The sequence below is a fragment of the Eretmochelys imbricata genome, chromosome 26, assembly GCF_965152235.1.
Source record: "Eretmochelys imbricata isolate rEreImb1 chromosome 26, rEreImb1.hap1, whole genome shotgun sequence".
In the NCBI taxonomy this organism is placed as follows: Eukaryota; Metazoa; Chordata; order Testudines; family Cheloniidae; genus Eretmochelys; species Eretmochelys imbricata.
In genome coordinates, this window is record NC_135597.1 from 10,546,592 (window position 1) to 10,618,680 (window position 72,089).

The 72,089-nt window shown below is 46.0% G+C and overlaps 1 protein-coding gene across 1 annotated transcript; it reads left to right on the forward strand.

Moving 5' to 3' along the window:
- The first annotated feature begins 1,175 nt into the window (after positions 1-1,175).
- Positions 1,176-45,823, forward strand: ARHGAP25 (Rho GTPase activating protein 25). Its single transcript, XM_077805804.1, has 11 exons — positions 1,176-1,568; positions 18,284-18,483; positions 23,675-23,762; positions 25,189-25,308; positions 29,947-30,154; positions 36,075-36,207; positions 38,149-38,222; positions 39,506-39,627; positions 40,296-40,501; positions 41,398-41,978; positions 44,556-45,823. Exons 1-11 carry the CDS (start codon positions 1,508-1,510, stop codon positions 44,764-44,766), a joined length of 2,004 nt encoding a protein of 667 aa, XP_077661930.1. The 5' UTR covers positions 1,176-1,507; the 3' UTR covers positions 44,767-45,823.
- Positions 45,824-72,089: the final 26,266 nt, after the last annotated feature.

Sequence of the window (72,089 nt, forward strand, 5' to 3'; positions counted from 1 at the left end):
TCGAGACAGCTGTGAAATCCTAAATGGCCACCGACTCCCTTTCCACATGGTGCCGTCCATGTGAAGCTCCCGCTAATAGTGGGTATTGACCCCATTTTGCAGAAGAAAGGAGTGAGGCACTGAACAGTGAAGTGGTTTTCCCCAGGCCACATGTTGAGTCAGTGGCTGAGTCAGGTAGAGAACCCAGTGGTGGAATCCTGGCCCTGCCGAAGTCAATGGGAGTTTTTGCTATTGATTTAAATGGGGACAGGATTTCATCTCCAGGCCCCTGCTCTAACCATTGAATAATGCTGTTCGCTTGTAATCATAACCAGCCCCCCTCAGAGTAATTCAAATTCCCCCACAGCAGAGCGTATTGTTCCGAAGTCTGCTCCGGAGTAGGATTTCCAGCAGACATCCACCTCGCACCCTCCAGGACAGTGTTTCGGCTTTCACTGCTGTATGTTCCCTGCTCTCTCACTCCCCGACGCCCCCACTTCACAGGCAGGGCTTAAGTTGTAATGAAAGAGGTGCCGGAGCTCAAGCAATTTTTTACATTCATAACAAATGCAGCAAGCCCGAGGTGCCGGGGCTATGAATTGCCAAGCCCAGAGGTGCCGGGGCTCAGCCCCAGCAAAAATTAAGCACTGGGGGGCAGGCCTTAGTGTGTTGCAGAGTGCACGAGGTCTGGGTGAGTAGGGCTAGCTTCACCAGTGCCCTGCACCTAGTGCATTTGTTTCCACTAGTGCAAAGTGTGCAAACACTGCCCTTCTGATCTGGCACCATCCTATGCCCATTTTGCACATATCTCTAGGATGATTCAAGGTGCCAAGCAACTGTAAGTCGACCCTTGTCTCTTTGGAAAAAATGCAGGTTTCCAGGTCAGGCACAGATATTACCTGCATACTTGCCCAGCCAAGTTGACCTGCCTCTAAGTTCCTATTTTAGGGGTTTAGTTGGTAAAACTGCAGCAGGTCCCCAGAGCGGCCAGTCTGCTCTTCAGTTTAACATTTCCTGAAACTGAATGCTGGGCTATACCCCTCAGCCACGAGGCAAACGCTCAATCTTTTCGAGCACATCAATTGCACAGAAAGGACACCCACTTCCTCAAATGCAAAGAAAACAAACCCAGAAGCTCTGCTATTTATCAGTGCTTTTCAGTGAAGCCAGAGGCTGGTGGATGAAATGCAGCCGTGACTTCAGCTTCTCTGAATTAGAGTGTGACTGAGGTATTATCAAAGGGGGACTTGCAAAAGGGCCAGCCAAGAGGCTTATGGTGCGTCTGGAAAGCAAAAGAGAAAGCTTTGCAAAAAAGAAGAAGAAAGATAGAAAAGTACTTTTATGGGGTTGCTTAAGAGCTGAGCACAGGAGGAAGTGCATTGGCAAATCAACCTCAAGCGAGACTTCATTTTTCAAGCAAGCTCCAGAGGGAATCAAAACAGGGCCCGGGATTAGAAGAAGTGTCACAGTACAGAGACGCTTGGAAAAATAGCTACGTTTAAAAAGCCAACTAAAACCCTGGTTCAAAATGTCCCTCAAGCTGCCGCGGAATTGGGATTTCAACCTGAAAATGGATGCTGCAAAAATAGGTACTGTTCTTTTTTTATACCCTTAAATTCCTGCCTGAATCAGGGGCCTGTCTGGCCAATGGATCTGATGAAGTGACTCCAGCCTCTGTGCCCACAATGGGCCAGGTCCTCAGCTGGAGTATATCAGCATAGCTCTGTGGATGTTAATTCACGCCGCTTTACATCAGCTGGGGATCTGGAGGGCTTTAGGGCAAAGCAACATGGTAGCATGAGATCTGAGAAGTTTGAGCGTTTTTCTCAGTCGCCTTTGCTTGGATTCAGAGGGGTTGGCAACAGCGTTGTGCTTTCATTCGCTGAAGCCTGGTGCTTTCTAGACTGCTGACCAAATGAAGGCTCATGATGATGGCCCACTAGTGTGATCTGGTTATTACAGGACTGGGAATGAGGAAACCTGGCTTCCGACACTGACTCAATCGATGTGTGACCTTGGGCAAGTTACTTAGGCCAGAATTTTCAGACGGGCTCAGCACCCACATTCAATGTGAAGCACTCAAAAATCTGTCCTTGAGCTCTTTTGAAAATCTAGCTCTGTATATCTCGGTGACTTGGTTCCCCATCTGTAAAATGGGGTTAACAATATATTTGTAAAACACTTTGAGAGCCTTGGATGTTGTGAAACACTTTCAGGTCTACCAGTGAAATAAGCTTTGGGTATTGTTAGTTTTATCCTATCATAACTGTGGATTCCATGTGTGGCCATCTGAGACTATGAGATGTAGAAGGTTAGGTCACGAGGTGGGGCTGAACTACAAAATTTAGATTCAGGCCTAGACTGGGATTTGAAACCATCCAAAAACTGGGGTATGTTTCTTCGGCCAACAGACCCCAGTCATCGGCGGGTGGGATTGAACCTGGGACCTCTGGAGCTTAGTGCATGAGCCTCTACCGCATGAGCTGAAAGTCAACTCACTGTTAGCTAAGGCTGAAGAGCAAACTCATTTTATCTCTCTCTTTAAGTGGTCTCGGTGTCACTAGATGGGACAGAACACCACACCAAGAAGGTGTGTGGGTTACATGTTTAGATCAAGGTATTCAGTTCAGCCTATTAAAGCACAGAGGTTGCTACAAATTCGGTATCAGATTCTGGTTTGGATACAGCTGCTCAGATACCACACTGATGGACACAGTATAAATACCCAGATAGGTAGCTAGATACATTCCATCTCCTCTGGTTAAAGACTGGGTTGTTTGGATTCAGGGGTTTGGTTCAGCCCCTTCCCTATGTTGCTGGAAAGGTCATTTCTCCTTGATTTGCAATAATTGATCATTGAGTCTGATGTCATGATATTTTAGACATCCTTTATACACACAGGACCTGAAAAGAAATTAGAGTGACACACTAGATGTTCTTCTCACTGATTACAAATCTGAATGGAAAACAGACCGGGCTAGTGCGGGCCAAATACATGGTCTTGTGGAATTAGTCAGGGGAATCTCCTTTGGGGATGCTCTGCATTGTGGAAGGGGGTTTGGGGATGCATACAGAACTGTACCCCCTCAGCTGCCTCTACAAACCAGAGTCAGAATGAAAGTAAGAGAAGAAAAAGGGTCCCACGCACAGAGGAAACAGTGACTCTGCGTTGGGTTTGCCGACCCACTTGCCTATGTTACCCGCCACCTCTGATGAATGATCAAAGAGTTCCTTCATACAGAGAGGCCTGTGCAAGGCACCACCCTTATTAGGTAATCTCCTGTTTTAAGAAACCTCCCCAAATATGACATCTGATAAGCACAGTTCGGCTCCACTTTTATTAGAAGGCCACCTCCATTAAGGAACCAGTTTTTTCCAGACCCATGGAGAGTTTGTGCTAAGGGACTCGCCTCTCATCGGCTCTGAAGATGATGGGTCAGGGCTGGCACAAGGCTGTGACATTTAAAGGGGGCATTGGCTCTTTATCAGGGTCACCAGGGTTGCAGCTAATGCTGTGAATGAATTCACATAGCTCTGCTGGCTAAAATTAAGGCCCCCAGCCCCACTAGGGGCTTCAGAATGTCGGACATAGGACTGGAAGGGACTTCCTGGGTCATTGAGTCCAATCTCCTGCTATGGTAGACAACCGCATCCTATAATCCAGCTCATAAACTTATTATGCTCCATCTTAAAACTAGCTGCTTGCCCCCACTGCTCCTGTTTGAAGGCGTGGGGCCTCAGTCTTCCGAAAGAGAGAGTTATTATTTATTGTTTGTAACCCAGCACTTTACCACCACAGGTGTGGACCCAGACCCCATTGTGCTAGGTGCTGTACAAACCCAGAGCAAAAGAGATGAATTGCTGTTGGAATTTGCTAGCGATAAAAGTCTGCCTCATGTCTGCTTTGCCCTAACCTGGCAGTCCCAAGGAGAAGCAGCAGTTTGAGGACCTTGCATGATGGAACAGGCTTTTTGGAGACCCTGCTGATCAAGCATATTGACAGTCCCTGTTTAATTTCCCTGTGATCGCTCCTTATGTTTTTTATTTACCCACGCTGGTCAGTATTACACAGCAGCTCTGGTTGAGTCACTGTGGCATTTAGTTCACATGATCTAGGGGTTTGAGCACAAGACTCAGATGCCTGTTACTCCTGAGGTCCATTCCCAGCTCTGACACTGACTCCATTTGTGAGCCTGGGTTCAGTCACTTTGCCTTTCAGTGCCTCAGTTTCCCCATCAACAAAATGGGGGAAGTGATAAACTTCTGTCTCCTGGGATGGAGTGAGGGGAGACTTTGTGTATGGTCCTTTGAACATTCAAACCTCCAGGGCAATGGGTGTGCAGATGACCACTTGGTAGGTGCAGAAGCGTGGTACTGGCTCCCTGCACGGGGTGAATTCCACACAACAGTTGTTACATCACACCCTTGATTTCCCCTGAGCTGAAGGAACCTCATAAAGGATGACCTGGTCTCTACTGCGCTGGGCTTGAATCTGAATCAGATCCAACCTGCCCCACCTGGCTCTCTTGCACATGAGGTGGTCTGTCTTCGCTGCACAGGTAACTCGGGGTCTTGCCTCTGGGCCCCTCCTGTCCATACACAAAAACCTCTCGCTTGAGTTTTGTGGTGCTAGCTGGCCTGACTGGGGGTATAGGTGAGAGCCCGGGGGCCTTATTCACTGTCACTTTGCGCTGAGGATGCAGGCTAATCCGTGGGAGTGCTTGTAGTCTCCTCGTGCCTTCCCACAATTCCCCTCCTGTCCCCAGATGAGTTCTCCCACAATTCACTGGGAACGAAACACCATGCGGCTCAGTTCGCTGCAGCCCAAAGAACCCTGGGAGATGGCCCCCAAAGTCCTTAGCGACACTCACGGCGGAGCGCAACAGCGGGGAAGATGCAATGACACAGCCAGGGCTTTGCAGTGCGGCTAGGCTAGGCTAGCCTCAGAGCTGAGACCTGAGTTAGCCCCTGATAAGGGCTAGGCTAACCTGAGAGCTGGGCTAGGCTAACCTGAGGCCAATCACCTGAGTTAACGCTGCAGTGCAGGCCTACTCTCCTTGCCTGAGAGGTGTGTCACATACTTGCTGTCTGCATTTGAAGCAACAGGAAATGATTTCATAACTTGCAGATGTTGCTCTGCCACAATACGAGCAGATGGAGGGATGGGTACAGAAGGCCTCGTGAAACTGGCTTCCAGCAGTTAACCGGCTGCTAGTGCCACTCCAGTCCTGTTCTCCAGTGTTATTCCCCCCGCACCCTGCACCTCCCATCTCAGCCAATGGCTGCCCTCACCTTCAGAAGCCAAATTACCTCTTCTCTGGTGGAGACTGGGGACCGATATTTACAGCAGGGCCTTTGCAAAGCTCAGAGACTGAGCTCTAATCCTGCACTTCCTTCATCTGGACAAAACCCTGTGGACTTCAGAGGGATCAGGAGTTGGCTCTATAGCTGGTCGCTACCTACCTCCAAAATAGAAAGCATTAGTCATGAAAAAACCAAGAGCGGAGGGGCCAGAAATATGGGAGAAGCTCCTACGATACCGGAGTGCAAGGCCACACCTCACGGGGGACACCCTTTTGGAGAGTGTATCTCCCTGCCCCTGCTACCTCCGCCCGTGTGACCTCACCTCCCGGCCCGTGCGGCCTCGTGACAATGCGTGCGAGGGCACGCCGGCAGGGTGCACCAGGGGCACGCTTCAAAATCAAAATGGTGTTGTCCAATACCAGACTATACCACGCTCCAGTTTTGTCTTAGTATCAGATGGGGGACAAAGCTAAGACGAGCGGTTTAAAATCAGATGGATGACCTGCCCAGTGATTTACCTGCCCAGGGTTGCAATGGTAGCAAAAAGAAATGGGTGAACTAACTGAAACTGAACTCCATATTTCCCAAATGAGTCGTGGGTCAACTCCCCTTACCCACATTTACCCTTGACTACCCTATTGGTCCTGCCAGTGGCTTTAGCTGCAGTGGCTCCCATCCCTTTCGGTCCCCTCCTCTGCAGGGGACGTGCAGTGGCTGACTCTAAGTACGCATGCCAGGGCTGGAGTAGAGCTTATCAGGGGCTAACTCAGTGTGGTTAGTGCCTCATGCTTTTGTTTTTAACACACAGCAATTTCCAGTCTGTGGCTGCAGAAATGCCAAATAAATAGGAGGGTGGAGTCTGATTTGCCCATTCCACGAGTCCCCATAAGAGCAGGGATTCTGCGTTTGTGTAAGGAGGGTTCTTTAGACAGCAATCCAGTCTGTAGAGTTGTTCATTTCATCTTCTCTCATGCCTGCCCATTGGAAAATAATTACAACAGCCCATCTACTCACTGATTTCTCAGCCATCCTCATTGGTCATCCTGATTTCAGCTCGCGTCTCTCTTAGCTTCAAGCAGGGATGTGATTGTCGTCATTTTCTATAGCTAATGGAGAGAGTTGGATTTTCTCTTCTAAGCCTTTGGAGGGAAATACCTAGACTCCAGGAACCACAGACTGAAACCCCAGCAGGTTCCATTTTGCCCATACTCAGCCCTTTGGATTGGGTTACAAATATATAAAAGGTTGTTCTAAAGAGAATAGTGATCAGTTGTTCTCCATTTCCACCAAGGGAGTCATCAACTTGTTTTGCAGCAAGGAATCTTTAAATATTCATGGTAAATAGGCCTAATGGCCTGCGATGGGATGTTAGATGGGGTGGGATCTGAGTTACTACAGAAAATTCTTTCCTGGGTGTCTGGCTGGTGAATCTTGCCCATATGCTCAGGGTTTAGCTGATTGCCATATTTGGGGTCGGGAAGGAATTTTCCTCCAGGGCAGATTGGAAGATGCCCTGGAGGTTTTTCGCCTTCCTCTGTAGCACAGGGCACGGGTCACTTGCTGGGGGATTCTCTACTCCTTGAAGTCTTTAAACCACGATTTTTCGCAGGAGTGGGCGGGTGAGATTCCGTGGCCAGCATTGTGCAGGAGGTCGAACTAGATGATCATAATGGTCCCTTCTGACCTTAGTATCTATGAGAGTTAGGTTAGATATTAGGAAAAACTTTCTAACTATAAGGATAGCTAAACAGTGGAACAGCTTATTGAGGGAGGTTGTGGCATCCCCGTCATTAGAGGTTTTTAAGAAAAGGTGAGACAAACACCTGCAGGGATGGTTTAAGTTCACTTTGTCCTGCCTCAGCAGAGGGGAATGGCTTAGATGACTTCTACATTTCTATTATTCTATGAAACTGTATGAAATTAAGGTCTCCTGATGGTTTTGACACCAACGCTATTTTGGGCTAGGCATTAACAAACGAGCAGAATTATAATGAGAACCGGTTGAAAAAAACCAAACAAAAGCCTTTGCTTTTTGCCAAGAATTTCAATCAAAGCTTTCAGAGTAGCAGCCGTGTTAGTCTGTAGCCGCAAAAAGAAAAGGAGGACTTGTGGCACCTCAGAGACTGACAAATTTATTTCAGCAGAAGCTTTCGTGAGCTTCAATCAAAGCTTTGTTTGTTTTCATTGAAATGTCTTGAGTTTTTGTTGAAAACCCCAAATCTGAAACATTTTTGGTTGTCAGGTTTTTATTTTTTTCAGTGTCAAGGAACATGGATGTTTTCAGCAGAAGAAGTGACCAGGAACTTTTGTTGATTGTCTGGATATTTAAAAAAAAAAAAAAAAAAGTTCTTATGAAACGAGCCAGTAACTGATTGGGCATTGTTGTATTCTAAGGTGTTACCTACACAGAAAAATTGAACTGCAATAACAATGCCGTTAAAGTGCTTTTTTACTGGAAGGGTCCAGCTTTTCATTTTATCCACCCCGCCCAGGTAACCCCTAAACACCATGCTGGGGATGGATGGAGCCCTGACTCGGGTGGAAGAGTGCCAGGTGCTGACTCATCACATCACTTTTTCAGTGGTTCAGTCATGCAGACACAGTTACACCAATCTAAATGAGCTTAAACCAGGATAGCTTATTCTTGTATGGGAAGGGGAACAATCTTTACTACCACTACGAGGCATCTGAATGCTGGTATAATGGCGTCCACCCTGTAGTGGTAAAAAGTCACACCCATAATCACCACATTTTAGGGTCGCCAACACCGTATTTCAAAAATAAGGGACTGTTTTCTTAGCAGCTCCGCCACACCCCCTCCTCCTAGTATTATTATTGTCATTATTATTAATAATAATAAAGTGGTACTCACCTACATTCCCCAGGGGTATTTCTTGCTGCTTTTCGCAGCACTCAGCAACTCCCAGTCTTGTCGTACAGAGATGAAAAAATAAGGGACGTGCCTTGTAACAGGGAACTATTGGCAACCCTACCATATTGATACCAAATCCGTTATCAAATTTGCAACGGCGCAAAAAACTGGCCACTTCCCTCACTGTCAGCTTCCCCAACGGCCAGCAGAGGGCGCTCTGTGGTTGTAGTTGTGTTTCCACTTTCACGGGAAGGAGGGCATTGTGTTAGCCCTGATGTTCTGTACAAAGCATGACTTTAAATGGGCACACGTAATAAGGAGCTGTGTGGCCAGTTTGCAGGTTTGTCACTGAAGGCAAGTTGCTTCGGGGGATGACATGCAGCCGTTGCTTATGAATGCACAGCAGCAACTCTGGCCAGGAAGTTGGTACTGGACGCGAAGGAGGAGCCTGGCTCACTAAAACCACGCCGGTGGAATTTTAGGCAGCCAAGAGGCAATGACCCCCAATTGAGTAGGATCAGGGCAGTGGGTTTAACACCCCTCTTTGTGCAGAGCTTCCTTTACTTCTTACTGGAACAATGGCAGCTTGCCCACCTGCAAAGTAACCCCAAAATCACTCTGCTGGGGCAATGGGCTTAGCCCTCAGTCAGGAGGAAGAGCACCACCGTGACTTGCAGCTCATCTCCCAGGCATGTGTAAGAGCATGGAGGGCTGAGTGAAGAAGCAGCACTGACCAAGCAGGGTGCATGTGGACATGGCCCATTGTTTCCTAGCTGAAGGGGCAGCGAGAGTGTTTAGAGGGAAACAGTCAAAATCAGAAGCATTTAACAAAAGGAAGCAGCTCAGAATGTGCCAAGCTCACAGTTGTTATCAGCTTCCTGTTCCGCAACAGTGGCGAAAAGAGGGCCGGGCCAAACCACTACCAGCTCACCCGCTGGGACCATCCAGAGAAGCAAAGGCAAAGGTGCCCGGGCACCTGCAATTCAAAGCACAGGAACGAAAACGGGTTCAAGGTGAAAGCTTTAAAGAGGCCTCGTTCGCAAACCTGAGCGGGCCTTTCTGCACACGGGGGCTGGGCTCCAAGCTTGTGAAAGCGGGAACCCATAGAGCCCCTGTGGTTTCTGGCCTGAAACCTGCTAAGGGAGTCAGTCTTATGCACGGCTCTGCATAGATAGTGAATTACAGAAGCCTCTCTGTTGTGTTAAGTCCCCTACTGGCATAGAGGGGCCTTAAAGGGGGAGAAAACAGGCCCGAGAAATACTCCCTACACCAGCTCTGTTCCCAGCATGCCGGGGTTGGCGGATGGTGTGGGGTGAGAAGGCTGGGCTGTGGTCGGAGTACACTGCATTCCAGATATTCTTTGCTCCCTACAGCCCACTAGGGGACTAGGGGAACTGGAGAGCAGCCCTGATGCTGGCCCCAAACTACCCCAGAATACAGGAACACATGACCTAAATCCTTGACCGGAGAGCAGGGACAGTCCAACTGAGCATCAGTGCCAGGCCCTGGACAGAGCTTTGGGTTCAGGGATGATTGGCCCCATCTCCTTTAGAAGTGCAAATGTATTTTCACAGCCCGGTTGAGACACGCTCTTCTGAGCTGCCTGCAGTGCTGTGTCCACCTTGCTACTTTCCCCACAGCACAGCCGCACGCAACCCACACTCCATCCCATCTGCTCCCCAGACTGTGTTGGTAATCAGTGCAGGCTAGGAAAGCTAGTCCATAATGCCTCAGCAGGGGACATAAGGCCTGGAAGACAGACACAAGGAGCGGAGCCTGGAGCACATAGGGCACTGCACTCTGGGAGGTATTTGGGCAGCAGCAGGACCAGCCAAACCACTCACACAGGCAAACAACTACGTCACAGCCCAGACCCACTGGTATGGACGCATGTCCCGTTATAGTTACAGTCCGTTATAGGAATTGGGTGGTATCCCTTTAAATAGTTTGGGAGCCCTCTACTTTGGGGCCTCTCTGTCTTTTATTGCAGAAGCCACCAGAACCTAATCGGGCTGCAGTTGTTGTGTATATCTGTAGGCCTTGTATGTTTATATAAAGCCAGTGCACACAGTTATTGAGGACCCAAATTAACTGTGTGGTTTCATCATCTTTGTGAGGAGAGCAAAGGCACAAGTTACTAACCAGGTACTTAGCATGTTGCAAGTGGGTGTGAAGCCGGTTTGCAGCCAGTCAACACCACTGACTGTCTACCAGTTCAGAGAATTTGTAGCATAGACGGGTCTTAAAGCTTCCCTGATCGTTGTACTACAGTAGCACCGAGAGGCTCCAGCCAAGATCAAGACCCCAGCATGCTAGGGTAAGCACATACCTAGTGAGAGACACCCCCTACCCTTACGTCTCAATGGATAACACACAGAGAGGGGAAATGACTGGCATAAGGTCACACAGCAAGTCACCAAGTCAGTGGCAGCTCCAGGATTAGATCCCACTTCTGCTGGGCTCCCAGTCCAGTACCTGAGCCACGAGACAACGCTGCCTCCCCTAGTGTGACTCTCTATTGATTTACCCTTATTCCAGTGCCATATGTTTACCTCACAGCTACCCCATTCCATTCTGCATCAGACATCACAAACGGATAGGGACTTGCCCTGCAAAATTCAGAGACAGGTCTGGATTTTCAGCATCTCTAAAGGCCAAACAAGTTTGGAGCTTGGTGCATTCTAAGAGCAAGGGAGAAGCTGCAAAACTGGGGCCCAAATGCAGGATTCCAACCCCCTTCCCCTCCTAATGCGCTGGTAGCATATTTGTTTTCCATTGGCCGACCAGTAATCACAATCCCGGTACCTAAATTACTCCTTAAAACCTTTACAAAGAAGGGTAGATTAGAGATGGGACCAAAGCAAAACTCCAGCTCCAAGCACAGCCTACTTCCCGAGGCTTTGTTAGCTTAGCCAGGTTGGAGAGGCTTGTAAATATGCTGAGAAAACAGACTGATGCTGCTTCCTTTCTACACATTCCCCTGTGGCTAACACATCCCCCCCTGCGGGGTGGTGCCTTGCAGCTGAACACAGTACTGACCTTCACTTTGACAGCCTGCTGACAGTATCTACCCCCATTTCAGAGAGAATGGTTCTCAGGCAAGTTACTCGAAGTGAGCTGTAGCTCATGCTCAAATAAATTGGTTAGTCTCTAAGGTGCCACAAGTCCTCCTTTTCTATTTGCCTTTATGATAGCGCTGATGGAGGAAAACAGCTGGTTCCCAGGCCCTGAGTTCATTTGCAAGTATGTAATCACTGGGAAAGTCATTGGAATGGGACAGGTTTTTGGGCCAAATTCCGAGGAGGTGTAAAAAGCACAGAGATTTTCCTTCCCTGGGACTGCCAGAGCCTCTGGGGAATATATAATTTGACCCATCCCCAGTTCAGCCTTATGCTGCTGACAAACAGAAAAAGAGACACGTTGTTGTGGGTGGCAGGCGGGGCCAGGGGACGCTCCAGGGTAGACGCACGGGACAGCAGCGAGGCCAGGGAAGAGACCCGGCCCCGAACACTGGCGGAGCCATCCCCCGTGCCCTGAATATTGCTGGAGCAAGGGCACCAGGGGCCCACATAACTCGCTGCCCCTGCAAGTCTGTCCACTTGAGCTCGGAGGCTGGCGGTGGAGACTTACCCTTACAGTCTAACCTCACCCTAATGCAGACTGTGGCAGGGTTTAGCCCGCAAGAGCCATGCATAAAGCCCATCTGACTGCTTCTTCCACGCCCAAAATAAATGCAGTTATGCCCTGGCGTTGAACTTTGTACAAACGGCCTGGCCTTGGTGAGTCAGCTGCCTCTGAAAGCCTAGCGTGAGTATTGTTGGGTATGGGAGAATCAGCTAAGGGCCAGCTATTCAAAAAAGCTTAGCATGCCGGGCACTGTTGAGCATGTTTGAAAATCTGGGCCTTACTTAGCTGCTAAATAGGTCCGAGCTCCATCCTCACACATTCAACAAAAGTTGGTAGCCTAGTCGGGATGGGTCTTTAACAGTGAGACAACATTTTCCTGGCAACTTTGACGAGCCTTTAAATCAGTTATTTAGCCCAGGGAGTTACCTACTGACCATCACTGAAGGCTTTACTGTAATAATTAGAGCTAGACAAAATTTTTCAGACTAAACTTTTTTTCCCCGCTGTAAAATGCAGATTCAGGGCTGAATCTGAACTGAGCTGCAGGGTGTAAAATCCGGGAATAACCCGGAACATTTTGAACTGAAACATTTTCGGAATTTGTGTCAAATTGCATCGGTCAGGAAAAAAACCACAGAAACAAAAAGAAAATCAGGAAAGAATGGAAATGGTTCATTTTGACATTTTCTACATGAACATTTGGATTTTTCAAATCCAAATGACTTCTGTGGCTTCGAAATATAGTTCAATTTTAATTAAAAAAAAAAAACCGGTGAGAAAACACTCAAAAATGAAATGGTTTGCTGAAAAATTGTCATTTCGGGTCCATCTGAAACAATTTTTTTCCTTCTAACTATTTGGTTCCATCAGCGAACCGAAAAATCACTCAGTCATTCTCACTGCTCTCTAGTAATAATGATGCTTTGCTGTTTTATAGAACTTTTCACCTGAGGATCTCCCAACAAATACTGGGCTAAATCCTAAACGCTGGACTAGCGGAACTAGGGACTTGTCTACAGGATGGGGTAACGTGTTGCATGGGGGTGCAAATTTTAAAGTGCACTAATGTTGCACATTGTGGAGCGTTGCACGTTAATTGGTCCATGTAGATCCTGCTCGTGCACACTAAAGGTTCCTTAGTGTGCTTTTCAGAAAGCATTATGTTAAAGCTCACCAGCAGGGTCTACCTGGCCCGGGGGCAGCATATCAGTGCGCTTCAGAAATAGACCCTGGGGAGCGCATTACCCCCCTGTGTAGGTAAGCCTTCAGAGGAGCGTTCCATTAGTTAGCTACTCTTCACAACCACCTTGCATGGTTCTAAAATCCCCATTTTACAGATGGGAAATGTGAGGTACAAAGAAGTTAAGTAACTTGTCCCAGTGAAAAGCAGGGCTGGGAATAGAAGCCAGGAGTCCAGGCTCTCAGTGCATTAGCATGTGGCGTGAGAAGCTCAAGCCGGCATTCAGTTCACATAACAGCGCTCTGTGCAGGTCTTTGGTTTTGCTTTGCAGTGAGAGTGGGAATGTCAGCAGCTCACACGCAAGTGATGCCGTAGCACCTGGAAGAGCAATTGAAGGCCTTGTCCGTGCCAGGCCACTGGTATAGCTGTACTGGTGTCAATCAGACTGCACTCGTGCAAATCATGTCAACACGAGGGGTTTGCACTGCTGGCTAGAAACCTATGCATTCATTTCGATCCATCCCAGCACGGCAATGCCTGTTAGGAGATGGTAGATTAGTAGATTGTACAGAGCGAGGAGATCCTGCTGTTGTATTACCACTGCGGTATCTTTGGGGGTGTTGCTACTGCATTAGCTACCTTTGCCTCTGAAATAAGGCACCGGAAACACGGTGACTGTCTCGAGAAATGTGCAGGGCTGTAAAGAGGTGATGGTCCAGTAATGGACTTACTCTGTAGCAAGGAAAATTCAAGTTTAATATTAAAGAGGAGCTTCCTAACTATTAGAGAATGGACCAATCTGCTGAGGGAGGTCTGAGGAATCACCATTACTGGAGATATAATAGCTACAGTACCACAGATGGGCTTGGAATATAATGATGAAAATGATGGGCCCGATTCTTCAGTGCCTGCTGCCTCGTGCAGTCCTTTATGCTGGTGCAAAGTGAGTATAACATTTATTAAAATTTGCAGTACAGTGGGGTCTAGAGACCCCAACTGAGGTCAGGACCCCAGGGCGCTAGGTGCTGTCTGTACACGTCGTGTCAGACAGTCCCTAAGTTATACTCCAAATGGACAAGATCGACAAAGGGTGGGAGAAAGCAAGTATCATTATCCCCATTGCATAGATGGGGAGCTGAGGAACAGCGAGGTTAAAGTGACTTGCCCCTGGTCATATAGGAAAACTGTGGCAGAGCCAGGAATCTCCTGAGTCCCAGTCCAGTGCCTTAACCATAAGACCATCCCCTTCACTTCCATTGTACTGCCCCTGAGACCGGAGCATGCTGATGCCGTAGCATCTGCACACAGGATGGCCCAAGGGGCCAGGCAGGTTACCTTTAGGGTCTCTGTCTTCACTCCAGAGTTAGCCTGGGGTCTAGCCTGAGTGTTGCCCCAACCCCTTCAATCTACATAGAACATCTCACCCGGGCGTGAGGGTGCTTTAACGTCATGGTTGAGATTATAGGCTACATCTTGGATTTTGCTTCAGCCCAGGCTGGCAACCAGCCTACTTTGCAGTGAGAACTCAGCCTCATCCAGCCCGGGTGCTTAGTCTGCCAGTCCTATCCCGGTTACACTTGTACAGCATTTGAACAGAGAGATGCCATCCAAGAAACCCTTCTCCAGTGCTGCAGTTGGCCAGAAGCTGATATACCTGCCTTCTGGTGTGGTGTGATGTCAGTAAGACCCGTAGGAGCATTTCCGTAGGAGCATTTCCGTAGGACGGACAGACGAGACAATACTCTGCAAATGAGGTCACAGAGTGGCCCACTTCAATGCACCGCTCAAAGCCGCAGGAGGTCTTGCTAGAAATCCGGCCCCGCACATGGGCCAGTACAGAACCATTCTGGAGGCAGCCACACAGGTCTGGCTCGGGTAGAGGTCCGTCGTGGGGACGCTCCACTCACGCTAAGCTACCCCAGGCTAACTCTGCAGTGAATACTTGTGCATAGACAGCACCTTTTGTCCCTCTCATTTGCCGTGTTATGGTAGCCTCCCGGATGGCGCTTTTCATCAGAATGGAGCTGTCAGCCAAGAGCTCGCACTTGTCTGGTTGCTGTGCGTGGGAGCGTGGCTTGTAGTACAACAGGGATGGAGTGGTTTCAAGTTTGCCCAGTCCTGGTTTAACACATTAGAAGCAGGTTGTGGTTTTGCAAAACAAACATTTGCAGAACTGCACTTGCCGTAGCGGGGCTGCGCTCTCCGGACAGCAACATTCAGTTTAATGGAGTCAGATTTTCACTCTGTCCAGCCCTCATGCTCTGCATCATCCTCTAAAAATCCTAACCCACTGAGTAAACATCCCGTGTGGCATGAAGGGATGCGATCAGGGAGTAGGAATGCCCCTGTAAATTAGCGGGTGTTTTGTTAGCATGTTCTGAATCTTTCTCAGGGGGCTTGAATAACAGGGACGTGCTAGCAACAGAATTTTGAATCGTTCTAACTCCTGAGGTTCTGATCAGGAAACCCCCGTTTTGATCCTGCTTGTTGAGGCTGTGGTCTCAGGGTGCGTCTACACTGCAAAGCACCACGCATGGCACTGCATCTCAGAGCCCGGGTCAATTGGCTCAGGCTCACGGGGCTTGGGGTGCAGGGCTAAAAGCGAAGGTGTCGATATTCGGGCTCAGGCTGGAGCCAGGGCTCTGAGACCCTCCCCACAAACTGAGTTTCAGAACCCAGGCTCCAGCCCAGGCCTGAACATCTACACTGCCCTTTTTAGCAACCCCCCGCCCCCGCAAGCTCTAATCAATTGATCAGGCTCTGAGACTTGGCACCGCAGATTTATCATTGCAGAGCAGATATACCGTAAAGGAGTTTGGCATTCGAATCCCATTGAAAAGCCCACCCTAAATCCAGATCCATATAGGGAGGAACTTCCCATATCAACATATGCCCAGGAACAAAAACCCTGATTCTCTACTGCCGCGCACCTGGAGGAGTTCTTTGCACTCGTGCAAAGTGAGTGTGAAACAAAGTGAGTGTGAAACATAACGAAATCGGACCGGTAGCATTGTGCAGCCACTCTGCACAGGTGCATGTGACTAGATGAGTGGAAAGAGGCAGGCTTCTGTCTTGCAGCGACAGAGTGGGGTCTTCTTCTGGAGGTGTTTTAATGGCAAAGGCAGGGAGCTGGGCTGTATTCAGGCCTCACTGACATTCCCCTAAACTGCAATGCTCCCTCTAGGTGCTAGACTTAGGGATGCATGAGGTGCTGCAGCACCCTCTGGCTTGAAGCGGTTTCCATCATATTCAGGGTTTACAGTTTGGTTTGATGGCTCTCAGCACCCCCACTGTACAAATTGTTCCAGCACCCCTGACACTCCCTGACCACAGAAAGAACCACGAAGCACTTTCAGAAGGCTGCACACAACTCATTTCTTTGGCTCAGCCTTCCCTCAATAATTTCTCCACCCAAAGGTGCACTGTCACAAGCCCACAGCACACACACACACACACTCTTGCCTGTGCACAACGCAATCGCTCAACACACGCACACGTATGCCCATATAGACATAGGATGTGTCTGCTCACTGGACGCAAGCAGACAAACAGAAAACGAATCAAGCTGGAAAGGAAGAGAGAGTCGTTATTTTTACTTGTAAATGGGAAGTGCTCAGATGGTAGCGGGGGCCATATAAGTAGATAGGTGGACATTGTAACTGAGCGCCTCTGAAAAGGTGTGAAAGTCTTTAACCTTGCAGACTTTAACCTCTTGTAACAGCCTGCAGAGGCCTTGGCCAGTGTACTGGACTGGGCTTCAGTAGACCTAGGTTCTATCCCTGGTTCTGCTCCTCGGTGACCTGGGGTAAGTCACTTCACCCCCACGTGCCTCTGGTTTCCCATCTGTAAAATAGGGATCACAATACCAATCCCCTTTCTAAAAAGCATGAGACAAGAGGTAGATTTTATTATTACTGTTGCATAAAGGGCAAGAACATTCACGCCAACAGGAAATGACTTTTGAAATGTGACGGATGATTCAGCGGGCCTGAGTCCTAGGTCACTCACAGCAGCTTTACTTCGTTGACGTCAGTGGACTTATTCCCCATTTAGGCTGATGAGGTGAGAGGGGAATCACACCCAGAGAGTCAAACGGCTGCCACAAGCAGGGAACAGTAAAACAAACAGAGTTGCACTGTATATAGTCGGGATCGTCCATGCACATAACGACAATGCCATCTGACCTCCGATGCGGAGAGTGTGACGCACAGGTATTTAGGTGCCCGGATGACTGTCCCACAGATGAAAATAGAAGGAGCAGCTATACCTTTCCTCTTTAGGCAACGATCACCCTGGATCGGTATTCAACATTGCTGTAGCTCCTAGAGGGACCCATCAGGATCAGGGCCCTTTTGTGCCAGGAACCTCTTTACCATGCAATAAAAGACAGCCCAGGCCCCAAAGAGTTTGCAATCTCATTGATCTTTCAGATACGTTCTGTGTTGTGTGAGCTGTTCAAAAGGCAGACGGCACCTTTCGAAGTATCACCCAGAATAAATAGTTTAAAACAGTGGCTCTCAACCTCTCCAGATGACTGTACCCCTTTCAGGAGTCTGATTTGTCTTGCGTACCCCCAAGTTTCACCTCACTTAAAAAGTACTTGCTTACAAAATCAGACCTACAAGTACAAAAGTGTCACAGCCACACTATTACTGAAAAAATGGCTGACTTTCTCATTTTTATCATATAATTATAAAATAAATCGATTGGAATATAAATATTATACTTACATTTGAGTGTATGGTATGTAGAGCGATATAAACAAGTTGTTGTCTGTGTGAAATTTTAGTTTGTATTGACATCACTTGTGCTTTTATGTAGCCTGTCGTAAAAGTAGGCAAATATCAAGATGAGTTGATATACCCCCTGGAAGACCTCTGTGTACCCCAGGGGTACGTGTACCCCTGGTTGAGAACCACTGCTTTAAAACAAATTTTGAAAATTCCCCCATCATGTCTGTGTCTTTTTTTTTTTTTGGACGGGTCTAAATGAAACAGTCCCATAAAGAAACTAATCATTCTCTTCTCTCATTTGTGAGACAGTCACTCCCACGCAGGAAAAAGGAAGCACATTTTGACAGATACTGCAGCCACTTCCTTTAAAAGCCTCTAGCCCGTTGGCTTTTCGCAGGCAGAGGGGACAGATAGCTGTTTCTGATTGCCTCAGGGCAGTCGATTTTAGGTTTTACTTAACTCTGTCGGAAGAGACCCACGATCCATGCTACAGTGGGCTTGCCCCTAATGGGACAGCCAATCTCTACCTGGGAGCTCCTCTGAATCCCATGTCGCTCTGTCAGTATGTGTCTGTCTTCCTCTCTCCAGCTCGTTCCAGGAGCGTGATGACCGGTGATCCCATGGCGGCCTGCAACTGGACAGCCTCCCCCAACCTGCTGGAGCGGCCCCTGAAGATTGGCTGGCTGAAGAAGCAGCGCTCCATCGTCAAGAACTGGCAACAGCGGTACTTTGTACTGAGGGGCCAGCAGCTGTGTTACTACAAGGATGAGGAAGATGCCAAGCCCCAGGTACAGTGAGCCCACATTTTGTGTCCTTGGTCTAGGAAGGGTCCTGAAGGGAGCCATAGGGGAGATGTTTTTTTGGCAGGGAGGATGTAGCACAGAGGTGAGCCCTGAATATCCTGCCCCCTTCCCTACTGATATTACTATTTATTGTTACTTGTCTTTCCATAGCACTGAGGAGTCCCAGTCATGGAACAAGACCCCATTGTACTAAGTACTGTACGAACACAGAACAAAGAAGGGGTCCCTGCCCCAAGCTGCTTACAAGCTACGTATAAGAGTTTGGAGACGTATAAGTGGTGGATACACACAGACCAATGGTGGTGTCCAAGGAAACAATGAGACAATATTGGTCAGTGTGACAGGCAGCGGTCTTAGCACACCGGGGTGCTAACCGCTCTCAAGTGTTTTCTAGGCATTGTGGCAAAGGCGAGTTTTAAGGAGGGTTTGGAAAGAGGCTATCGAGTTCGTTTTGCAGGCGTTTAAGGGAAGCTTATCCCAGGCGTGAGGGGCAGGATGCGAGAAAGCACAAAGCTGCTTGTTTGAAAGTGTAACAAGTAGATGATGGAAGTTGGCACGGTGGGCTGATCCGAGGTGGGAGTCAATATTTTGATAGTGGGCATGGGCCACGAAGGGCCTGGAAGTGAAGACAAGCAGCTTGTGTTTGAGGTGCTAAAGAAGAGGGAGGCAGCGATGGCTGACGTTGTCCAAGCGACAGACTAGGAGAATGATCTTTGCAGCAGCATTCTGAGTGGATAGGAGAGAGGCAAGATTGCATTTGTCAAGGCCAGCGAGAAGGACGGTGCAGTGACTGAGACGTGGCCTGATGAGAGCTTGAACGAGAGTCTTAGCGGGGTGGATGGATAGGAAAGGCCATGTCTTAGAGACGTGATGCGGGAAGAATTCACAGGATTTAGACATAGCCTGCAGGGGAGGTTCTAGAGAGAGGTCGGAGTTGAAGCTGATGCCCAGGTTATGGTCCTGAGTAACTGGTAGGATGGTGGTGTTGTTCACAGTGCTTGAGAAAGGAGATGGGGAAGATTAAGAACACAGGTTTAGCCATGTTGCATTTGAGCTGACAGCTAGAGATCCGGGAGCAGAAAGTTTCTATAATGTCCGGCTCCAGGTCCTGCCTGCAGGTTGTTCAGCTCCAGGGGTTTAAGTTCAGGCCAAGCCCTGATGTAGAACTCTGTTCTCCCTGGCTAAGAATTGGGGAGTAGGGGCAGGGGCAGGACCTAAGTAGATGTGCAGTGAGGCAGAATGAATTCTGCAGCTTTGTAGGGAATATATGGGGCCCATTTACAGAGCTTCTAGAGCTACTGGCACCCTGGGGTGTCCACCACCACGGCCGTGGGCCTGGTCACCCAAGAGGGTTGGAGGGAATAAGGTGGAGAAGAAAAGGGCAAGAAATAGAGAGTTTCCAAAAAATTCAGGGCAAGAAATAGAGAGTTTCCAAAAAATTCAGGGCAAGAAATAGAGAGTTTCCAAAAAATTCAGGGCAAAATGTAGTCTGAATTTTGCAGAACAGGGATGACCCTTTAGGAACGGGATCCCTTGTGATAACACCATGTAATCTGGTGCATTCCAAGGCCAGGATATTTGCTCTTCAGAAATATATTCTTTCGTAGATCTGACTTATACTGATTTCTGTGGGCCCCAGCTCCCGAAGGGTTTATTGCGATAGTCACAAAATAGGAGGGAAGCTCAGAAGGCCTGTGTTTATGCCTTGCCACTTATCTAGGATCCCTTTCCACCTCCTCACCCCCCCGCCCCCGCCACATCATTTGCAACACAGCTGAACGCACAAGAAGTGTTAACGACAGCTAACACTTCAGACAACCTTTAAAAAGCCGTGGCCACATTTGGACAGCTAACGATTCACTTGCATGGCCGCATGCGGGGGTGGGGAGATTTCCTGCTGGTCCATGTAGGCTCAGCTCCCTTGACTTCAAAGGTTTCATCTGCTACTGCTGGTGGTATAAAGGGGACCAGCTCCAGTGACTTAGATGGAATTTCACCCACAGCTGCAAGACCTTTCCTTTAAAGGAGCTGCCAGACTCTTCCAAGCTGGGTCTCTGAACCTGCTTAAATCCCCTCTGAATGACACAAAAATGGATCACAAACTCCCAGGGTAGTAAAGCAGGTACATGGCCCTGCCTTCTTCTGTAGCTCCATGTCTCCTTGGGGGAAGGAAGATTAATAATGTAGAGCAGTGGTGCCCACACCTATTACACAGGCAGGCCTAAGCACAATCTTGAGTGGGTCAAACAGATTTTAAATCTCATTAAAATATGAATAGTCACCTATATTGATTTATATTTTAAAGTTCAGCTTGTTTTGTGTGTATTTAGATAGGTTGTTTCTATGTACAGTACTGTCTATTTACACACTTGCGTAAACTAAACTGATCTAAACATGACAACAAAACGCGAATGAATTGGCCATTAGTATAGTGTGTTGAAGCAGGCCATAGGTCTTATGAAATGCTATGATGGGCCATGTATGGCCTGCGGGTCATAGGTTGGCCCCATCCCCTCTCTGCATGGTACCCTGTCTTCCGTCCCAATGGATACACAAGGTGTTTTGATCAGTCAGCTTTTAACATCCAGACTGCCTTTAACTCAGCTGCTGTCTCCAAAACATAGGCATAATCCCTGGTTTAATATGTTACACATGCCAGTGATAATGGCTGATCCACATACAAGTAGAGCTGGTAAAAAAAAAACAACACAATTATTTTGTGGAGGAAATTTAAAAAAAAAACAAACAAAACATTTTTTTTTTCCATTTTGGACAAAATGTCCTGCAATTTTTCTTGTTGTTTTTCAACTGACATTTTTTTAGTTTCTGAAAACCATTTTTCATTCAACTAAAAGCAAAGCATTTTAACCCAAAACTGATTTTTTCCCTGGGTTTTCCCCCCAAATCAAAACAAAAAAAAAACCCACTCTGCCTTTTTTGTGGGAAATTTCAATGACAATTACATCAAAAACAAAAAATTGTGGAAAATGTAAAGCCATTTTTTTGGTTCAGATTCCTTTGATGACAAAATTCCTGTCAGCTCTAGATATGAGCCTGCTACTGCTTCTAGCTAGAACACTAAGACTGGCAGAGCTACCCAGGGGATGCAGAGATGCTACTCCCATTAATTTCAAAGGGAACTATGCATCCATATTTCCATTGAGAACCTCAGCCTGCAGCAGTAGAAGTTCACTATTAATTATTATTATTGGTATTACCATAGCAACTTGGTTCATTCTTTTAGCACTGCCAAGATGCTGGGTGCAATCCCCACATGTGGCCGGAGCAAAGTGGGCTACATAAGCACGTAATTAGCTAAAGCCCTCTCTGTTTCCATCCATGGCACCGCCTCCTACTCTTGCCCTCTGCAGCCCTATTCTGAGGCATTGCTTGTGCTGAGTCATGCAGTTATGTCTGCCAGCCGGAGTCCACATCCCTTTTTAGGTTGGACATGTGATCTGTTGATGTGGAAGTAAAAGTCACAAGCCAGATGATCTTGGTGATACCGACTGATCTAACTGCTGTAGCCTTTATCGTAATGGAATGTAACCTGCTCAGTCAGTTGGAGCTGGTGCTTCCCTAAAATCCACAGTGAGAGAATCCAGGCTAAAGGAGATGTTCCTCAAACCGTCTCACCTTGTGCCCAGCCAAAGGGATATTCTTCTTAAATAACTGGCTCAATGGTGGTCCTGCTGAGAGGGATCTGGGAGATTACAGTGGATCACAAATTGAATGAGAGTCAACCATGTGGTGCAGTTGCCAAAAAAAAAAAAAAAAAAAAAAAAAAGCTAATGTCAATCTGGGGTATATTAACAGGAGTGTCGGAAGTAAGACCCAGAAGACAGGTTTCAGAGTAACAACCGTGTTAGTCTGTATTCGCAAAAAGAAAAGGAGGACTTGTGGCACCTTAGAGACTAACCAATTTATTTGAGCATGAGCTTTCGTGAGCTCACTTCATCAGATGCATACCATGGAAACTGCAGCAGACTTTATATACACACAGAGATCATAAAACAATACCTCCTCCCACCCCACTGTCCTGCTGGTAATAGCTTATCTAAAGTGATCATCAAGTTGGGCCATTTCCAGCACAAATTGTAGGGAGAGTGGTCACTTTGGATGAGCTATTACCAGCAGGAGAGTGAGTTTGTGTATGTGTTTTTTGGAGGGGGGTGAGGGGGTGAGAGAACCTGGATTTGTGCAGGAAATGGCCCACCTTGATTATCATGCACGTTGTGTAGAGAGTTGTCACTTTGGATGGGCTATTACCAGCAAGAGAGTGAGTTTGTGTGTGGGGGGGTGGAGGGTGAGAAAACCTGGATTTGTGCTGGAAATGGCCCAACTTGATGATCACTTTAGATAAGCTATTACCAGCAGGACAGTGGGATGGGAGGAGGTATTGTTTTATGATCTCTGTGTGTATATAAAGTCTGCTGCAGTTTCCACGGTATGCATCCGATGAAGTGAGCTGTAGCTCACGAAAGCTCATGCTCAAATAAATTGGTTAGTCTCTAAAGTGCCACAAGTACTCCTTTTCTTTTTGCGAAGACCCAGAAGGTAATTGTCACGCTCTCCTAGGCACTGGCGGAGTAGCGTGTCCATTTCTAGGCAACACGCTTTCAGGAAGATGTGGACAAATTGGGGAGAGTCCAGAGGACAGCAACAGAAATGATGACGGTTTAACCTGGCCTATGTGGAAAAGTTAAAAAAAACAGCCGGTTCAGTCTTGATAAATAAGACTAAAGAGGGGACCTGTTAACAGTCTTCAGATATGTTTAGAGCTGTTATAAAGAGGGTGGGGATCAATTGTTTTCCATGCAGGTAGGGCAAGAAGTAATGGACTTCATCTGAAATAAGGGAGGTTTAGGTTAGATACTAGGGAAAACTTTCTAACTGTAAGAGTAGTTAAGCTCTGGAACAGGCTTCTGAGGGAGGTTGTGGAATCCCCATCATTGAAGGTTTTTTAAGGACAGGTTGGACAAACACCTGTCAGGGATGGTCTAGGTTTACTTAGTCCTGCTACAGTGCAGGGGGATGGACCTGATGCCTTTTGGAGGTCTCTTCCAGCCCGATATTGCTATGATTTTATGAGTATTGTATCTATCACTACCAACGTGGACCAAACAGGACCATTTTTAAATGGCTGATTGAAGGCTATTGCTGTCTTCGTTTCTAGGGCTGCCTGTTTCTGCAGGGAAGCACTATCAAGGAGTCAGTCAGCAACCCAGAGGAAGCGGGGAAGTTTATATTTGAAATCATCCCAGGTGAGCATCATGACACGACACAGATCTCCTGTCTGCTTCTTGTCTCATAAGGCTAGACATCGCATGCTTATGGCTTAATATGGTGCCCCAGTTGTAGATCCACCAAGCATGGGGGAGACTCACTGGGAGAGCTGGTTGAAAATTTTTTGATGGAACGGTTTTCTGTGAGAAAATGCAGTTTTGTCGCCATCTAAATGTTTTCTGGGAACAATTGATTGTGGCAAAAATTTTGATTGGAAAAGTGTCAAAATGACTGATCTTGGCTTTCTCGTCTCATTTCAATGTCAAAACATGTCATAAGATAAGGTAAAAGTGTTTCATTTCAATGTTCTCATTTCATTTGACTTCCTGTTGGCTTTTATATGGTCTATATAATAAGATTCCAGGATTGTCACTCTGTGTGCCTCACTCTGAAGCCTAGAACATCTGTTGAGTCAGTGTGAAACGATGGAAACTACTACAAACATGGTCCAGAGATCTTTTTTGTTCAGAATATCCCCAGGTTCAACCATCACTGGGATTTGCAGTTTGCAACCTTCCAGTTTTTAAGATCACAGCCATTTGATATTACAGATTACACCCATGTGATAGCATAGGCTTTTAGCTGCTAGCAGGCTAATATTATTTTCAATCTTATATTTTATTGATATTTTATATTATATTATGGTTTGACATTATCGAAACAAAATGTTTCCAAATCAAAATTTTTCACAATTTCCATTTTGTGAGCAATTTCACAATTTTCAATTTGTTTCTGATTCAGAACAAAACATTTGAAATGTCAGGAAATTACAGAAATTCCATTTTCCAGCCAGCTGTACTCACTGGGAGATGAACTCCAGTGTCCTGACCAGTGCCTAATTTGGGTCTAATTAAAAATGACTAATTTCAACTGTGCGTGTGTTCTTCACTTACAGTCTTAAACTGATGAAAAAGTGCCACATTCCACTCCAGAGTTGGCTGCTTTTTACTGGTGGCTAAGGGATTCCTGTACAGTATACATAGGGCCTGATCCTCCTCTTATTTACACCAGGGTAAACCAGGAGTATCTCCTCGAAAGTCGCTGGTGTGATATTGTTGTGGTGGGAAGAGAGTCAGGCCCCAAATTTGTAAATCACTCTGGAAAATACTTTGGGAGAAAGTACCAGGTAAATGCACCAAGGAGAGTGTTGAGAGAAAACAGGATACATCTTCATTCCACCGTGATGTTAATTTCCTATTAGTTCATTTCCTTGGTGGAAAGCTTCAGTGATGGAGAGATGGTGTAAACAACTCGTCTCCCTGAGACACCACCTCATTTTACAGCCAGATAGAGATGAATGGGATAATGGGTTTTTTTGGGCCCATAGCACTTAGCTAAAAAATCAATAAGGGCTCATGTCTTTGTTCTACCCCCAACTCCCTTTACGAGTAATTATTTTTGCAGGGGTCTCGGGAGACCAGAATCGAACAGGACAAGACTCCTATGTACTGATGGCCAACTCCCAATCCGAGATGGATGAGTGGGTTAAGTCTATCCGAAGAGTGGTGGGATCTCCATCAGGAGGTAAAGGGGAGCTGAAATGGCTCTGGGGGTGGCTTTTCAGTAACATCTTATGCTTCTATAGCATAGATTAGGGGTATGGAACAGCTGCCATATGAGGAGAGATTAATAAGACTGGGACTTTTCAGCTTGGAAAAGAGACGACTAAGGGGGGATATGATAGAGGTCTATAAATTCATGACTGGTGTGGAGAAAGTAAATAAGGGAATGTTATTTACTCCTTCTCATAAACACAAGAACTAGGGGTCACCAATTGAAATTAATAGGCAGCAGGTTTAAAACAAACAAAAGGAAGTAGTTCTTTCACAAAGTGTGGAACTCCTTGCCAGAGGATGTTGTGAAGGCCAAGACTAACAGGGTTCAAAAAAGAACTAGATACATTCATGGAGGATAGATCCATCAGTAGCTATTAGCCAGGATGGGCAGGGATGGTGTCCCTAGCTTCTTTTTGCCAGAAGCTGGGAATGGGCAACAGGGGATGGATCACTTGGTGATGACCTGTTCTGTGCATTCCCTCTGGGGCACCTGACACTGGCAACTGTCAGAAGACAGGATACTGGGCTAGATGGACCTTTGGTCTGACCTAGTATGGCAATTCTTATATTTTTAACTTTCACCCAAGGAAATCAAAGCGTTTTACATATGCTAATTAAACCTTTCAACATAGCTGCCATGTAGGTAAATTGTTGTAATGGGAGCATGGAAGGGTTACATGTTATTTATCTACATATTATTATTTATTTGTTCTGTGCAAGTGCTGAGGATCCCTACTCACAGATCAGGACCCCACTGTGCCAGGTGCTGTACAAACAGAGCAAAAGGTTGTCTCTGCCCCCAAAGAGCTTGCAATTTAAGTAGGGTGCTATGGACCTGATCCAGGTGTCCCATGGAAAGAGACTCCCATTGGCATCAGTGGGCATCCAGCCCTAGAGTAACTTCTAGCCAGGGCTCTCAGTGAGTCAGTGGAAGAGACAAGAATAGAACTCAAAAAAAAAAAAAGGAGGACTTGTGGCACCTTAGAGACTAACAAATTTATTTGAGCATAAGCTTTCGTGAGCTACAGCTCACTTCATCGGATGCATGCAATGGAAAATACAGTGGGGAGATTTATATACACAGAGAACATGAAACAATGGGTGTTACCATACACACCGTAACAAGAGTGATCAGGTGAGGTGAGCTATTACCAGCAGGAGAGCGGGGTGGGGGTGGGGGAACCTTTTGTAGTGGTACTGATTCTCTCTCTAACTTCTCGACCACACTGCCTGTGTTCCATAGCCATCTGGCCCATTCTCGGCAGAATGTCGCAAGGTTTGTCTTCGTAACATGGGCATCCTGGTCATCTCCCCTCCCCCTGCTGGGTGCAGGAGGGCATTATAGCATCCGGTTCCCCACGGCCCAGCACCTTGTGCAGCTATTTATGCCCATGCAAAGGGGAAAGTGGGGGAGACGAGCCAATTAGAAAGGTAGTGTTTTGTAAATTTGTCAGTGTTGTAGATACACCCAGAGGCAAAGGGAGTATCAACCTCATCCACCTATCTTAAGGATTTCCAGGAATGCCCATCACTGTAGTATATGACCATTACAGTGCTTTATAATACTAACTATACATTTTTTAAAAAAAAGTAAATATTTTGCTCATGATCTTACGGCATTATTGACACTCTCCGCAAGTGACTTTGGAGCAGCCCCGGGGTAAAGCATACAACAGAGGAAACTTCTGTGGTGGGCTCAGATTCCTGGGCTGACGGGCTTTGCAATCAAGAATGATTCGTCTTCAGAATTAGTAGTATTTCAGACAGGAGTGAACTGAGTATCTATCAAGAGAGAGAGAGGCAGCATAGTCCAATGGACTGAGCACTGGACTAGAAATCCGGAGACGTGGGTTGTGTTTCTGACTGACCTGGACAAATCTCTCCTCCTCTGTTTCCCTGTCCATCTTGTCTATTTAAGCCCTAAGCTCTTTGGGCAGGGACTGTCTCTCACTATGTGACTATACAGCACCTAGCAAAACAGAGCCCCGATCTCAGTTGGGGGCTTTCAGTGCTACGGTGATTCAAATAATAACTATACCCAGATGAAGACCTGATGTTAGTGGGTTGGCATTGATTAGAGCTTCTTTATTCCAGCCAAGCCGGTCACTCTGCTGTAGTTTAGGTTCATGTTTAACAGCCAGTTTTTCTATGTGCTCTAAAACCCACTCTGATAGTTTGGAAAGTTGCAGTACCATCAGTGGTTCAAAACTAGGGTCATTTGAGCAAGGATTTCCAAGATCAGCCCCCTAAAAAGTCACATGATCGCAAATAAAGACTCCAGCCCTAACGCTCATTTACACCAAAGGAATTGCGCTGGCAGGGTAAAGTGGCCTTAAAGCAAGTGTAAATGCAAGCCCCAGAGTGGTGTAAAGGGGCCGCACGGTAAATGAGGATCCAGGCCTCTTTTCGGTGATGTTGACCCATACAATGTTATAAATTAACTCGGGGGTTAATGGATTCCCAAAGGGCAGGCTTGAGAATAGGACAGTCTATTTTGTATATCTGCATGCCTTAGGCTTGGGTTGCATCCCCCTTGAAAAATGCCCCTGGTGACTCACGCAGATAAGGCAGCTGTTTGTTAATTTGCTCCACGTTAAAAAGCAGAGAGGCTGCACTGAATGAAATGAAACCTTTCAACATGCCTCTGAGCCCCTTTACCAGCCTGACACCCAAGGAGCATCTCTGAGCTGGCTGACATGCTACCCGTGTGTCAGACGGCATGACGGATGTAGAGAGCCATGTTGGTAGAGGGTTGATTTTTATGATCCTCCAGGGTGATAACTGAATGGCAAATAATGAGTTACTAAGAAAAAGGAGCCATTTATACTTTTACTGAGTACAATGACAGGTTTATGTTCATTATTTAAAAGCAAAAGGGAGTCTTTTGTCAATGAAAAAAACACACCATAAGGCAGGTGCTGACAAGTCTTGCGGTTCCAGACAGGAGTATTTATGAGCATAATGCTGATCTGTAAGAGATACACAAGGATTATTTCAGCCTTCGGAACAGGAGGTGAACACATTGCTGGGCAAAATCTTGTAGGAGGCCGCAGGACCCTTTGCCATTAATATTCTGGAGCCACTTGGGTGTAGGGCGTCTCTGCTGTCATCATGCCTAAAGCCCCGAGGATGAAGAGCTGGGATGAGGGCTGCTGCATTCCAGCCTTAGGGATGGTTTTCTGCTGGGAGTTCAGGAGGAAAAAGCCTTTGCTCCGGAGGAAAGGTACTTGCCCCCTTTTTAAAAATACAGCTGACTGGCGGAGGACACATAAGGGATTAGGCTAGGGAAAGGCTCCCAGCCCAAAGCCAGCTGGCGCTGCATTACGAGGCTGTTTTTCCTTTGCCATCTTAGTTTTAAGACCTCTGTTTTACTAGTGATCTCTCATCTCTGATTAAAAGAGGCAGTGAGGTCCAGCAGGGCACTGGAAACCAAGAATCCCTGTGCTCTAGCCTGGTTCTAACATTTGACTTGATGTTAACAGCTTGCTCGACATGGAAGGGCCCAGTTTTTAGAACTGCTGAGCCGTTGGCATCACCTGGAGTTAACTCATCGGCACCTCCATGGTGTGTGTCAGTGGCAGGGGGAATGAAGTGACATATCCCCAGCCCTCTTCATTTTTGCTGTTCTATTGGCATTTTTCATATTCATTCCTCGTCTCCCCCAGCATGTTTCTTACATCCCCATCGTGGCTGTATTTCAGGCTCCTCATCTATAAAGCAGAGACACTATTACTTAATACCAGGGTGTTCGGAGGAGGGGTTAGTTAACAGTTGTTTGGCACTTAGAAGATGTAAAATATTAACACTATTTGCAGGAAAGGGTTTAACACAGGTTAATTTAATTAATCGGAAGATGTTTTATTTTCCGTCATTTCTTCAGTGGTTTCTATGAGTTACCCTCTTAGATTTTCTCCTGATGTCTCTGCCATCAAACACTCAGGAGGAATGTTTGTAACAAAGTGTTTGCCACTGGATATTATAAGACAAAGATAAAGCAAACTTCCACATGGGCTACCTCAATCTCCATATCCCATGGCATGTTAACGTTACCAGCTGGTTGCTGTGCAGTGCTGAGGGAACTTATAAACGGAAACATGCATAAATGAATTGAAACCGTGGCCTCAAACCCTGAACTTTGGGGAAGTTCAGAGCCAACTTTTTCTGCTTATCTGAGGGCAGGGATTTCCTTTAAAGGAGTTTCAGTAGAAGTTTACAACAAGCAGGCAGACAGAGCATAAACTGAGCTACATATAAGCATCAAGAAGACGTCTCCATTGCACCCTTTGGTATACTGCCTGAAGCATCTTGCAGTGGCCACTGATACTAGGCTAGATGGACCATAGTTCTGGTCTGGTCTAGCAGTTTCTAAGTTTTGATGACACGGTGGGCCAGATTCTCAGCTGATGTAAATCAGCATAGCTTCATGAAAGTCAGTGGACTTTGAGCTGGGGATCTGGCCCTGTATTGTCATCTAGCAACCAAACCTCTGTTCAGCTTTGAAAGTAGCTTCATACAATGACAGTATTACAAGGGACCAGAGATAAATCCCACCGCTGCCTCTGGGCCTACCTCTATCCTTTACTAACAATACCCTTCTTCTATCTAGTGGTATTTGGCCAGCGCTTGGCTGAGACTGTGGCATATGAACAGAAATTTGGGCAGCACCTGGTTCCTATCCTGGTGGAGACATGTGCAGAGTTCATACGCGAGCACGGCATGAATGAGGAGGGCATCTTCCGACTGCCTGGCCAGGACAACCTGGTGAAGCAGCTGAGGGACGCATTTGACGCTGGGGAAAGGCCATCTTTTGACCGGTAATCTTTATGTTTCCTGATCCCACCTAGCTAAGACCTTCAGGGTGCAGTCTGTCTATCTACTGCTTTTGTTAACTGAAGGCTTCTGGAAGTCACTGGCCTGGTTGATCTCCGTGGAGAAGCAAACAAGACCCTTCCCATTTTGCAAGAAAGATCATGCCCCCAGTTAGAAAGGAGGGTTCAAAAAAGATGGGGGTCAACTGAAAGTCAAAGCCTGGGCTGTGAGAACAGGGTTGGAGGGATAACTGGGCACACTGGTCAGACAACAATGCTTATTGTTTTGGAAAAGAATCCCAGAAAGCTACCAGCTTCCCATGTGGGGAAAGGTGCTGGACTGTCCAAAATTCAGGTCCCCTCTTTACCTACAGAACACGCTCAGCAAACAGCCGCAGTGCAGATCTTTCCCATAAACTCTGCCTCAACAACGTGCCCCAATCCTGCCCGGAGGAACCACCTCTAGGGCGGAGTTTAGTCCTCATGCCCCATTCAGCCCTTGGCCCATCTGCTGAAACCACCAGTTACTGGTGACTGTAATGGGCAACTTGGGTGATGCAGACAAATGGCCACTAATGAGGGGTTTGGCTGAGACCCACAAACTCACTCCACAAATATCCCCAAATAGTCAGGAGATGACAGGAACTTTCAGGCATGGCTGACCTTTCCTTTTAAATGTGGAAGGACAGGTTAGCGAAGGATTTCAAGGAGGTATTACCTATCAGCAATCACACTTTGCTTACAAAAGGAGACCCTCATGTAATACTTGATCAAATTTTGGTTGTTGAGCTTTTTATGGAGCGGGTTGGATCTTGTGTAGGGGCCTCTGATGTGCAGGGGGTCAGACTAGATAAGATGGTCCCTTCTGGCGTTAATCTCTATGGTTTTGTCATTTTTCAAACTGGGATTAACAGCAAATGCAGAGCCGAGGAACTGAATGTTGTAATGAGGAGGAACCATTTTAACCACTCATTTCCCACCTGTCAAGACACAGATGGGAAACAAGGCCCCAAAGGGAGGGACACAGGGAAGCTGCCTGTGCTAGGAGTTGAACATGATATGCCATCAACTTCTTCAGCATAAATGGCATTTTCTCTCATCTGCCTTTGCCATCAGCCATGAAAGTCTGGGTGAGGTGGAAGTGAACTGGGGATTGTCATTAGGCTCAGTGGAGAAGATTCTGGGTGGGTCTTATTTCATTTATGATAAATCTTTAAGGATCCTATCCCCCCCTCACCCCCAGTTGCTTTTCCCACTGATTCTTTCCTGCTTTCAGGTATATCCCACCACTGGTTTTCCCTTTTCTATTGCATTGAACACAGGCTGCTTGTCCTCACTGTCAAGGCCCTTCAGAGTCAGCCCTATCCCTTCGTAGCATCTTTCGTTCACGGTTGAGCTGTTGACACTTGCCTCTGACTTGCACAGGATGTTAGTGTCCATTGGCAACTTGTGAAATTTTCTAACAAGCACCACGGTGCTTTCTCCCATGCTGCCCCACATGCCTGGGAGTTGCTCCCTGTACACATCCATTAAGCTACCTCATTACCCATCTTCAGATCCCTTCTTAAAACTCTCTTCTGCCCTGATGCCTATAAAAAAAACTTAACAATGGCTAGGCTGCTGGTGTGCAGAGACCATGCCCTATCATGTTGACCATTGTTTCCTTGTACTCCCCCACCTGTTGTCTCTTGTCTTATATTTAGATTGTCAGCTCCTGGGGGCACAGACTGTCCTTTCATTTTGTGTTGGTACAGCACCTAGTACAACATGGTCCTGGTCCATGACAAAGGCTCTGGGGCACTACACTACAGCAGTACAGAGAATAATAATAATGAATGACAAGGTGTAACATCTGGTCCTGCCTCAGCATGGGGGGCTGGACTAAATGACTTCTTAAGGTCCCTTCCAGTCCTGCATTTCTATGATTTTCCTCATTTTGAAAAAAGAGGATTTTTCATACCACTCTCTATATCCCCCCCAGCCTCCAAACCATGTTCTGTTTCCTAACACAAAGTTCACATTCAAGACACTCTACCAACCACTGCAATCACCAATAAAGGGCTTCATTCTATATCTCAGCTCCCTTCCCTCCAGGTATGCGCTATTGTAGAAGTTATTATAATAGCATAAACTGCTACCTTCCCTCCCTCCCTCCCTGCACTCTATCACACAGGCTTTGCAAAAAGAAAGGGGTGGGTTAAGGTTTCTGGGGCTCTCTTTATAAAGCTTCCTGATTTGACTCATTAGTTCCTAATTGAACCCCTTCCCCTCAGTGAGCTATCCTGTCTCGTTATCCCTAACCCTTCTCACCTGCTTGGAGATGGGGTTAAGTCCTCTGTGATTGCTTTTGATGAAGGATCTTGGGGCTCGGTGCTATATACACAAGGGCCTGATTCTCCATGCCCTGAGCCTGGTGCAGTCACATAGGGCAGTGCAAAATGTTGCTGACTTGGAACGTGTGTGACAGGTGTAAGCACTCCCCTGAGGTGCAGGGCACTGGGGGATCAGACCTGGCTCAGGGATTCTGATCTAGGCCCACTCACAATACTGGAAACAAGGAGGCGCACGGTTCTGTGGGCGTAGATGAACCTGTCTCTCTCTCAGACTGGCAGTGCTCCTTTCTCCACAGGCACCAGCCAGATCTGGGCTTATTTACCTGACCTCTGCAGCATCGGCACCTTGTTTGAGTCCTGCTCACATCAATGGCAACTTTCCCACGAGGACCAGGATTTAGGCTGATCCTTTCAAAACTGACTGCCGATTTTGCGAAGCTCAGCTTTGAGATCCCCTGAACCTGATTTCGGAGGGGCTGCTCCTGATATCAAACAGTGTTGCAAGGGCTCAGTGCTTCTGAAAATCTACCACGAGCTATTATAAACTGAGCATCCAAAAAGGGAGGTGCCCCCAAATTAGAGCCCACTTAAAGTTTTGATTAATTTCCCCAAGGTGCAGTGCTGAGAAGTAAACTACTGTTTTTAGCAGCCTAACCCAACACTTTAACCACAAGACCACTGTTCCTCTGGGGTGTTTTTCTTTATATAGAAAGGAAAGTTCACATAAAGGCAGTTAGGTGCACCACAGCCCTTACACTTAGAATAATCCCTGGGCCAAGCTGACATCTGAAAGTCACTGTGTCTGTTGTGTTTGAAACCTGGCCTCCCTGGGTCTTGCTTGTTGGAGCAGAACAGCTCTGAGCTTCTGAATCATAACCTGGCCTGTCTGTGGCAAATCCTCTTGTTACAACCTGTGCTGGGTTCGCAGGAAGGTAAAGCCTTTTTTCAGGACAACGCTTTGCAATGGGACATGAAAGAAAAAGGATTAGCCGTTGTTTTCTTAGTGCCCTGTAATGTTGGTTTTGTATCACAGGCTTTGGGATAAACAGTGTGTGAGTCCCTAGGGGAATCATTGGATGGTGATAACACTTTGCACTTAAACTGAGAATCTCTAAGCTCTTTACAAACACTGTGAGTGATTTGGCTCCCACTGGACCAATGGGAAAACTCCGATTGACTTAAATGGCACGGGTCTTGGGCTTGTCTACACACAGAAGTCATACCGCTTTAGTTGCACTGGTGTAATTAGAATGGTATAACCTGCATAGTATGGACTCATTTATATCTGTATAAAGGTGCTTATACCAGGATAACTACTCCTGTATAGGCAAGGGAATTAGCAATACTGGCAGAAGGCACCTTTGTACTAGTACAACTGAATCCACCCTAGGGATTTCACCAGTATAACATTAATGGTAAAAAAAAAAAAAAAAAAAGCAACAACCCGCACTAGTAGTTCTATAGTACAAAATCTGTGTCTAGACCAAACCTGAGTCTCACAGCAGTCCTGTGAAGAGCCCCAGTCCTGCAAATACTTACATGAGTGCTTAACTTTTAGCATGTGAGCCGTCCATTGGCTGATAGTGAAGCAGAGGGCTTTGCTTGTTAAAGAATATCATACCCCTGACCAACAGAGTTATGTCAGCAACAGCCCGAGGGTAGCTGCAGTTATACCTGCAAAAAAGCCCGTTTGCTTATTTTCTTTGGGGGACTGGTCTAAGCTCAAAAGCACACTTTAGCTGGTAGAGGTTCTGTTTGCACTAGGAGGGTTTGCTGGTACAGCTGTCCCAGGAATTCCTTTTTAGTGGAGACACGGCCTAAGCGTTGACAGGATGAGGCATTAGGTAGGTAGAGAGGCAAGACACAGAGTGGTTACGTGACTTGCCACAAGGGGTATGTCGACAGAACCATGGTAGCATGTCTTAGGGTCCAGGTCAACAGACTCAGGCTCGTGGGGCTAACTCAAAACCAGCCATGGTAGACTTTGTGGACTACCAAAGTCTGGTGCCCAGGCTCTGAAGGCTTAAAGGCCACCCTGCTCCCTAGACTTAAGAGCCCGAGCATGTACGCTGCTATTTTTAACACCATTAGCGTAAGCCCAAGTGTGGTGTTTTTAACACCGTTAGCGTAAGCCCTCTGAGACGCGCGGCTGCGGGCTGCTGCTTGCTGTGTAGACGCACCCACAGTGAGCCAGTGACAGCACCAAGAATGGCACCTGCTCTAAACCCCGGTCTAGACGATGTTTGAGAAGGATGCGCTTCGACACTAGTGGATTTGAAAAGAAGATCTAGAAACCTCAGTACAAAGCTCATGCACACCCAGTGCCATGTTTATAGGGCTGCGCTATCTGCAGGAACAGGAAACGAATCCTTCGGCCTGTATGTGGGTCAGGACTCAAGAGAAAACAGGTGTTACCGTTTCTCAGCTTTGATCTAGAATCTGCAAAGGCATGTTGTCAAAATCTCAGGTCTTGGCGGTGATTAGATGACAGTTAGGCCACCTAGATCACTGATCAAAGCAAAAGGACTAAGGACTAGATTCTCCATAGACCGCTCTCCTCTGTTTTTAGCAGAGCAGTGCTCCCCTCTGCCTCCTCTTACTTTAATTCCTGGGACGGACTGGGGAAGACCAGTCACTGGCTCTTTTTATATAACGATGACAGCAACAACTTCAGTCTCCTTTCCAAGGTCTATTTTGTTTTTTTTTCTTTTGGCACGGTCATCTTTGCCAGCACGGGACTGTGGCAAGGTGGTTTTTAGAGAAGCGTTGATGCTGAGCAGGCAGGTGAAGCTCATGATATTTTGTTTTGAAACGGTCTACAAAAATGGTGGCCTTTAAAGCATTTCTCAGTGAGTGAGTGGTCGGCTTTAAAGAAAAAAACCCAACAGCTTAAAAAATAGATGACCTGGTGGATACTTGCCAGCAGATTGTAACAGTTTAACAACTTCAAGGTAGGTCAAAACAGAGACCTATCTTGACAGTGTCCTTTTTGACAGAATATAAACTATATGGTATGCAAAGCTGCAAACATCTGTCCTCGCAGAACATGTTCAGTAATTGCTGTGAAACCCAGACAAGCTTAAAAACCCAGACAAGCTTTGCCAACTCTGAATGGAAAAGGCCTGCCAAATATGTGAGTGCTAGAAAATATTTGCCTGTTAAGTAAATGCATAAAAACACCCATCACTCAAATGTAGGCTAGGAAAACACTACCCTGATTATGAATGCTGGGAAACCACCAACACTATGGCCGAGCAGAACGATCTGCCAAGCATCCACTTCTCTTCCACTGTCTCCCTTAGTCCTGTCTCAAAGCAGTGGGTGCTGTCTGGGGTTCTCTGCCTGGTGTCCCCCACTGGTGGCCTGCTCCTACAATTTTAATTTGTCCCCACTCTTTAATTGTCCTCTTGTTCCTTTGCGGCCCCTCTCCTCTCCTGAGGGGGAAGCTATTGTTGCTCAAAATAGGCACCTTTCCTGAATGCTAAATTCACTCAACCAAGATGAACAAAACAGATGTATGGTTCCCTAGCCAACAGCGTCTGAGTCTCAGTTGAGTGTATCCTTTTATTCCAATCTCACCATTTATTCTACAGCGATACAGATGTACATACAGTGGCATCTTTGTTCAAACTCTACCTGAGGGAACTCCCAGAGCCGGTTGTACCCTGGTTGCAGTATGAGGACTTCCTCCTGTGTGGAATGCTTCTGAATGCCGATGAAATGAAGGTACCAATGACTTTGCATTTATTCCCCCCACGCCTTAAAAAACACTTGTTGGAAATTGAAGTGCTTTACGAATCAAAAGCATCTACAATTCAATGCTTAAACACAATGGTGATGGATGTGCTAGGTAGATAGATTAGATAAAGGGAGGCGTATGGGAATAGATATATAGAAAAGAAGAGACGCAATTTGGGGCAGGGACTGTCTACTACTCTGTGCAGTGCCTAGCACAATGGGGCCATATTTTTGGTTGGCCCTTAGAGTACTACCGCAGTAAATATAATTAACAACAACCCCGCTGGTGTAACTCGACCAAGTTTGGGGTTCACCGACGGCCATGGACTTACACGGGGGACAAATTTGGTGCTTAACAGTCTCAGAAAAGTAGCTGAGAAGATACACTAGCATCCTGGCCAGTATTGGTGCTCTAGGGAAAGATACTCTTTGCTTTCTCCCCTTCATCCCTTGACTCATCCACCCTGCAGGCCCCACCTTGGTATTGTCACTTCCAGCAGAAGCGTGTCTGTGTGCGCATTCAGTTGCATGTTAGAGGGGTTTGTGCGTGACTAACTGGGTTTTAAATCCAGAATGTGTCTTCATGTCTGAATTGCTGTTAAAATAAGTAAACTTAGCTCCCCAATCTGACCACATGGGCTTACCTATCTTAAGGTTTAGCTGTCAGGGGTGTGCGAATCCTGAAAGCTGCCCCGTCTCTCATATTTCCTTTTTTAGCTGAGTCCCTGCAGTAAATGATCAGTGCAAACAATTATCAGAGGAAGGAAATGCAACATCCTGCAGTGTCACTCTGAGTAGAGATGGTGGTCGGCGGGTGAGCACGAAAGGAGATGGGGCAAATGCAGAGGTTGAGAGAAGCAAAGAACAGATGGGAACCATGGTTTGGGGAAATATGAGTGAGTCATTGGGATCAGAACTTTCTTAGCAGCTGGCCCCGCAGCAAGAAGCTCATTCCAAGAACAGAGAAGAGTTACTGGGGGTGACATGTCAAACAGATGACTTCAGCCTTGCTCTCTCACAGAAGCCACACATCCAACCAACCAGCCATTGTGTGTTGCTACCTGTGGGGGACTGAGGGGAGATCTATATATATAGACACTGAGAACCCATGGGTTTCTTTTAACATTCCAGTCACTCAGATAGAAACATAGGAATCGCCATACTGGATCAGACTAATCAGTGTTGTCCATCACACTAACGGGACTATGATAATGTGTGTGGTGTAAAACTTACCTTTAGAGATAGTCAGAAAAGATCAGGTTGACATTTCCTTTGACTTTTAATTTGTCAATGGAAGTTTTTAGTTCATTGGGGCAGAGCCTTTCTTTTTGTTCTGTGTTTGTACAGCAGCAAGCACAATGGGGTCCTGGTCCACGGCTGAGACTCCTAGGTGCTACCACAATTTTGTTCCTGTCTTTTGGACCACTCTACACAAGAGTAAGGCACATCTGTTAATCAACAGAGTGTTCTCAAAGAGCTGCTGTGTTTCATCCCAGTGGTGGCTGCATTTCAGTGGTGGGTGCTTTCTGCAGGTAGTTTCACTTTGGGATCACCCACGCCATGTGATAAATAATTTGACACAATAAATGTAAGAAGAACATGCTGGGTCAGATTCTGAAAAGAGCTCAGCACGTTTCAGAGTGGAGTGCTTCTGAAAATCTGGCCACTTATTTTGCGGCTTTAATGGGAGGTGAGATCTCTTGAAAATATGGCCCCGACTGATGATTCAGCCTCTTAGAAAATCTTGGCCGTGTCACGTATCAGGCCTTCTAAAGAAATAAACATGTGGATTTAGTTCCAAAGGCGAGCAAGAACTGAGAGGAGATACCACACCAGGATGTCGTTGGAGAAACTGGGCAAATTCACAGATCGTTTGGAATTCAGATAAGTTTATAAGCCTTTACAAAGCAATTTTTAAATTGTATTTAGGGTCATCAGGAGCTAGTGAAGCAGCTGTCCGTGCTTCCCCGAGTCAGTTACAACCTCCTCAGTTATATCTGCAGGTATGTGCTCTTTCATCATGTACAAACAGCCCAACTTGCATCATGGTGCATCTGGGGATCTAGGCCTTAGTCTCCAAAGGTGAAACTGACACTTGTGCAGAGAGCAACCACTAGGCTGCCTTAGGCTCCACTCTGGTTCCCCTTAAAACTTCAGGCAACTAAGCTCTTTTGTGACCCCCTGCACAAGGCTGAATTTCTCTGTAACTGGACAGATGAGCTGAAGAGATTTGAACAAAATTGTCTACCAATAAATCCCAAACCATGCAAAACTCACCTGCTTTGGGTTTTTTCTTTTCATTTTTCTTTTCTTTTGCAGACTTGAAATTCAGCTCAGGTGCAAAAAGACAGGCTCTCACCAACCTCCTGGATCCAAATGTCCCAGGACACTGGGAGAGTCTGAAATCTGAACCTGAATCTGAATCAACACACTACAAAGGCCTGAACCAAAATCTCAGATCTGGACACTCCCAAACTTTGGGTGGTTTGTTACCTGGGTCTAGATTTTCTGGCTTGAGCAGAGATTCACAAACCTTTTTGTGCTTTCAGTAAACATGAGCCAGTTTGTAGATTCTCATAAAAAACTACCTGACACATGGTTTCAATTAGTTTTAATGAGAAACCTGTTAAAAATTCAGGGGTTGTCACAAATTTTGCTTGGCCCAAAACTGAGAGGGAAACTCTGTGGGTTAAATCATGCCCTGGTGAATGGAGACATAATTTTATGCTGGATGCAGTAATTTGTGGGTGAAATTCTCTGGCCACTGTTATACAGCAAGTCAGAATAGATGCTCCACAGAACAGATGATCAAAATGCCCCCTTCTCACCTTAAAGCCTATGAATTTACTGACCTCAGTGAGCTCAATTTGGCCCTGTATGTGCGCTCCCATGTCTAGCACATTGAATCCACGAGAGTCAGAATCAAGGACAGTATTTAGCCAAACTCTTGCACAGTGAAACTGTTGAGTTTCGCCCCACCCCAGCCCTGCTTGCTGTCTCATTTTTCTTTGGCAACATCACTGAGGATCAAACCAATCTTTGTTTCTTTTTGTTTTGGGGGGGATACAACTCTTTTTCTGCTTGACAGATTTGGCTTCTGTAGAGATGCCTAAAAGACAAAGTCTCAGTGTGCTCTGAAATAATAAGGGGCCTGTATCTATGTTTCTGTCCCTGCGGCCTGGAGCAAGCGCTGGCTGGATTATTAGGATTTTATAACACCTTTAACAGCTTTATCTTCAGACTGTTTGTTTTCCAATGTGGAATTTTTCCCCTTGGATTCCGGCAGGTTCCTACATGAAATACAGCTGAACTCCAGTGTCAACAAGATGAGTGTGGATAACCTGGCAACAGTGATTGGAGTGAATATCATCAGGCCGAAGATAGAGGACCCTGCAGTTATTATGAGAGGTACAATGGAATCCTGTAACACCATTGACTTAGGCAGTATTCAAGTGGTATACAGTATTAGGTGGTATTCAGGTGATCACTGTATCCAAAGGATTAAAACAATGAACTTCCTAAGTCAGACACAGTATAGAAGCCAAAGCGCCATCTTGCCTGGACAGAAAACATTCTACCTGGTATCTCAGCACCACGGCAGGTCAATCAGGCAACAAATGGCCCTACAATAATAATACCTAGCTCTTGTATTGTGCATTCCATCCATACAAGGGTGGGTAAGCAATGTTCTGGGCCTTAGAAAGGTGTGGAATTCTTTCGTACCTTTGCAACCACACAGGGAACTCCAAAAAATAGTCACTCAAGATGATCCAGACATTTTGACCTCTCCACTGAACTTTGTGGCCAAGGGGAAAATGCACCAGAACTAATAGGGAAATGCTTTGGGTGTGTAAGATTTGCTCACTCCATAGAGCTAAGAAACGGTGACCACTGAACGTGAAGCCCACGATTTCTACAAGGAAGAATTTCACACAAAACCCAAATTCCACTCTCTTTTTAATAATGTGCAGTGAATGCTAGGAAGGAAAGAATTTAGGGTTGAGTGCCTGATTTAAAATAATGGTATGAGTGAGTTCTCCCTGGGCGCTGTAGAACGTGGCTCTTTTCTATTGCAGGCACCCCCCAGATCCAGAGAGTGATGACTGTGATGATAAGTGACCATGCCAAGCTCTTCCCCGTGTCCAAAGATGAGCCCCCTTCTCCACCTGCCACCCAAAGGAACGATTCTAAGAAGATCCAAGTGCCACGCAGTTCCGTGGGCTGGGATGCTGCAGAAGATCCACCAGCATCCAAGGCAAACACTGTAACCCAAGGCCCAAGGGTAAGACTCGATCCTGTGAGATAATAATAATTCCCAGCTCTTTTAGAGAACGTTTCAACCATGGGATCTCAAAGTGCTTTATGGAGGAGGTCAGTGTTATTATCCCCATTGCACGGGTGGGGAAATTGGGGCACGGAGAGATGAAGTGACTTGCCAATGGTCACCCAGTAAGCCAGTAGCAGAGTCATAGAATCATAGAATATCAGGGTTGGAAGGGACCTCAGGAGGTCATCTAGTCCAACCCCCTGCTTAAAGCAGGACCAATCCCAAATTTTTGTCCTAGATCCCTAAATGGCCCCCTCAAGGATTGAACTGACAACCCTGGGTTTAGCAGGCCGATGCTCAAACCACTGAGCTATCCCTCCCCTGTAAAATTCAGCGCCTCCCCATTGGGGAATCGAACCCCTGTCTCCCGCGTGACAGTCTCCCTGTAATATGACTATAACTACATTTGGTTGGAAAATGGGTTTCTTTTCGATGAAAAATTTATACTTTTCATTGAAAAACTACAAACCAAAAAGTTTTCAGCAAAAAATAAAAAGTTAAATTTTCAGATGAAAATTTTTTGGTTTTTGGCTGGAAAACTAAAAAAAATTAGTTTTCATTTTTTGACAAAAAGTCAAAATTGTCCCTTGAAAGCAGATACTTTCCACAGAAATTTTAATTCAGTGGAAAACCCACTTTTCCAGAGAAAATCCTTTGATGGAAATTCTTTTTACGAGCCCTACTTACAATGTCCACTCATCATTTCTTAACGAGTTATAAATGAACTTGAATATAAAGCATGGCTTTACTTTTGTCACCACAAAGTCTTTTGAACTGTCATCAGTACAGTCATCTTACTGTGTGTGAATGAAAATGAAATTACTCTCTCATTTTCTTGGCTCTATTTTCAGAGAGATGACCTAGATACCAGCAGTCCCACTTCCTCCAGAGCATCAGTCAGACTGGGCGCATCTCTCGAAGATGATGTAAACCAACCCAAAGATTTGTTGGAAATGTGGAAAATACAGTCCAGGAAAAGAACTCAGACCCTTCCTAACAGGAAATCCTTCCTAACTGCTTCCTCTCAGGGGGAGAAAGCCAGCAGCGATAAAAATGACATATTCAACAATGACTTTTGGACATCTTCAGGAAGTCAGTTGTCTCCTACTTCCCCGACAGATGGACACAAAAGAACATTGTCTCAGGATCTTTTTAAGCTGCTCGACCTTCACCGGACTTCGACCTACGACAATGTCCCTACCTGCCAGGCAGAGCGTGGGGAGAGTGCTTGCACAGTAAGCAGCACCTCCAAGAAAGATTTGTTAGCAAACCAAAGCCCCAGCCTTGTGCCAAAGGAACTATCGGGTCCAAACATCGGTGCTGAGGACTGTGGCTCTGGTCAGGAGAACCTGGAGGCCCTTCGAAAGGTGACCCTGGGGCTGAAAAAAGAAATGGAAACGCAGAAAAAGGACTATGAAGAGCAAATTAAAAGGTAACTGATAGTTTGCAGTGTTGTTGTAGACGTGTTGGTCCCAGGATAGTAGAAAGACAAGTTGGGTGGGGTAATAGATTTTATAACGATTTTTAGAAGTTGGTCCAATAAAAAATATGACCCACCTCACCTCGCAAAGGTAAATAATTCTCAGTGCTGCATTCAGGAGAGTGTGAAAACCTCAACTCGCAGTGTAATAGTATTATATCATAAAGGGTTAATTACTAGTGTTACTATAGCATCATATAATACTAATGACTGATTTTATTGTAATGTATGATAGTATTAATACTATATAAGATTAATTTCTGGTATTACTGTAGTATTCTGTAATTTCTAATGTTACTATCATATACAATTGTAGCAGGGGTCTCAAAGTCTGGGCCCGTGGGCCATCTGCGGCCTGAGAACCTCCCCAGCAATTTTGGGGCTGGGTCTCTCCCTTGGCCCTGCCTGCCACCCCTGGGCACTCACCCCCCACGTGCAATTTACAATGGCCCGGGGCCCCACCCACCACTGGCCGTGCAGCGGAGCTAAGCGGCTTCTGCCCGCTCGCTCCATGTGTCTGCAGGCCCGTCCCTGTGGCCCCGGGGCGGGGCGGGGCTGTCCCTCTGCACGCTGCCCCTGCCCCGAGCGCCCCTGCGGCCAATGGGAAGCTGCGGGGGCAGTGCCTGGGGGGCGGCAGTGCACGGAGGCCCCCCCGGCCCACCCCGCCTTGGAGCCCCACATAAGCCCCGAGCCCCTCACAGAGCCTGCACCCCCACCCCCGCCCCCTCCCCGTATACCCCCTCCTGCCCCCAAACTCCCTCCCAGAGCCTGCAACCCCACCCCCTCCTCCTGCACCCCCACCTCCTGCCCCAGCCCAGAGCCTGCACCCCAGACCCCCTCCCACACCCAAACTCCCTCCCAAAGCCCAACCTCTCACCCCTTCTGCACCCAAACTCCCTCCCAGAGCCTGCACCCCAATACCCTACCACAGACCTCCTCCCCCAACCAAACTCCCTCCCAGAGCCTTAGGCAGGTGGGGGTGGAGTTTTGGTGGGGGCGGGTTCTGGGCGACATGAGTGACATTATTGGCCCTAAGGGAGGATTTGAGGACTGACGCTGGCCCTAAGGTAAATTGAGTTTGAGACCCCTGTATTATAGTATCATTATTATACGTGAGTTATTACTACAGTATCATGAAGTAGTGATTACTTACATTACTACAGTATCATATCATACACTTAATACTGTTAATTCCGAGTGTTACTGCACTATCATATAGCTGTAATTACTAATGTTTCTTTAGTATCATATTATTACCATATTAATATTAGGCAATATTAATTACTATGGACTTGGCTATTATAGAGATCGGGGCCAGCCATGAAACTTGGATTTGGAACCAAACTTCTGCAGTTAAGGGTGGCTCTCATCTGAAATATTGGTTTGGACTCAAGCTGGAAGAGAATCTGTTTTTCCATTTCACCAAAAAATTATGAGATTTTTGGAAATTTTCCTTGTCCCAAACTGAGATCCAAAATTGGGATGAAAAGTCAAAACTGTGAAAATTTTCACAATCCCATACTCTGATTTTTTTTTTTCAGATCAGGCCAATCAACAATGTTTCGTTTTGATCATTTCAAAAGGTTTTGTTTTAATTTTGACCATTTGCGTTTTCTAATTTTGTGTGTGTCGTATAATCAGTTTAAATTTTGAAACAAAGAGTTGTTTTGAACAGGAAAACCAAAAAGTTTCAGTTAGCAAATGTGGAAATGGGACATGTCGACACCTTCTAAACTTTGCTTCAAAAACGTTTGGAGTCAAGAAATTGTCGAAACTCGCCTTTTCCCATGAAAAGTTTCAGTTTTTGCCATTTTCCAGCAAAAAAAGTTTCATTGAAAAATACCCAACCAGCTCTAGATGGATTCCCATCTATAGGGCCCCAGTGCCGCAGGCCCCTTTGTGAGTTTGCAAGAGCAGAGGAGGGTGCATGCATCTTTGCCCCCCCATCCTTTTTGTCCCCTTTTTAAGGACCAGACATAACTGCATATCTATCTAGCAACCCATAGACGCCCCGAACTCACAGATCCATGCATCCCTGCTGCTGCCAGTGAAGGGACGCAAGTGCTGGGCCAGTGGTTCTCAACCTGTGGTCTGCAGATCCCACTATGTCTAAAGGGTCAGCAAAACTTAGACTGAAAACTGACTGAACAGATTTCAGCTATGTATAGACAACAGTTTTCCAAAGGGGTCTGCGCCTCCATTCAAAATTTCCAAAGTGGTCCGCAAATGAAAAAAGGTTGAAAACCACTATGGTAGACCCTTCTATAGTGCTGCAAAGCTCCTTCTAGGTCACTTGAGCTCTGCCCCAGCTCCAGTACAGATCTGTAGCCAAGAGACACAATCTGGCTCATAATTATGCCCAGAGCTTTTTAGTTGCTATGGATTCATTGGGCATGACAAAGTGTTATGGGATTGGGTAATGAGGCTGTTCATCATTCAGGGTAGCACTGCCAAGTATTGTATTGCTGGATGACGTAGAGGTATGAGCTACCAGAAGCCACATGATGTCCCCTGTCCTTCCCATTGCAGCCTCCAGAAGGAGAACTACGAAGTCTGGGCCAAAGTGGTACGACTGAATGAAGAGATCGAGAAAGAGAAGAAGAAGTTTGCGGCGCTGGAACTGAAGCTTCAGAATGTGGAGCGCTCACGGGAAGACATTGAGAAGAGGAACAAGGTGCTGGAGCAGGAGATCCAGGACTTCATGAAATCCATGAGTGATCCCAGGGACAAAAGAAAATAAGAGAACGGACCTGGATTTGCACACACATGGAGAACAGCTGCATGGGGGATTATCCTCCCCCTTCAGATAGGAATTGCCAGACTGGATTGAACCAGGGATCTCTCTTGTCCAGAATTCTGTTGCTGTGAATGGCCAGCACCAGCTGGTTCAAAGGAGGGTGTAAGGAGCTCTACAGGTTAATCTTCCTCTAGGGAAAGTCCCTTCCTGACCTCTAGTAGTGAGAGGTTGGTTTATGCCCTGAAGTAGGAGGGTTTACAGCCTTTTCAAAACTCTCTCTTTTGTTTTTTTTACTCCTACTCCGTTCATGTTATCCGTATACATGGTCAATAACTTTTTGAATTCTGCTAAACACTCAGCATGAATAATACCATGTGGCAGGGAGTTCCACATGCTGATTGTACATGATGCCCATTCACAGTGGCCCTGAAGGAATCTCTCTGTCACACACCAGTTCCCTGGCCTGAAGGGTGATAACACTTGTCCGGGGAGAAAGGACTGATGGTTTTAAGTTTCTCAGAGGGGAACAAAAATAACACTGAAAAACTGGAACCAGGAACTTGGAAGAGCCTGTGGCCTTATCATTACATAGGCAACTGCTCTGAGTTTGTTTGGACATTATACCACATCCTACAGTTAAATCCTTTTTCTCCATCCTCTGCTCCTAGCCTGAGTGAAATTACAGTTTTCAGAATAAAGTCTAAATTTTAGTATTGCTGTCATAGAGATGGATAAAACCAACTAGATCACCTTATGCACCCCTCCCCCCCGGAAGTTCAGTGCAGGATTGTTCCCCAAAGTATATTGTACCGTCACACTTTATATTAAGGTTCCATTTATAAATAGTCTATAACAGGTTAATAAATCATAACTGTTGTTTTAATAAATGGTTAGTCAATCATTTTAGATTGTTGTGGACTCCAATAGGCCAATAGATTGCTTATAAACATAACATGCTAATTGTGTGCTTTTAATCATCTATAACACATGCGACTGATGTCTGTAACCTGCTTATAACATTATTTATTAACCCTTCATAAACCATTTATAACTCACAGAATCACAGAAATTGAGGACTGGAAGGATTCTTGATATGATCTTAGTCCAGTCCCCTGCACTGAGACAGGACTAAGTATTATCTAGACCTGGAGTAGTCAATTATTTTTTGTCAAGGTGCAAATTTCTTGGTCAAGGTATAGTCAGGGTCCAGATTCCAGAGAAAATAATTTTAAAAAATTATAATAATAAGTAAATATGTAGATTTCGGAGTCCGTTCAAAAACGTCTGGTGGTCTGGATTTGGCTCGCAGTATACCTATTGACTACTCCTGATCTAGACCATCGCTGGCAGGTGTTTATCTAACCTGTTCTTAAAAACCTCCAATGATGGAGATTCCACAACCCCCCTAGGTAACGTGTTCCAGTGCTTAACTACCTTCACAGTTAGGAAGTTTTTCCTAATGTCCAACCTAAACTGCCCTTGCTGCAATTTAAATCCATTAATTCTTGTCCTGTCCTCAGTGGATAAGGAGAACAATTTATCACCGTCCTCTCTATAACAATCTTTTATGTACTTGACTGGAACTTTAATACAAAGGGTGACCTCCTACAACCATGTACAGTATAGTCAACGGTGCTGCATTAATCGGACCTCATAGGCTCAAAAGTTTGGCTCAAGTTCTGCTTGGGAAAGACTACGAACAAAAAAAAAAAAGCAGAGAAAAAACAATCGAATGCCGAAAGTGTGAAAAGGAGTGAGGAGTGGGGACAATGCTAATGCAAAGTCCAAATGTCTACTTTGTTTATAAAGCACCCGCTTGTGCCATCCTAACTGTAGCAGGGCTCTTTGGTCCCGAACACTCAGCCCAAGCTCTTTAAGCTAGAAATCACGCCGGCATTTCTTTAAACTGAAACAACCTCGTGACAAATCTGAGTTTCAAGTACAGGGAACAGAAAGGTTTGGGGAAGTGGAACTATTTTTGGGAACCCTCCCAAAAAAAGTCATTCATGGGGTTTCAGAAAACCTCTGCCTTCATCAGGTTCACCCATCGCCAGTGCTCATGGAATCTTCTAAAATCTGCAGCACTCCTTAATGCTGCCCTCCACAAAACCTACATGACGGAAATAGCATTAGTCTGCCCCCAGTATCATAGAATATCAGGGTTGGAAGAGATCTCAGGAGGTCATCTAGTCCAACCCCCTGCTCAAAGCAGGACCAACACCAACTAAATCATCCCAGCCAAGGCTTTGTCAAGCCAGGCCTTAAAAACCTCTAAGGATGGAGATTCCACCACCTCCCTAGGTAACCCATTCCAGCACTTCATCACCCTCCTAGTGAAATAGTGTTTCCTAATATCCAACCTAGACCTCCCCCACTGCAACTTGAGACCATTGCTCCTTGTTGTGTCATCTGCCACCACTGAGAACAGCCGAGCTCCATCCTCATTGGAACCCCCCTTCAGGTAGTTGAAGGCCGCTATCAAATCCTCCCTCACTCTTCTCTTCTGCAGACTAAATCACCCCAGTTCCCTCAGCCTCTCCTCATAAGTCATGTGCCCCAGCCCCCTAATCATTTTCGTTGCTCTCTGCTGGACTCTCTCCAATTTGTCCACATCCCTTCTGTAGTGGGGGGACCAAAACTGGACGCAGTACTCCAGGTGTGGCCTCACCAGTGCCGAATAGAGGGAATAATCACTTCCCCCGATCTGCTGGCAATGCTCCTACTAATACAATCATTGCTGGAGAAAGCTTGTTCTGATGATGTAATGATTATACCTTGCGTTTTACTGGCCCACTGTGTTGTCACTCAGTAGCCTGTGAGTGGGAGCTGTAGATAAGCCAGAATGTTTCTGCCCGGGTAGTTTGAATTGAGCATAGTCGAATTAAGCTTTTTAATTAAAAGCAGTTGTTATTTTTTCTAACTGGACCTCTGGAGTCTTGAATGCTGTTACTGCAAATATAACAGTCACCTGCTTTCTGAGGGAGAAGAGTCAGATGCAAGATAATCCACAGCACAGCCACTCAGCTCATCCAGCAGAGGGGATAATCATGAGTTGTGTCTTGTAACGCCCTCTACCCCATCAGCCTGGGAATTTAGGCTCTTAGCTTGGATCCCATCACAGTAGTGTTTTGACTTAGATGAACAGGGCCAGATTTTCCAGTGGTGTAAGTCAGTGGTTCTCAACCAAGGTCTGGGGCCCACTGGGGAGCCGCGAGCAGCTTTCAGGGGGTTCGCCAAGCATGGCTGGCATTAGACTCGCTAGGGCCCAGGGCAGAAAGCCGAAGCCCTGCTACCTGGGACTGCAGCCTGGAGCCCTGCTGGAGCTGAAGCCTGAACAACTCAGCTTCACGGTTAAAACAGTTCTTGTGGCACAGCTGGGCCATGGAGTTTTTATAGCATGTTGGAAGGGTGGAGGGCTCAGAAAGAGAAAGGTTGAGAACCGCTGGTGTAAATCAGCAGAGGTTCATTGACTTCAGCGGTGCTATCCGGAGGTACATCACTGAGGATCTGGCCAATAGATGACAGGATGGCCTTTCATTGGGATATAGTAGGGGAAGGGACTTCTTGGGTCACTGACTCCAGTCTCCTGCCATTGCAGGCAACCCCTTCCTGTAATCCCCTTCATAAATGTATTGAGCATCTTCATCTTAGAACTATTTAGGTAGTTTGTCCCCACTGCGCAGGGGAAGCTGTTTCAGAACCTTCAGTCACTTTCTTTCTACTCTAAGAAATATGGAGATTAGCACCTACAAATCTGATACTCCATATGAGAAAAAAGAAACAGCAGACAGCCCTGAAAAATAACCTGGTGGTGGTTGTGTTTGTGATTTCCTGTGATTTTCCAGCTCAAGAAAGGTTAGTCAACACTCTCTAGCCACGGCAGCATGTACATAAAGTCAGCCACACCCAGAATAAGATAGCAAGATTGATACCATTTGAACTGTGGTTTAGTAGCTGGAACACTAACTAACTTAAAAACAGATTGTAAGAACCAGAGCAAGACTGCAAATTTTCAGAGGAAGGAACCTTGTCTTTCTAGGTATTTTTAAAGCACTATTTACACCTTTGGCCTCAAATAATAAAAGTAAAAGCATTGCTAAATGGGGTCCTTTACAAAGAGGTAAATGCCCCCACCTCCCTCCTGCTCCCACAATATAAATTAATCATGGAAAAAGACGTACTAGGTTATTTTCTCTGTTCACGGTGAGGTGGGGTGTGTGTGGAGGATTGTTCCTTACAATGGCATCCTTGTTGCAACCTTAGTTATGAGAAACAATAGTTTTCCCATAATACACAATTACTTGGTCTGAGAGTTACCTCCAGTAGGCCAGAGCCTGAACCAAAAGTAATTAAATGAGGCTCTTGTGGGCTAATTTCAGCAATGACCTTGACAACAGGGGTAAGTTAGACAGCAGGTGCCTAGCAGTCAATAGTAGTATCTTAGCACTTCACAGTCGTTAATGTGTGTATCCTCAGAACACCCCCATGAGACAGGGCAGTGCTATTATCCCCATTGTACAGATGCGAAACTGAGGCACAGAGGATAAGTGACTTGCCCAAGGTCACCCAAGAAGTCTGTAACAGATTAGGACCTAGATCTAGCTACTACGCTCAGCACTGTAAGCCATAAGCTGTAGACTACATCCACCCGAAGGGCCACTGCACAAAACTCCCAGCCATAGGGCCTGCAGCAGCTCTTAGCAGAACTATGTTTACACTGCAATCAGAGGTGTGGTTGCAGTACCTGTACACATTCCTGAGGTGAGCGAGCTGATTTAGAGCCAGTAATTATAACAATGAAGCCGCGGCAGGTCAGGCTGTATGCGCGCACCGGGGACCCTGGGTTTGTACCTGCGTGGCTAGCCCATGCAAACTATTGTTCCTCGAGCGAACGAGATCAAAGCTAGAGTGGGTACATCTATACGTGCTGCCGTCACACCTCTGATTACAGTGAACTGGGCTCCACAGAGCTACTCACAACCATCCCAGTGTTGTGTGCTGCAATCCCTCTCACTCCCACACCCAGCTGCCTCCATGCTTGGGAAGTCTCTTCCGGCCAGCTAAGGAGTGTTTACAACCCCAGGGGCAAGACTCCTCCCCCAGTGTTTAATTGGGTAGGAAATGGAAGTCAGAAGAAGGTACTGCCACTTTGCACCAATTTAGTACAGGTTTCAGAGGGGTACCCATGTTCGTCTGTATCAGCAAAAACAACGAGGAGTCCTTGTGGCACCTTAGAGACTAACAAATTTATTTGGGCACAAGTTTTCATGGGCTATAACCCACTTCATCAGATGCATGGAGTGGAAAATTACAGTAGGCAGGTATAAATACACAGCACATTAAAAGATGGGAGTTGCCTCACCAAGTGAGGGGGGAGGGGAGGTCAGTGTGAACGAGGCCAATTCAGTTAGGGTGGATGTGGCCCATTTCCAGCAGTTGACAAAAAGGGGTGAATATCAACATAGGGAAAATTACTTTTTGTAGTGTAGCATTAGAATTAGTATTCAGTGCGTGGGAAACACAAGTGTGATTTATGTGCTGATGGGCTGTGTAACATTAATAGCAGCTAAAAGGAGGACATGAGATAAAGCAGTTGGTGTTTGCATTGTTCCTCTCTCCTGGAAGAGAAATCTCCAAAGTGCCTATATCAGAATCACAGTACGACTCACTCTGGGTTTCCAGTCTGGACCCAGGAGAGTTTAACGCTCTACTCCAGAGCATCTAAGATAAATGATTCTGACCACTTGCAAGGCCTGTCAGAGTGCAGTTCTCGACACATGGCAATGCCAATCGTTTGAGTGCACCTATGCTGCCACCTAGGGGTCTCCATCTAGAATTGTAATATGATCCCCACTCCTAGAAGACCGTGGTAGTCCTCAAGGTAGTCATCTTCTCGATGCCTAGGCCAGAAATGTTCATAAATGCCCATTGATTTTTGCGCTGTTAGAGAATTTTTCAGGGCCCAATTTTTCTCTCATGTCTGATTTCAGATAAGTTTTTCCACCTCAGTCAATCAACCGGTCAACCAAACCAAGGTTTTAAAGTGAACCCACTACTGATGAAAATTGTCGGATCAGCAGCCCTGGCCTCTCTCCCCCCTAATGTACGCAGATCTTCTCCATGCCAGACAATGGCTCAGTCTACACTAGAGAGAAGTGGTGTTAGCCAGAACTATTTTAAATGTACTTCTCCTCACCCCGCCCCAAAAAGTGCTAACTTGCTTTCCCTAGACCAGACCTCACAGTTACAAGAGTCCTGTATCAAAGATAGGTACATAGTTGTAGATATGTGCATATGTAGCTAGCTAATATAAAAAGTGCCAGGGACTGGCGTACAAAAGTAGGTAGTGTTGCTCATAAGTTAGTAGGTTCAATATTGTTGTTACGCACTGCAAATGGCTTCTTGAGTCCAGTTCTTAACACTTGCGGTGTTCTGCTGGTATTGAAGAACATAGTTCGCCTCACTCTAAATGGGGCCCCAGAAACTCCGTACTCAGCTGCTTCACCGCTCAGTAGAAATGATAGAAAGTTGTTACCACCTACTAGCTGTTTTCTGGCTCTTCTTCCTCCTCCTAGCTACAATGTTCAGTTCTTTGTTCTAGTATTTGCTGTAAAAACTTGATTCCTTTAACATAACATATTAAAAATGACCACTAAAAGACCCTTTCTGCTATTGTCAAGGTTCCTCCCCCACTCTGAACACTAGGGTACAGATGTGGGGACCTGCATGAAAAACCTCCTAAGCTTATCTTTACCAGCTTAGGTCAAAACTTCCCCAAGGTACAAAATATTCCCCCCCGTTTGTCCTTGGACTGGCCGCTACCACCACCAAACTAATACTGGTTACTGGGGAAGAGCTGTTTGGACGCGTCTTCCCCCCCAAAATACTTCCCAAAACCCTGCACCCCACTTCCTGGACAAGGTTTGGTAAAAAGCCTCACCAATTTGCCTAGGTGACTACAGACCCAGACCCTTGGATCTTAAGAACAATGAACAATCCTCCCAACACTTGCACCCCCCCTTTCCTGGGAAATGTTGGATAAAAAGCCTCACCAATTTGCATAGGTGACCACAGACCCAAACCCTTGGATCTGAGAACAATGAAAAAGCATTCAGTTTTTACAAGAAGACTTTTAATAAAAAATAGAAGTAAACAGAAATAAAGAAATCCCCCCTGTAAAATCAGGATGGTAGATATCTTACAGGGTAATTAGATTCAAAAACATAGAGAACCCCTCTAGGCAAAACCTTAAGTTACAAAAAAGATACACAGACAGAAATAGTTATTCTATTCAGCACAATTCTTTTCCCAGCCATTTAAAGAAATCATAATCTAACACATACCTAGCTAGATTACTTACTAAAAGTTCTAAAACTCCATTCCTGGTCTATCCCTGGCCAAGACCAGCATACAGACAGACACAGACCCTTTGTTTCTCTCCCTCCTCCCAGCTTTTGAAAGTATCTTGTCTCCTCATTGGTCATTTTGGTCAGGTGCCAGCGAGGTTACCTTTAGCTTCTTAACCCTTTACAGGTGAGAGGAGCTTTCCCCTGGCCAGGAGGGATTTCAAAGGGGTTTACCCTTCCCTTTATATTTATGACACCTATCCTCCTACTTCCAAAGTACTAGGCAACAGTGGCATATATCACCCTCTGAAAAGTGGGTGCCATCTAGTGACAGGTGTCCACATCACAAAATTCAGCCTCACAACTGACACTAATTCCACACACACACCCCCCACACACGCTCCTTCCCCCCCATTTTTGGCAGTTTCATCAGAGAGGCCAAGAACTGAATGGGCCCTGGAGACTGAATTCGCGTTTTTGTAGATTTGAAGACCAGAAGAGACCATCTTGATCACCTCCTGCATAACACAGGCCAAAGAACCTCACCCAGTAATTCCTGCATCAGAACCCTAACTTCTGGTTGAGCTATGGCATAGCTTTTAGAAAGGTTTCAGGGTAACAGCCGTGTTAGTCTGTATTCGCAAAAAGAAAAGGAATACTTGTGGCACCTTAGAGACTAACCAATTTATTTGAGCATGAGCTTTCATGAGCTACAGCTCACTTCCACGGTATGCATCCGATGAAGTGAGCTGTAGCTCACGAAAGCTCATGCTCAAATGAATTGGTTAGTCTCTAAGGTGCCACAAGTACTCCTTAGCTTTTAGAAAGAGATCCAGTCTTGACTTAAAAACTGCAAGTGATAGAGAATGAAACCCTGCCCCCAGGCAAGTTGTTCCAATGGTTAATTACCTTTGCAATTAAAAATTTGCGTCTTATTTCTGAGTTTGTCTAGCTTCAGCTTCCAACCACTGGATCTCATTACGACTTTTTCTTAGAGGCGCTGCTTTTCCTCATTTAGGGTCAAAGCACGTTAGCCGGTTGGGCAGAATCTTGTGCTACCATTTGGTGGACAACTAGAGGGACTTAGTTTCATTTACATGAAATAGGTCTATGGGAAAAATTAACATCTGTGCTGGAAATGTCACAGGGTCTTCTCTGTTGAGATCAAACATACCAAACGTACGGTGGGGAGGGATAGCTCAGTGGTTTGAGCATTGGCCTGCTAAGCCCAGTGTTGTGAGTTCAATCCTTGAGGGGGCCATTTAGGGATCTGGGGCAACTATGGGGGATTGGTCCTGCTTTGAGCAGGGGGTTAGACTAGATGACCTCCTGAGGTCCCTTCCAACCCTGATATTCTATGATTCTAAGAGGCAGCTAATTCCTTAATAGACCAACAGCAGATCTTAGTGACGTGAGAAAGCTTGGCTGGGTCTCAAAGGTCTCTGAGATCAGGACAAGTGCATGTTAATTTTGTATAAACTGCAAATTCCACCACTTCCTTTGCAGATAGGCCAGAAAGAAGGACCTCTAGCCAACCACATCTGTTTCCGAAGACCAGAAAAACCTCCTCAAAGATTTTCTGACCATTAAAATTTGCAGTGTTTGCAAAGATACTATTTAAAAGATGCACACATTCTAATCTGGAGGTCGGGTAAGCTGGAAAGTCCAAGTGCATGGGGCAGGGGTGAGTGGATGGCTGGGGGGTGGGGGGAAGCATACAGCTCTGGGAAGTATAGGCATCCCGTCAAATGAGTGTTAGTATTTGTGTTTGTATGCGTGTATGTGACTTCACTCTGTATTAGGGATCTGGCTTCATTTTGTATTAGACATGGCCCAAACCCACATTCTAACTCTGAAGACACCAGAACCCGGGGGAGGTTTACATCTGGGGCTGAACCAAAGGCAGATCTGAATCTGAACTCTGTGCCTATGGCCCACACAAGACAGCTGTTGGTAATCCCAAAATCAGATCCCACCCTGGAACAGATGCATTTCACACCCTTTGCCATTGTCCACAGTCGTTGGCCCAATCCTTTCAGTTTGGAGCCATGGCTAAACTCAGCTTAACTGTGGTTCCCCAATATGGGTAAAAGCCAGTTACTATCAGTGAAGTTGCAGTGGGCCAGTTCTTCTGCTGATGTCACTGCAGTGACTTCAGTGGACTGATCCAGTGGAGAATTTGGTCTCCACAGGAGAGTCACGGCATAGGCCGAGGCAGTGCACGCTTGCCACACTGTGCTGTCAACACACCTTCGCCCTGACCTGTCAAGTGAGAGGGTAGCACAGTCTCCGGTGATTGTTGCAGGTATAAGCAGGAATGCGGGGCCCTAGAAAACTGATGTAGGGTCTCAGAATTCTCTCGTTCTTGTAAATTCTCTGCCGGGGCATGATGGGGCCCAGGGGAGGAAGCCACAGCCAAGCTTTCTCCCTTGCTGGACTTTCCCCGTCCTACACCCCAGGAGTACTGAGTGTTAGCCACTCCCTCCGTGCTTACAGCCACATTTTTTCTCTCTCCTGTGGAACTTTGTTGGGGGGGGTAATGTATTCTTTGCCTGGACAGGTCACCCCATCGCTCCGTGCCTCAGTTTCCCCATCTGTAAAATGGGAATAATGATCCTGGCCTCCTTTGTAAAGTGATTTGCGATCTATTGATGAAAAGTGCTGGATAACAACTGGGCGTTATTATTATTTACACCTATGCAAAGTGGGGGTGAATTGCTGCCGCATCAGAACAGCAGCACTTTACATCCATGTGGCCCTCCTGTTGCACAGGTATAACCGATTGTGCAAGGTTCAGGGCCAGGGAGAACCAGGCCCATTGAGTTAAACAATGAGCAGTGTCTTTTTTAAGATGTTTTCACCCCAGGGAATCCTATGGCAGGAACAGAATTCTCTCTTCAGTTCTATAGAATATTTTTTTAAAACATAGATTCTCACCCTCTGTTAGACACCGTAGGAGTTTTGTACACTGGGAGCAATTATAACTTCACGCATACACTTTAATAGCTCTATACTCTTTTAACCATGCGTGAATGAGCAAGAAGACATCACTTCTACCAGGCCAAAGATTTGGAATATAGGTCTGCTCTCTGTACCTGACATTGTCGGATTAAAGAAAACAATCCATTTTCCATTGCTCCTATATATTTGCATCCTTCTACCCAAGGAGATGACACATGGGATGAGGATATAAAATCCTATTTCTCGTCTGATTCTCTTTGGATCTGAAAGCGGTCACATTTAGGCTGCCTTTTCCCCGCAAGTTTTATCAATGTTGCATTTTTGGCATGATTGTAATGGTTCTTTTTTTAGCTTGGCTGCTGCATAAAATAGAAAGTTTTTCTTTTTTTGTGCAAGAAAGGTTAGGCGGGCATGTGGGAAAGCTCTCTAGACATTAACCAGGGCTTGTCCATCAGAGAGGAGAGTAAGAGAGTGAGCACGTTTTTCACCACTGGAATTACTTAATAACTAAAACCCAGAGTGCCAAAATGGGCTCATTTTAAATTAGAAAAAAAAAAATAGCACCAGGTTGGGCTAATCTCAGCAACATCAGTAAAGAATTCAGAAACTAGCTCTTGATTAGGTGACCAGCTGCCATTGAAACCCAATGGAAGTTGGGGATCTATCGCCCACCTGTGCCTTTGAAAATCCCCACCATCCTTACTCTGAGTAATCCCTTACTCTCTGAGTAGTCGCCTGTTTTCAAGGTACTATTCAGTGACGGTAAGGCTGGTGCAGCGTGGCCCTGTACAGTCACCCAACAGTACTGCCTGTATCAATATCGAACTCTAGCTAGGTTCTTCCATGACCTCCGGTCAGGGAAATAACCCACTTCCTTCCCTGACGAACCAAGGGACGCACCCCACCCATGTACCTATTCCCTACACCAATACTGACTTGGACTCTAAATACATTCTATGGGTGGTGTACCCGAGATCACTTATTCACTGAGGCTTTAAACACTCCCACACCCTAGTCTGGGTCTATGCTGGTTCTGTATTGTGTATGTACCTTATGAACCTTGTAACCAATACTTGTAATCTCTCATAACTCAAGCCTGACCCCAGATGTACAGTACATTCCTTCTTAACTTGTGTAAATTTGATTTGAACCATTAGCTTTAATAATTTTTTAAAATCTGAACTGCTCACAATTGTTAATGAATTTATCCTGACAGACAGGGAAGTAGCATTACCCCCGCCCCCCCGCTCCCTGCTTTTACAGATGGGGAGCTGGGTCATAAAAAGACTGAGGGCCAGACTGTGAATCCCTTCGCTACCCACACAAGGAATCCCAGTAGGATTGCGTGTAAGTAACTGCTACAGCAGGGGTGATTTGCAGTGTGAATAATTCACACTGCAGATAGCTTACACCCTGGGTAATGACAGTGTGCAATGCATAGTTTACACTGTAGTTATTTTATACCCTGAGGAACTATGCTGTGATTTCACACCGCAGATAGCTTACATCAGGGATAGTTTACACCATAAACAATCGGTGTTGCTGATAGTCTACCCAGCATGGGTAATTTGCACCATGAATAGTTTACGCTTCAGATAATTTAAACTTGAAAGAATTTACTCTGCAGGTAGTGTACTCTGCAAGCAATTCACCCCCTGAATACAGGATTGGCCTAATGTAGAGGAAATGCTGCGCAGGGAATTTTTCAGTACTCCCATCCATCACAAGCAGAGCCGTTCACTGTTCATACACAGCCCTCTCAGAAACAGTGGCACTATTTCGTCCTCACCCAGCATATCTTCCTGACCCTCTCTTAGAAGCGGTGGAGCACGCTCTTACGTACAGTAATATCATCTGCAGCCACTGGTGCGGCTTGTGCAAATTTGCCTTATCACGCGTAAAAACATGATGTGATATTTAGACCCTCTTAACACAATGTTCCGATAACAGGGACTGGGAACAGGGGAATGTTCCTTTAATCTCTTCTGCTGGCTGAGTTGCTGTTGCTGCATCCAAAGAGCTATTTTCAAACCAGTGCATTTAACTATGGGTAAAACAGCTGGAGCGGGGAGGAGGGGAATGGGGAGGAGTGTTAGTCTCTTATTAAAGAAATTAGCACAGATATAAGAGTGCATGGCCTCGCTTCTTGAGCACATGAGTGGCTAATTCTTCCTTTCCCCAGTCAACGTTTCCTTGCTTCCCTTCTGTTCTCACCCCTGTGATAATAATTGGCACAGGGTCTGATCCAATGTGAAAGGCTTCCACTGACTTCAGAGTAGCAGCCGTGTTAATCTGTATCCGCAAAAAGAAAAGGAGTACTAGTGGCACCTTAGAGACGAACCAATTTATTTGAGCATAAGCTTTCGTGAGCTACACAGCTCACTTCATCGGATGCATTTTCCACTGAATGCACCTGATGAAATGAGCTGTTGCTCACGAAAGCTTATGCTCAAATAAATTTATTAGTCTCTAAGGTGCCACAAGTCCTCCTTTTCTTTCCACTGACTTCAATGGGCTTTGGCCGAGTCCCCTAGTCAATATCTACGCACAACAAATGTTTAATTGTGTTATCATTCTTTTCCATGACACTCTTGTACTGCAGTCATTACTCACGTGAGCAAATCCCCTAGACTTCCAAGGCCAGATTCCAACAGCCACATCTGCAGCCAGATTTTCCAAAGTGCTCAGCACCCAATATAAGCCCAGGGTGCTGAGGTCTGCTGAAAACCTGGCCCCATTTTTGGGCGCTGAGGATTATTTGCCTGAGTGACGACGGCAGGATTGGACCCTAAATTTGCTTGATCATTACTTTGCCTCAGAGTTAACTTTGGCTGGAAGACGAGAATCTGTGTGGCGGTTTTTAAGGTGTTAGTTGGGGACTTCAGTCAAGTACCTAGTGGACAGTTTTCCAGAACACAAACTCTAACACCCCTGTTGGCAGGCGTAGCGGAGAAGCGAAGGGTTGAATGTCCTATGGAAACTGAAGTATTTTCACACCCTTAGAGGTGTTCTTTCCGTAGCAAGGGTGAAGGGGGTTTATTGCTGTGACAGGCAGCACGGGGAAAGTTTGCTTTGCAGCTACCCATGATCCTGGCCATGGTCCTGTGGTTTCCAGGGCCCTCACCCTACCACATTCTTTAAGCACTGCATTTACTCGACAAAGAAAAGACACAGATTGCCTTTCATGTAGCCATAATTACACCTAGCTCTTATATAGCATTTTTCATCCATGGCTCTCAAAGTGCTTTACAAAGGATGTCAGTATCCTTATGCCCATTTTATAGATGGGGAAACTGAGGCACAGAGAGCGCAAGGTTACCCACTGGCAGATCAGCAGTTAGACCCCAGGTCTTGTGCTCTATCCACTTGGCAACACTGCCTCTCTTTTGTTATTTAGTTATTCATGTAACTTTACTACAATTTATTGCACAGAATAGCTTTTGAGTTGCTAAACCACAAATGCCTGTGGGTGTCAGAATAACCTGTCTGAAACCACTTCTACAGCACAAAATCCAACCTTCTGACAGAACTTCAGGCCTGCTTCAGCACTGAGTTACACCAGCGTAAGTCAGGAGCAACTCCATGGAAGAGTGGACTTACACCAGTCCGCACACCCTCCATAGTCCGCATTACTGCTCTGTGTAGACAAGCCAGGGAGCAGGGACATCACCTGTTGAATCAAATTAAACTGGGAAAGGGGCAAAGTCAACATAAATTGAGTAACCATGTCTGGTGATTTTCTTGTGTTTTTGGATAAACATTGATTTCATTTGTTTGTTTCTTGGTGTTTATCGGTTAAAACCTAAAATCAGAAGCCCCAAACATGTCTTTCTCTCTATTTCTCTCTGCTCCGCTCCCTGCCCTCTCCCTATCCAATGCTGGCATTCCAACTCTGCCCTTTCCTGCAGTTTGGCTACTGCTGGTTGAAGTCAGAGCCTTCACTAAGCAGCTCCTGAATCTCTGTGCCCCTTTGACTTTCCATCTCCTTTCACCTCTCAGCTGATCATATCTCCTTCGCCTGTTGTTCTTCCTCACTCTTGCCCTTTGCTGACATCTGCCATTTAACTCTATAGTTCCATTCTTAAAATCCATTTTAGGATACCATTTGTTTGAGACACACTATGCAAATAAGACCCTCACTCCTGCAGATAATGGCACAATGCATTGTAGAACCGGGCCCTAACACTGTATTGCACTGGTTTGCCTTTACTCTGCTACGCTGATTCTCGTCTTCCAGCCAAAGTGAACTGGCTCTATAAATTACATTTACACCAGAGCAGTGTAAAGGAGCTTTGGTGTAAATGAGAATCAGGTCTTATAGCTAAATCATAACTGGCAGCATCTCATTTCATTTGTACTGAATTTTTATTTCCTCTTCTTTATCCTGTAGCTGACCCATTGTATCCTGAATATGCTAGTCTCCCTGATACACCCATACATATAAAGGCCTGATTCCCCTTTCATTTACACCTGCATAACTGCATTTACTTTAATGGTTTTGCTCCAAATTTATGCTGGTGTGAGTGAAAGGAGGATCAGGATACTTATTTGTCTAGTTGTCTTGTCCATTGGGATCAACTCCTGTTATCACTGAGGTAAGCAACACCCTTTGGTACATTTGACAAGCAGGTTCAGTAACTTACTAGCACAATGAGATTGGACACTCCCACCAGTTGGCAGTGTTGGGGCCTTGGCTTGGGGTCAAGAACATCACAAGAAGTTATGGAAAAGCACTAGGAGATTACATTCCTGTCACCCACTCCTAACCGTTCCTGTTTATTCAGAGAGCGAAGCAAAATATAAAGCCTTGCAGAGAGCGGCCAGCAATATGGATTTTAAAAATGAATTCATGGCAGAGTCACTCTTCTGTTTCATTCGATGGCTCAGAAATAACACCCAGAGATTCAGACAGGGGGCAAAGCATGTTGGCATCTAATGCAATGCACAGCCGAGATATAATGTTGTCTGCATCCATGCTTTCCCTTAGGAAGGATGGTCAGTTGTTGGAGCATTAGCCTAAGGCTAAGGAGGCCATGTTCAATTTCCTGCTTCTTGTGTGCCCTTCAGCAAGACCACTGGTCTCTCTGGTAGTTCTTTCTTTTTCCAGTAGTTATATGGCCTCCATCAGTAACCCCTGCAAAATAGGGAAATGCAATGACCCTTGTTTCACAGGCGAGGAACTGAGGCCCAGAGAGACTAAGGACACACCTACACTGCAGCTGTAATTTCCAGCTCGGGTACACATACCTGGGTTAGCTTTGGTCAAACTAGCATGCTAAAAATAGCTGTCAGAGTAGCAGCCGTGTTAGTCTGTATTCGCAAAAAGAAAAGGAGTACTTGTGGCACCTTAGAGACTAACCAATTTATTTGAGCATAAGCTTTCGTGAGCTACAGCTCACTTCATCGGATGCATAAAGTGGAAAATACAGTGAGGAGATTTATATACACACAGACTATGAAAAAATGGGTGTTTATCATACATATTGCAAGGAGAGTGATCACTTAAGATGAGCTATTATCAGCAGGAGAGTGGGGTGAGGGGAGAGAAAACCTTTTGCAGTGATAATCAAGGTGGGCCATTTCCAGCACATTTCCAGGAGTTAACAAGAACGTCTGAGGAATAGTGGCGGGGGAGGGGGGGGGGAATAAGCAAGGGGAAATAGTTTTACTTTGTATAATGACTCAACCACTCCCAGTCTCTATTCAAGCCTAAGTTAATTGTATAGCTGTGTAGCTGCAGCCACAGGGGCAGTGGGACAGGCTGACTGCCCGGAGTTCGGGCCTAACATTTCAGATGGGACGGTACTTGCGCGGGTTGGCCCAAGTTTAAATAAAGCCTGGTCTCCCACTCCACAGGACAGCAGAGAGGGACATTGAAGAAGACGGCTGCAATTCAGTTTTGTGGCAGAGACTGCAGCTAAACATGTAGCAACGACACAAATGGCACCTTGCACTTTTGTGGCACCTTTCGATCAAGGACCAACAGTATAAATGCTGGAACATGGCGTCTTTTATGCAAAGATCTCATAATGCTATACCCCGCCCCAACCCCCATTTTTTGATTGTTTTTTGACACCAAAACACAACAAATTTCAGCTGAACATTTTTCAGTTTTTGAACAAAAACCTGAAAACTTTTGAAGAAATTTTTTGATCAAATGATTTCTTCCCCAGTTTTCATTGACGTTTTTCATGGGAACATAACACATTCCCCAACTGAGGAAACTTTGCTTTCCATGTGTGGGCATCCAACTGGAGACACCATGGGCTGATTTTCATTGGTGCTGAACATCCACAATGCCAATTGACTTCGATGCTTGTTCAGTGGCTCTGAATATCTTGCTCTACTGTCTTAAATTGGCCTCCCAAAAACTGAGATGCACACAACTGATGGACCCTTCTGAAAATTTACATCTCAACAATTTGTCCGAAGTTACAGAGCAAGTAGGGAATAGCTCCAGAAAAGAACCTAGGAATCCTGGATCCTAAACTACCTGCTCTGACCAGACTTTGGTGTTCTCCATATAATCCTGACCTCCTCCTGCCCCCACAGATCAATTGGCTGAGGAACAGAGGCAGGAGGTTGCCAGCTTTGGTACCAATGGTCCCTTTGACCTCAAAAACGCTCTGCCAGGTTACCCATTAACAAAGGCCAGATGCTGAGTAGCTGCTTATCTGCCTTGGGCAGAGAGAAAATGACCATTGGGGTGGGAAAAATAACCTAACCAAATCAGCCTCTTCATTGGATTAGTGTTTATTCAGTGAGACATAAACATTTATGAGCCTTTGTGTATGATCACTGTTCTATCTCCAAAATGCTTATGAAATATACATATTTGTCAAAGTTACATATGCTGGGAAATGTCAATCAGCAAGCCAGTATTCACCATAGACCACCTTGGCATCATGACTATAATTCAAATTCACTGCAGGGCCAGATCCAGCCCTAGGAGTGTCAATTCACACCCAAGTAGGCACCTGCACTGGTTTGTAGCTTTCCTCCAGGGGAAAGCAGCTGTAAAATCCATTGGAGTCTCACTGGAGGAGGCTGTCCAGAGGAAGTACTGGGTCAATCCAGATCTGCTCCGCATACTGATGCGGTTGTTCTGGCCAGTCCCAGCAGCATGCGAGTTGCATCATTCCATTACTGTGTCTGGGAGACCACGGCTTGTGTTCCACGGTCTGTCCAGGTTTGTAGAGGCTGAATCAAATACTTGTTCTTTAAGTGGCATTTAAATAGAGCTTCCCCTTAGTTTGTCATGCTTAGGGATGGGTGGCTTTGTGGCCCAACCCTGTGGTATATAAGAGCTAAACTCCTTAGACCCACAAGCTCATAGATTGATAGATTCCAAGACCAGAAGGGACCACTGTGGTCATCTAGTTTGACCTCCTGTACAGCACAAGCCAGAGAATGTCCCCAAAATAATTCCTAGAGCAGATCTTTTAGAAAAATATCCAAACTTGATTTTAAAATTGCCAGCGATGGAGAATCCACCATGATGAACCTTGGTAAATTATGACAGGTTTCAGAGTAACAGCCGTGTTAGTCTGTATTCGCAAAAAGAAAAGGAGTACTTGTGGCACCTTAGAGACTAACCAATTTATTTGAGCATGAGCTTTCGTGAGCTACAGCTCACTTCATCAGATGCATACCGTGGAAACTGCAGCAGACTTTATATATACACAGAGAATATGAAACAATACCTCCTCCCACCCCACTGTCCTGCTGGTAATAGCTTATCTAAAGTAATCATCAGGTTAGGCCATTTCCAGCACAAATCCAGGTTTTCTCACCCTCCACCCCCCCACACAAATTCACTCTCCTGCTGGTGATAGCCCATCCAAAGTGACAACTCTTTACACAATGTGCATGATAATCAAGTTAGGCCATTTCCTGCACAGTTTGGATGAGCTATTACCAGCAGGAGAGTGAGCTTGTGTGTGTATGAGGGTGGGTTTTTGGAGGGGGGTGAGGGAGTGAGAGAACCTGGATTTGTGCAGGAAATGGCCTAACTTGATTATCATGCACATTGTGTAAAGAGTTGTCACTTTGGATGGGCTATCACCAGCAGGAGAGTGAATTTGTGTGAGGGGGTGGAGGGTGAGAAAACCTGGATTTGTGCTAGAAATGGCCTAACCTGATGATTACTTTAGATAAGCTATTACCAGCAGAACAGTGGGGTGGGAGGAGGTATTGTTTCATATTCTCTGTGTATATATAAAGTCTGCTGCAGTTTCCACGGTATGCATCCGATGAAGTGAGCTGTAGCTCGCGAAAGCTCATGCTCAAATAAATTGGTTAGTCTCTAAGGTGCCACAAGTACTCCTTTTCTTCTTGGTAAATTATGCCACTGGTTAATTACTCTGACCATTAGCAATTTACACTGAAATCCTGGTAAAGTCAATTGAACTGAGCACCATTGGGAAGGGGTCTTTCAGGTGAGACTTCATTCAGGGGCATTCTATCTACTGTGTGTCCTTTGTCATGGTATCCATAGCCCAAATCTCTTCTCACTTCCGCGGCTACTCCGTATGTTGCCTGCTTCCCACCAATCCCAGAGCTGAGTATGTTCCAATGACGAGTGAATTCTATATGTGCAGTTCGTGACATGCAGCAGAATCCTACTGGGATGACGGCTGTGTCTCAAATATTATTATGATGCTGCATAGTGAATAAAGTGCAGGGGTTAATGCATCTCTGGGGAGTATGCCGGGCTCTCTGTCTAAATTGTTTGCCTGTTTTGGAGCTCATTAGTGTTACACACAGTGCCCTGAACAATGTCACAGAGGAATGCGTGCTGCAGCCCATGTAGAGAAGGGGCTTCCATGGGTTACATTTCACAAAGCACGGCTCATCCCCTGTGCCTTCCCAGTCCTGCCATTAACAGGGGGTGAGGTCCTTGCTCAGAGGGCACTGTTTATCTTTGACATCCTAATTAGGGATGAAAGAGGAAACCAGAAGAGTTCTGAAGCCCAGGAAATACACATGCAATCAATACTATTGGGGAAAATCCAGAGCTAGTGGAAGCTATACCTTGGTGAGTGACAAGGCAGTGAGACATGGTGTAAACTGGTGTAACCTGGAGGGAAGAAGGAAAAGTAACGCTGGGTAGACACATACGCTTTCATTGGTTTAACTGAAGATGTTATTTTAAAACTATTTAATGGAACCAAAGCAACTTTATGTGTGGACACACTTAAATTGCTTTAAAGGTGGATTTTATCGGTCTAGCTTGTACCTATAACAGCCATAATTAAATTGATGTAAACCAGATTAAAACTGTTACAAATGTATCCACACCGGGCTTTGCATCTGTTTAGCTTAATCGGCTTTTAAACCAATTTAAGTTAAACTGCTGCAACTTCTGTGTGGAGAGAAGCCCCCAGAGCATGTTGTAGGAAGGCATAAAGGAGAGTCCATCTTTGGCTCCATCTGAGGCAGTTGCTGAGCTAGTGATGTAGGTCATCCCCAGAAACATACCCATAATAACTTTGCTCTATGCTGTCATGTTATACATTTTGTTTATTTCCCATATAGGCCTGATTTTGTTCCAATTTTCTGCTGGAGTCTGGGGTCACTCCCTGCTCCCCGCTTTCACACTCCCCTGCAGTGCAATTTGGATTTCACAAGGCTGAAGACTAGGGCACTTCAGTGTCCAGTGTCCAGTGGTGGTGAAGCCAGGGAGACTTGAACGGAAAGAGGTGGGCACACCGCTAAGGTGATAAACCCTGGGAATGGATAGTCACTGGCAATGACACTGGCATGGTGGCCTTCTGTGAGCCATTGATTGCAAAAATGATAAACGGTCCCATTTATTGATGGAGTATGATGTTCACTCTGTTTCAGCATAGGTGGCTTAAACTTTAGGCAGCAGAACTGCCCTTGGCTGAGTATTCTGTCTGATGTTCAGTAAATGGCATTCACCATAGCAGCTAGTTGAATATCCTCATTCTTTGAGCATTACCGCTGTCTCCTGAAGCTTCGTATTTCGACTTTGCCTGATGAGCCTGCAGCGGCAGCTCAGAAAATGGATCCCACCAAATCTCGCAACTCCTGATCTAAACTATTCTAATCTCCAAAAAGATAAGGAGTTGCTACAGCAAAGCCAACATAAACCTGAGAGCTACGGACGATGGGATTGTTGTTTAGCTGTGGTTGCTAGTGAACTACCATACTTGCTTTCAAAGACCACCCTGTGTTTAAACCTTCTCACTTAACTCAACGCATATCTTTTCAACACCAGCTTAAGCTTGCATCCTGGTTAGCCTCATCAGCACACAGCTAAACGACATTGTTTGGGAGTTCCAAAGAAAGAAGCCAAGCAGCATAGGTCTCTATGTCTATGGCCACTCATATAATGCACTGGATCCATACATCGCCTGATCCTGAATTCCTTTTGCAGACACAAGTGCCAGGAACTCCCTTGGAAGGAGTTATTATGATTCTGATTTGTATTTCAGTAGCATCTAGCAGCCCCCATCATGGTCCCCATTGTGCTAGGGGCTGTACAAGCACAGAATAAAAAGACAGTCCTTGCCCTAAAGAACTTACACGTTATGTATCAATGATTTTTGAAGTGCTAATTGATAATAACAAGTATCAATAAAATAATGTGTGTATGTGCGTGCATGCAATGGACCAGGTCTATATATCGCTTGATCCTGAAATCCTGTTGCAGACCAGGAACTCCCTCAACGCAAGTAGGAGTTTGTCTGCATCTGGACAGCAGGAATAGATCCATGGCGTGTGTGTTTGTAAATCCTTTCTGCTGCAGCAGTGCTGGCTAAAGGAGTGAGCTAGTTAAGCTGCAGGATTTTAAAAATGAATGCATTGCTTGTGAAAGATTCTCATTCTGACTGCCCCTGGAGGCTGAGATTCCTCCCCCGAGCTCTCCACAGAACAGATACCAGAGCAACACAAAGGGTAGCCTTTCATTAATATAGTTCAAGCAGCTGGAGGGACAAACTCCAAAGAGCGAGGAGTTAATTCAGTTTCTATGCCCAGGCACTCCTGGACTTCTCGACTGAGATAGTTCCACTTGTGAAGGGGGGCACCTGTCCATTAGGAACTGGACTGAGATTATCAGCTCCCAAACTACTGACCAGTCAGCCATTAGATGGAAATAATTTCGAGGCACCATCAGCCCGAGCGGGATTCAAGCCAGTAACCTTCTACATTCTGTCAAGTCCTCGGAGGCATTCAATCAACTGATTTGACGGTTTATTTTTGTCAAACTTCTGCCTCTGTCTGTTCAACGCTGAGCATGCTGACCCAAGACATGAAGAAATAATAATGATTAAGAAAGAGGATTGGTTTTGGCATTTATCTGGTCCACGCTATATAAATGTCAATATCACAGGACATAGCTGGCATTCTTATGGATAGTTAACTTATCTTAAAAGTAAGCCCTTAGTTAACCTTAGAATCTAAGTCCAACGTTTGCAGCACTTGGCAAGTATAGTTTGTAAAACCACAGAAAGGTTTGGAGGCTTTCATAAATTAATGGATTTCAAGGCCAGAAGGGAGCACTGTGATCATCTAGGCTGACTTCCTGCATGACTCAGGCTACAGAACTTCCTCAAAAACCAGAGCTCCTTTTTTCATTTTCATTAAGGAAATGTTACCCACGTTCCCTGGATGTTGCCTTCCACTTCTTTTATAAAGCAAAATTCTAAAGCAAAGAAATCATCTAAGATCTCAACAATACCTCCTTTATCTGATGTGAACTTTCCAGGCCTGGCACTCAAATATCTAACTGACTCCTGGTACGTCTGTTTGTTTGTAATGTATTCAAAGAACTTAGAAAGAGAAAACCTGCTGGTAGCACAGCCATCTTAAGATATTTGCAGGTCACATTGGGTTCAAGCAGTATTTGCTACCTACTCAACGAATTCAACTCGATCCTGTGTTAAGTAATCTTCAAGATAATATGGTAGGTCAGAGTGGTCGACAGCACGGAGAAACCATGTGTCTGATTCTTCTCTCACTTATGTGAGCCCTGATTCAGCAAAACACTTGCTTAGCTTTAAGGATGTGCTGAAGTCCTATTCAGGCATGATCAGGGTAAGCTAAGGTTTGATTCAAAACACAGAGCGTCCAGCTGCTACACTGGAGAAAGAAATCAAAATTGGCCACACTGCCCACTTTTTAATGGAGAACTTCTTTAAAAAAAAACTTCTCTGTACTCATGAGATCCGATTGCCTTGGTGTGAGTGGGTGCACCTCTGTGGACGTCAATAGACCTGCTTATTCCAGGGTCGAATTTGTACCTTTGCATTTTCAACAAGGTTGTACAGAGTGATGAAAGGATGGGTTTGTCTGCTGATATGTCCGTTCATCTCTACTAATGGATGAGCAAGGCAGAAGTTTGAGAAACTGATTTCACTAAGTAGAAGAATCTACATGAGATCATTTGCATCCAGAGTAGCACGAATTGCAGCAACAGTTAATAAGGTAACGAAGGTCCTTTCTCTGTCTAAAGAAGAGACCGAGGCCCCAATTCTCCTCTGGCTGAGACTGAAGTAACTCAGTTGAACTCAGAGGAGTCATGACCATTAAACAATGGGAGTATGTGATGGAAAAATGTCAGGCTTCATATTCCTTTAGAACTCATTAGAGCTGGGTCTTCTGGCTCCGGCAAGAGAGGCTGATGTTTAAGAGTCCCGGGTTTGATCTCTGTTGCTGATGATGCGCCCAAGGGCACAGCATAACATTATTATGAACATCGCATCTGCAGTAGATTTTTATTTTCTAGGTTTCCTTGGTCCTGCAGCAGGGTGATGGACTAGTTGACCTCCTGCGGTGCCTTCCAGCCCCATATTTTTAGGATTCTACGATTATCCACATCCTTTTGCTTCCTAAAAACTGAACAAAATGATTTTAGTTTGAAGGGATCTCAGCCTGATCTAAAACTCACGGAAGTCAAGGGGAAATCTCCCCACTGGCTGCATCTCAGGCTTTGCCTCATCTTAGTATCCCAGTGCTGAGAAACCACAATTCTTCTGGGAGCGAGAGAAAAATAGCCATTCTTTTCAGGAAGCATTGTTTTGTGTCAAGGAAACCCATGCCTTTCCTATCATTTCCTTTATTGCGGCTGCCTTAATTACTGTGTTAACCTTCACAGTTCCTTTGTTTACTAGAAAGAAAAGGCAATCAAAGGAGCTGCAAAGCCTCTAAAACATTGAAAAGGAGGATGATCAATATGTCTCATGAATGAAGTATGAATAGGGATGTATGCTAGACCTTTGCAGAAATCAGACACTAAGGCACTTTCTAGCTTATGGTGAAATTCCTAGCCTAGTACCCTAATCACTAAACCATCCTTCCCTCCTTTCCCCCTTGTCAGGGATGCAGTGGGGGAAGCTCCTGACTAGATGACGGAGGCATGGCTAAGCCAAATTTACATAAATGAGGATGTGACCCTGTGAGCCAAGTCACAACACCACTCACTCAGATTGGGCGGGCGCACCCCTCCCTGTGTCATGACAGAAGGGCAGGTGGGCCAAGCTTCAGTGAGTGGCTTTGCGACCTGGTGCATGGATTTGTCATGTTACTCAAAGCTGGAGCAGCCAGACAGATAACCTCTGCCACCTCTTTAGCAAAATTCTGGCTGTGCCCCTACCTCTTCCGTTAAGTTAGTATTAAGGAAGGGATGAAAACAGGTGAAATAGCTCACATGGTGATGTGTGAAGGTGTGGTCTTACCTGGCATTCGCTAACACATGGTAACTAACATGAGGAAAATCCTAGTGAAGACAAGGCAATTTGTAGTTCTAACACCAGTTAGTAGGTCAATGGTAAAGACTATGGGAGATCTTAGGGTTTACCTCAACCTGTTAACTCATGCGAAAAGTACATTAGGGTTTTACCTTGTGTTAGTTACATACAGGGTGACCAGACAGCAAATGTGAAAAATCGGGATGGGGTGGGGGGTAATAGGAGCCTATATAAGAAAAAGACCCAAAAATCAGGACTGTCCCTATAAAACTGGGACATCTGGTCACCCTAGTTACATAGGACTGGACGGCACCTCTTGGGTCATCAAGTCCAGTCCCCAGCAGCGGCAGGCAACCCTGTCGTATAATCCCGTAAACGGATGTGAGGTATGAGCACACATTTTGCTTCATGAAGCAAGGCCAAGCTCAGAGTCTGCCTTCAGGGCTCATCAGTGCTTCCATTTCACTGCCAGAGATCTGCTCTTTGTAATAATGCTGGAGGTGCCTCCTGTTTCAGAATGAGGAGAGCAAAATATTCACAGGGACACCCACCCTTCCTAAACCCCTCTGCAGGGCTTAATTTGTAATGAAAGAGGTGCCGGGGCTCAAGAATTTTTTTTTACTTTCATAACTGACGCAGCAATCCCAGAGGTGCCGGGACGATGAACTCCCTGCCCTGGCAAGTCCTGGCACAAGTTAAGCACTGGCTCTCAAAAGTATTAAGGTGCTTAACTCCCATTAATTTCAATAGGAACTAGGCACCTAAATACCTTTGAGGATCTGGGCTTCTGCGCCTAGAAACGAACAAGTCCTGATTGAAATGGCTGAGCCCAACTCTAGTAACGAACAATAATAAAATTCCTAAAATAAACATCTCCTTCCTGGTGGTTCTGATAAGCATTTCCATTTTTAGTTTGGGGGCAAACAAACCCTTTTGCCTCTTTTTGTTGCTGTTGCAGCTAAAGAAGGAGCAGAAGCCGATTTTTTAACTTTTCCTGTAAATCGCGCGTTAATGAAGACAGATGGGTCAGCAGAATAAACAAAACCTCTATCTCAGGCTGGTTTTTGTTCTGGCTTTGTTTCCCAACATAGTAAGCAACCCAGCATCAACACAGTTCCCATCCTGTTAACCGTGCCAAACGCTGAACTGGGTCCTAAGGAAGTTTAAATTAACCTTGGGCTGCAGTTTTTCAAACACTTGGAGCAGATGTTATAAGTGCCAGAAAATCGTTTTTTATGAAGGACGTAGCGAGGAGTTGACTTAGCGTTGTGTACAGAAAATGCTTCATTGTATCTTTCCTTTTATTGGTGGCTGAGGCTGGATTTTTCAAAGGGGCAGGGGGAAATTAGCACCCAACCCCCACTGATTTTTATGGCTTCTTTGAAAATTCCAGCCTAAATCCCCTCTTTCAGGTAGGCAGCGCTCTCAGGTGGATCTCTGTGGATCCTAAGAAGGGTTGTTTAATGGTAGGAGCAGGAGTTAGGACTCCGGGGTTCTGCTCCTGTCTCTACCTTCTGAGTGCATGACTTTGGGCAAATCCCTTTGGAACAACATTTTTGAAACGGCCTCAGTTTTTGGGTGACCTGCTGAAGAAACATAAGGGTTGGTCAGCAGAGGTTCTGAACACCCCTGGCTTCCCACTGGCATCAGTGGATCTCAGTTTGGGCACCTAGAATTAGAAGCTGCCAGGTTTGAAATGTTTGGGCCTTAGGTTCCCTGTGCCTCCTTTTGCCTGTCCGCAAAACAGACACAATGATATTAACCAATTTATTTGAGCATGAGCTTTCGTGAGCTACAGCTCACTTCATCAGATGCATACCGTGGAAACTGCAGCAGACTGCTGCAGTTTCCACGGTATGCATCTGATGAAGTGAGCTGTAGCTCACGAAAGCTCATGCTCAAATAAATTGGTTAGTCTCTAAGGTGCCACAAGTACTCCTTTTCTTTTTGCGAATACAGACTAACACGGCTGTTACTCTGAAACAATGATATTAGTTATCAGCCCAGAGTGTGGTGAGGGCCAGTGAGTCCCTGTTTGTGAAGTACTATCGAGGGCGCTATAAAAGTGCAATGTGTCCTTACCTGAAGTCATCTTCTGCTTTTCCCTCAGCTCTGAGTGTCAGAGAGCTGTTGTGTGAGGGGTTTTCAGAGACAAACTCCCTTTGCCCGGGCTCACACCTCCAACCAATGGCTAATCCCAAATCTGGGTGCAGTTACCTCACGGCCACCTCTTGCTTCACAGATGGCTGCTGCAGGCCAGATTCCTTAATTCCACCTTTCCCAGGTGCATCCCCACCTCCCCCCACAGGCAGCCACATCAAGGACCTAAACCTGGAGCAACTGGCTCTCCCTCTGCCTCGGACTTAAAAAGAGCCATGAGGGGTTTCAGAGATGAACCAGGGCACCACAGAGACTGGATTTAGGGGCAGGCAACCCAGGTCACTGCCTGGGGTGCGGGGCTTGGGGGCGCTGGACTCGGGAAAATAGAACGTTTGAAGTCACATGTTTCAGGTATTCCGTGCGTGGATTCATTTTTTACTGTTCTCCTAGAATGTTCTGGGCCTTTGTAGAATCTTATGGAACCTTCCAGACTTTCTGAGAACGACATTTTCCTCAAACCTCCTAGAAAGTTGTCAGCCAGGCCCTCGCGGGCATATGAGGGGTGAGGCGTCGCCAGTCAGACAGTGAGGTAGAAGTACAGATTGACAGATCCTAGCGTGCAAATTCATTGTCTTATATGACAGGGATAAATCATGCATGCAAATTGTGCATGAAATAAAAAATAAGGTATTCAAACGTTTAACAAATGGAGGGAGAGGGGTGCTGAAGACACTCCTCGCCTGCTGCACCATTTCGTCTAGGGCCAGCCCTGGCAGTGGGGGAGGATGATGACCAGGAATAACGGGATGTGATTTGCTGGGAGCCATGGCCAGGTTCATAGGCTCCGACTTTCTAATTTCCACGGGGGTGCTTGACCCTTGCTCCGCCCCAGGCCCCGCCCCCCTTCACCCCTTTCCCCCAAGGCCCCAGCCCACCCGTCTCTTCCCATCCTCCCTGCCCCCGCACCACCTCTTCCCACCCCATTCCGCCCCTCCCCTGAGTGCGCCCTGCCCTGGCTCCGCCCCCTCCCCCGCAGCGCCTCCTGCACGCTGCTGAACAGCTGATCGCAGCAGGCAGGAGGCGCTGAGGTGGGGAGGGGGAGAAGCTGATCGGCGGGGCCGCTGGTGGGTGCTCAGCACCCACTATTTTTCCCCCTGGGTGCTCCAGCCCTGGAGCACCCATGGAGTTGGTGCCTATGGCCAGG

What these genes read in the sequence shown, in the direction of transcription:
- ARHGAP25 (XM_077805804.1), top strand. Translation starts at nt 1,508, where the DNA reads ATGTCCCTCAAGCTGCCGCGGAATTGGGATTTCAACCTGAAAATGGAT. An exon ending in AGGAAGATGCCAAGCCCCAG is followed by an intron (nt 18,484 to 23,674) that starts GTACAGTGAGCC and finishes CTTCGTTTCTAG; the next exon opens with GGCTGCCTGTTTCTGCAGGG. An exon ending in GAAAGGCCATCTTTTGACCG is followed by an intron (nt 30,155 to 36,074) that starts GTAATCTTTATG and finishes TTTATTCTACAG; the next exon opens with CGATACAGATGTACATACAG.